We start from the raw sequence: 70,497 nt of genomic DNA on the forward strand, positions 1-70,497 counted from the left end.
CTGTAATGTAATGTATAACAAGAGTACATTCTTAAGCTTGTATCTAATGATGTACATATGTAATAAAGGTGTAAAAGGAATGTACTATGAATAATGTGAACAATTGCAGGTACTTGGTACGTGTAAGGTACTGTGACATGTACTCTGTGGCTGACACCTTGAGGCATGGGTTGCATTGCACTTGCAATGGTTTTTGCTTGTTCATATGTATTGAAATTAGGGCTAATATTTGCTATCTTATCATTTCGTGTACTATGTATCTACAGTTTCTTCTACTTAAACTATTTGTATGATTTTTTTCTTTGAGTGTTATGAAAAAAAAAAAATGAGACAAGGAAGGAAGTTGAGTGTCTGAGTAACTATTCTGGTGGGGCTGCCAAGACTGGCCCGGTGATTTCCTGCATTTCAATGCAGGGACGGTAGAGACAACGACAATGAGAAAAGAAATTTTTGGATTTTTCGGGGGTGATGGCTTTATCAATCCCTAGTTTGATCTCGGAAACAAGCGCTGCTTGGTTGGGTGGCTCCTTGGATCGGACATAGGACTTGATCAAATGGAAGCTGTATTCAATTGGGTTGAGGAATGGCGAGTATGGTGGAAGGAACTGGACTTGGATTGATTTCAAGCTGTCAAGCGACCGTCTGATTTCCTCAAAACAATCACCTTGGTGAATCGGAGCGTTGTCCATGATGATGATTGATTCATTTGGCAACCGGTCACCAAGGCTACCAAGGAAAAGGCAGAAGTCATTGGCTCCTACCCCCTTGGCCTTGGTGTTATCGGCGTTGCGCAGCTTGTGATAAACAAAGCCCTCCTTGGACAGGGCCCCTATCAAGGTCACCTGCTTGGCCTTGGGCATGAGGCTCAAGACAGCAGGCTGGCCTTGAATCAAGCAAAAAACAATCAGAATAACAACAGACACAAGCAAAGAGCAGAAAAGAAACATACCAGAAGGAGAGTAGCCAAAGGCCCGACCAGAATGAAGATTGAATCCAGATTTGTCAACAAAAACAACCATCCTTCTGAGGTCCAAACCACGCCGATTCACAAAATTGGCCCGCTGGTTGAGCAAGTCGGGCTTGTTCCAGGCTGCAGGTATATTAGTAACCTGTTTCCACGATATATCCAAATCATGGATCAGGTTACTAATTGCCTGTGTCAAAACCTGGACATTGAATTGGTCCTTGATGAATCGGGCCATTTCCGCCAGGGTGGTTGATGACCTCTGCTCAAGCTGAAGGAGAAGCTTGGTTTTCATGTCGTCGGTGAACTTGCTGGGACGCTTCTTGTGAGTCTTGACATGATTTGGATCTTCAGCCTTGATGCGCTGGACCTGGCGTTGAGAAACATTGAATGTCTTGGTGGCATCAACCGTCTTCATATTTTTACCGATTACATTTTGGCGGATTAAATCTCAAACCTCGGGCTTGATCATTGAATTGGGTTTGTGATCCTTGTGTGTAAGTCGATCGTTCTTATAACTACGTTTTTCATTCAACTTGTCTTTTGACTTCATGATTGTTTCAGCTTGGAATTTCTTCCGTTGTAGTTCTCAAAGCTCACTGGCGAGGTTACGAGCTCTCTCTTGATCCGCCTTGAGTTCCAATTCTGCCAAGTCCATCACAGCCGGCTGAGACATCTAAAAAGAAGAAGAACAAATGGTCAAAAAAAAGGGAAAGAATTTAACAAAGAAAGATAAAACAGAAAAACTTACATTGAACCAATATTCTATGGAAATGGACCTAGGTGTTGAGTGAGTCAAGAGGTGGTGGGTGCTAGTCGGTGATCCTATTGGCCCAGCGCTTGATCTTGGCTATGTGCCAAGCTCTGCCCCCCGCACAACCTGCCCGATCAAGCCCGCTGGGCACATACCCAACCCCCGGAGGCACTCGGCCAAGCGGGAGTTGGCTAAGTGCCCAGACGCGCTTGCAACACCATATTGTGTTTTGCTTATTGCTTGGACATCAAGAGTGATTTCAAGTGGTAAAGTTATGGTATTATTGGGCACAGCCCCAGTTTAATCTCAACCTTTCTGCCATACACAGCCCCGGGATGGTGATGTCATCTGGCGTTCTGTGGTTGGGTGGCAATACCCTGCTGTGGTTGGCAGGCTGATCCCCCATCTGCCTCCCGCCGTTCACAATTTGCACTTGATTTCCCTCAACAACATTGCCTCCGCCCATTGATCCGGACCCTAGCTCCAATGGCTTTCCTATTGTATGCACCCGCCACCAAGATCGCCGTGGTCGGGATGAGCTTGGAGGCCTTTGCAAGTGCACCTTTATCCAGCAAATGGGGTTCTTTGTGTGGATTGCTTGTTCTTCACAGGCAAGTACTCCTTATCTCTCCTATTCCCTGAAAATTACTGATTACTGATGAATTCTTATTTATTTGGGCAGCTTAAAGTTGAAACCTCATTCTGCAACAATGAACTCCTCCAATCGTATGCTAGGTTGCTACAAAGGAACCTGCAGCTTGGTTTGTTGTCAATCAAATCCCTCTCCGTTTGAGCTTACTCGCCGTGATCTCAATGGACAGACTTGCAGCACTCACGGCAACCGCTGAAACATTCAATGGCCGTAAATGTGAAAATTTCCTCAAATACAACTTGGTAATTAGTCAGATGAGATGTTCTGACTTTTCTTGGAGTGCCCAGCTGACTCAACATTTCAGCTCCCTTGTATGGATTGCTACCCAGATTCTAAATCAGTTCTGGTATGTGGCAATGTGACCTTCCACCAAGGCCAACGCGTGCAAGATCTTTGTGAAGACGGCTTTTGTACCTCCCACCGTACTGCCCGGAGTTGAATCCAATTGAGGTTGCGTTTGCAGCAATCAAAAACAATCTCTGAGCATCTCAGGTCCTTAAAGAAGCCAATACATTATGATCCTTCCCTGTTCTGAAGCTCAGTTTACCCACCGTGTTCCATGTCTGCCTTGGCTGATATCCAATATGGCCTGTCCTGTTCTGATAACACATTTTCCTCCCTTTAGTCTTAATCATATTGCCTGTATTTTATTCATAAAACCTGAGAGCAGTCTTTGTATTGTGCAATGATGAAAGCTCACTGAGCTGCATTTTCACTTCAACAACCATCAACCAGAGGCAGAAGCTGCTACAAGTTGCTCGCATAAAAATGGGAGGACTTTGAATAGGTCCGTTATTGAGGAAGGAAGAGGAAAACAACCACTACTACAAAGATTTGGATTTTTCAAATGTCGGCCTGCAACTGAGCAATGGAAACATCGGGTCAACCACATCTCGGGTTATATTCTCAGATTGGTAAATTTTGGGATTCGTTGCTTTGTTCTTGGTGAGAATGCTGACTATACTGTCTCAATTGACCAACAGTATCTTTACAAATTGCAGGTAGTTGTCAAGCAACTTTACTTCTAGATCCACTACCAACAAACTTTCAGAATCGGGATTGAGGCTCTGGCTCAGGCGGGTAAAAGCTTTGTTGAGATTGGTTTTCTTTGCTTCGGAGAGCTTCTTGATTTTCAACTTGGCAGGGGGTGCAAACGTCCACTCCTACCTGCCCTCAAATCTACAAGCCAAACAGTTCAGTTTGTTGGCCGATTTGTAAAGAGAAAATCACTGGAGACTACTCACAACAGCATAGGCCTATTTTTGGACCATTGCAGGAGTCAAAGGTAATACATATATATTGACTAGGATTGATTGGATTGATATTTTACACAGGCATCTTGGTATTGTGCTTGAAGTTTGACGGGTTGGCAGCAAAGATTTGAGGAATACCCACAACAAAAGCGCTGGAATACTTCAAATGACTGGATGAATAGGATGGAGCCTACCGAATGCCAGGACTGGGAAAAGCCTTCCTGGCTGCCTGCAGGGCGAAGTGCAAATGATCATGAGGATCTGTATTTCACAATGCAAGGCAAAAACCAAAAAAAGACAAACCACAGAATGCCATGATTCTGCACAGCAACCAGGACCATCCGTCCAAGCATTTTACAAAACACAATAGCACTGTTCACGTAAGAAATCTATGACCATGTGAGAGATATACATCAGCATACTTTCCCAGCCAAATTGGCTGGTACAATGGGATAAACTTTATTTCAATCTTGCTGATGTTTAGCTTACGTGAACAGTGCTAATACAGCCATTCTCAAAAAGCTTGCGGGCTCAAGGCGGAAAAAAGATTTTTTTTATTTCAGCCACAGGCCTGTACAGCTTCACTGTACAGGCAGTCAAAATCCCTTTGGGTGGCTGTTTGGCTCGATGCGGGTGCCGCGCTGGCCACAGGGCAGGGGAGGGGGATGCGGCGAAGGGTCCGATCTGTGAGAATACAACCTCAGGTGAATGGCGCAGCGCTCATAAATTGAGAGAGCGGCCAGGAGCTACATCAGCTGCGGAACTTGGTCCGACTCCAGCGAGCAGAAAAATAAGACTCGTGGAAAATCCCGATCGTCAATCACTCGTAGACAGAATATCCGAAGCTAGCGCCATAGCTATAACCAAACAGGAAAATAACGCCCGAACTGATTCCTGTGAGAATACAACCTCAGGTGAATGGCGCAGCGCTCATAAATTGAGAGAGCGGCCAGGAGCTACATCAGCTGCGGAACTTGGTAAGCAAAGCAAACCATTTCCGCAGTCCAAAAACGCAGCGCAGAGTCGTAAAACTGAAACTCCAAACTTGGTTTATGCAGGTCCGACTCCAGCGAGCAGAAAAATAAGACTCGTGGAAAATCCGGATTGTCAATCACTCGTAGACAGAATATCCGAAGCTAGCGCCATAGGTAAGCGGCCGAATAAGATTCTCATGAGTTGATCTAGATGTTGTGCTAACGCCGCATCCCAATACTGTCGCAGCTATAACCGAACAGGAAAATAACGCCCGAACTGATTCCAAGCAAAGAGCTGGAGAGCAAATCAGTAAGTGGTCTCATCAGAACGCAACAGAAGCAAAAGAGAAACAAAAAAGACTAAAGAGCAAAACTACTCGTTAAAATAAATACAGACGAAGTGGAAGCACTCATACGTCGTTTCGCGCACTCCCAGCAAGCTGGAAAAAAGAGCCTCACCGAGTAACTCAACACAAACATCTCCTCAACCTCAGAGAAAGAGAATCTTTCTTCTTTCTCTCAAATACCCATCTTGCTTTATTTTCTTTATTGCAGAAAACAGCGGCCAACTCGCTTGCTTTTAGTCCTCTGAAATCTTTCAGATTTACAGTCTCGACGCTTGAACGCAGCCTCACCCTCATTGGACTAGAAGCAGGACGGAAAAATGGCCGACTCCGAAAATGAATCGAGCGATTCCAGCTTTGGAGGAAAACCCACAATGAAAGTCCCAAAATTCTCCGGTGAAAATTTCGAGATCTGGGAGAAGAAGATACGTATGGTACTCGCCGAGTTCAACCTAGAACACTTCATCAACGAACCTCCGCTTCCGGACATGACGCGAAGAAGCAAGGCAAAGGCTCAAAAAGCGGCCAACTTACTCTGTTCGAATCTCACGGACGGTGTCTTCAACACCATCGTAAAAAAGAACAACTCAAGCAACCCGTATGAACTGTGGCAGATGTTTAAATCCGTATACGCATCTGACTCAATCCTCGCAAGCTACGAAGTCTGGGCAAAGTGGGAAGACACACAATTCAATGACGACATGGCGTCATACATTGCCGGAATCGAGGAGTGCCTCGCGAAATTCGAATCGCTAGCAATGGTCGTGCCTGACTTCGTTATTTGCTGCAGCATCATCAGCCGAATAACAAAGAAGAGGCCTTTCTTGATGCAGAGTCTGTTTGGGGATCTAAACTCTCTAGGCAAGCCGAAATTTGTAATCAATCGACTTCGGGAAGTCGGCCGGTTTGAGAGGTCCAACAAACGTAAAGCGCCAGACACAACCGCCAGCTCTGGATCTTCTACCGCGCTAGCCGCGGAGTCTTCAAACAAGCGGAAGAAGCCCTACAATCCCATAAAGTGCTATGACCAGAAGCATAACCCCGCGTCAAACCACACCGAGCAGGACTGCTGGACGCTCCACCCTTCAAAGTTTCAGGAGGCAATGGAAAAGCGAAAAGCGCAGAAGGAGAAGGGCTCATCCTACCACGCTGCAACCACCAATCACTGTGCACCAGCTGACGATAACGTGAGGCCCGCATTCAGCTACTTATCCAACTCCGCCAACGCAAAGCAACAATCAACCATCCTTGACTCAGGTGCCAGTAACCACATGCTCACTGCACTCGGCTACTTCAAACAAACAAGTCCCGTTTGTATAGACATAGCCACCGGAAGTGGCCCTGGCGATCTCATTGCTACAGCTCGCGGTGATGCTACACTCCCACTCGCCAACGGTGGTACCCTCACGTTGAAGGATGCGCTATACGTGCCGCGGCTCACTCGAAACCTCATATCTCTGGTACAGCTAATGAAATCAAAAACCTTGATACAAGAAGAGGCGGGAGGATTCGCCGTGAAGATAGATGACGGCCAGCCATTCGCAGTTGACGTCAGCAATGACCTGTTGGAAATAAAAGGGGTCCTTGACCCGGAAAACTTGGCGGTCGGTCTAGTCACCGAGTCAGCAAAGCCTCCTTCGGACTTCGTGAAATGGCACAATCGCCTAGGACACGCCAGTTCAGCCAGAATAGCAACTGCAATCAATGCCTCACTCGATCTGACCAAGACACATGCGTGCGACGCGTGCATGAAAGGCAAGGCAACACGACTCTCCTGCAAGGGACACTTCAAGCCGGCAAATGCACCGATGGAGATAATACACGGTGATCTTGTCGGTCCCATCTCGCCCTCGACGAACGGCAGTGCGAGATACTTCCTCACTCTAGTCGATCAGTACACCGGATACATCCACTTGGTCATCCTCAAAGAAAAGAGTCAAGCGCCAACGGCCATCGAGGACTTCATAAAACTGTTTGAGAAGCAAACAGGCTTTCCCATGAAAAAGCTAGTCACTGATGGCGGGGGTGAATTCTGCAACAGATCGCTGGGGGACCTACTCAAGGAGGCGGGAATTCAACATCATGTGGCGCCGCCGTACACGCCACAAAATAATGGACTGGCGGAGAGGGCAAATCGCACTCTGATTGAAATGACGCGCTGCATGATAATGCAATCGAACATGGCACCGGAATGGTGGGGAGAGGCGGTTCAAATGGCCACAGCAACTACCAACTGCCTCGCGTCTTTATCGAAAAGCAAGAAGTGCCCGATAGAACTCATGTTCAAGGTGTCGCCCAACATGAATTTCTTTCGACCCTTCGGATGTCGAGTGTGGGTTGTGAAGCCAAAACAACACAGACTGGACAAATTTGATCCCATCTCCTGGGAGGGGGTGCTGGTGGGCTATGAGAACGACTACTCCTCATACAAAATATGCCGCCTAGAGGACAAGCAAGTCTTCACGGTTAAACACGCCCACTTTGATGAAGGCACTTTCCCGGAGTGCGGCCCTCTACGCCGTAACCAGTTGACCACAACCAGTGACCGACTACCAAACTTTGCGGCTGAATCCATCCTTCCCTTTGAAGACGGCGAGAGTGCACCTGACCGCTCCGAGAAGTTGGCATCTGAAAGCGAAGACGAGGAGAAGGAAATGGGTAACATACTTCAGCAATTGCAGTCTAACGCCTTGGCGTCACGACCGGAGGAGCCGCAATTGGACACGGAAATTAATGAACAACCAACACCGCCAAAAGTCATAATTGGTGCAGTGGACGAGCGCAACATGGTCGACGGCAAGAGGCTGAGGAAGCAAGCCTATACGGTAACGGTCTCAATAGAGCCAAAAACTCACAAGCAGGCGATGGCTGGCTCCGAAAATCTACAATGGAAGGAAGCAGAACACAAAGAAATCGAAAACATGAAGAAGCATGAAGTGTGGATAGTTCGAGTGCGAGTTGAAAGTGACGACCCAATACCGGCAACGTGGGCTTACCGCAAAAAGCTCGGCTCTGAGAACCAAGTCGTTGAATTTAAGGCACGAATCTGTGCTCAAGGCTTCAAGCAGACGTACGGCCTAAACTTTGAGGCTAAGTACGCGCCGACAGGTAAACCTGCTTCGCTCCGCTTCCTGCTATCCTTTGCAGTCAACAACGGGCTCAAAATCCACCAGCTGGACGTGCGCAGCGCGTTTCTAACTTGTCCGCTGGAGGACAAAGTCACTCTTCTCCCGCCGCCTGGCCTTGAGTGTCCACCCAACTCAGTGCTGGAACTAAAAAAGGCAATCTATGGACTTCGCCAGGCGCCATTGGTATGGTACAAGCGCCTATCGTCTTTCCTCTTCACACTAGGGTTCAAAGCAGCACTCTTGGATCCTTGCGTCTTCTGGCGTACCCCAGCGGGAAGCAAGCCGGCGACATGGATCTACGCTCACGTAGATGACCTAGTCATTATCAGCCATCAACCTGAACTCTTCAAAGCGGAAATGGAATCAGAGTTTGAAATCAAGTACATGGGATCGGCTGAGTTTCTCTTGGGGATGAACATCGAGCGGTTTCGGGACAGATTGCAAGTTAATCAGACCCAATACATAGATAGAAAACTAGACAAGTTTGGCCTGCAAAACCTACACCCGGCATCATGTCCGCTGAACCCTCGCGACTACCTAAAAAGAGCAACTGACGATGAAATCAAAGCATTCGCCGACACCGGTATTAACTACAGGGCCTTAGTCGGTTCTCTCAACTACTTGAGTATCCTTACACGCCCGGACATAGCCTATGCTGTGAGCACTCTCTTGCAGTACTTGGAGCATCCGGGCATCAAGCACTACCACGCTGCGGTCCAGGTCTTTCGGTACCTGAAGGGGACACGCAACATCGGCCTCACGTACGTCAAACAGCAACCCGCAGGAGTACACGCATTTGTGGACTCGGACTGGGGTAACTGTCCGGACACCAGAAGATCCACCACGGGATTTGTAGTGCAGTCGGGCAGCCACCTAATCAATTGGAAGTCAACCAAACAATCCACTGTCTCCCTATCGACCACAGAGGCTGAGTACAAAGCCTTTTCTGATCTCGGCAGGGACCTTGCGTGGACAGCAAACTTAGCCGACGAGACTGGAATCTTTCCTGGGCTAAAAGGGATCAAGGTCTATGTCGACAATCGCGGAGCGCTGGATCTGGCAAAAAGTGAAACATCCCAGAACAGCTTCAGAACGAAGCACATGTCCATTCGGCTTCACTTTGTTTGTGAATTAATCACGGTTGGACTGATTCTGGCGCTGTACGTCAAAACAACGGACAACTCCGCTGACTTTCTCACCAAACCCACCGGGCGTACAGTCATACGCAAATCTCTTGCAAGGCTAGCGGTCACTCCAATTCCGTCGGCTGCTTCGCATCTTGCGACTCAAAGCACGGGAGGCTGTGAGAATACAACCTCAGGTGAATGGCGCAGCGCTCATAAATTGAGAGAGCGGCCAGGAGCTACATCAGCTGCGGAACTTGGTCCGACTCCAGCGAGCAGAAAAATAAGACTCGTGGAAAATCCCGATCGTCAATCACTCGTAGACAGAATATCCGAAGCTAGCGCCATAGCTATAACCAAACAGGAAAATAACGCCCGAACTGATTCCTGTGAGAATACAACCTCAGGTGAATGGCGCAGCGCTCATAAATTGAGAGAGCGGCCAGGAGCTACATCAGCTGCGGAACTTGGTAAGCAAACACCAGGAAAAAAAAGTAGTCAGTTGATGACAACTGACATAACACAGCTCTGGTTTCAGCTCCAAAGCTACTCCATCTGCTAGTTCAGGGCTGGCTGGCACACAGCTCAGTGCCCATTTTGGCACAGCTGAAGCCTCTAGCTTGCAATTTTCACAAGCTGCTCCTCAGCTTTGTCCCAGGCAAAGCTGCTGCTCAGCCTTGGCCTAGGCCCAGCTGCCCCTCAGTCTTGGCACAGGACAAGCCACTGCTCAGCCTTTGCCTGAGCAAGAACGGGTGTTGATAAACACACACCCGTCCCCCGGAGGCAAGCCCTCGCCCACGCCCTTTGAAAAGGGCGTGTGGGACCGCACACCCTTGATAAAGGGAAAAAGGGCATGCACACCCCTGTATGGGCGTGCAAGGGCGTGCACGCCCCCACATGGGCGTTCACGGGCGTGCACCATGGCTCTTCGGGAGCTCCTCGGCGGGCAGATGCAAGTATACCTGCTCGCCGAGAGCCCCTCGGCGGGCAGTTACAGATACCACCTCGCCGAGAGCCTCTCGGAGAGCAGGTATACATGCACCTGCTCGCCGAGAGCCTCTCGGAGAGCAGGTATACATGCACCTGCTCGCCGAGAGCCTTGCCTGCTCGCCGAGAAGGATAACTCTCGGCGAGCAGGTATACAAACACCTACCCGCCGAGCCTGCTCACCGAGAGCCCCTCGGCGGGCAGGTGCATGTATACCTGCTCGCGCAGAGAAATCCTCGGCGAGCAGGCATACAGATCCCACCTCGCCGAGAGCCTCTCGGCGAGCAGGTATACATACACCTGCCCACCGAGCCTGCTCACCGAGAGCCCCTCGGCGGGCAGGTGCATTTATACCTGCTCGCCGAGAGAAATCCTCGGCAAGCAGGCATACATATCCCACCTTGCCAAGAGCCTCTCGGCGAGCAGGTATACTTGCACCTGCCCGCGGAGAGGCTCTTGGTGAGCAGGCTCGGCGGGCAGGTGCATGTATACCTGGTCGCCAAGAGAAATCCTCGGCGAGCAGGCATACACCTCTCGGCGAGCAGGCATACATATCCCCGCTCGCCGAGAGCCTTGCCTGCTCGCCGAGAAGGATAACTCTTGGCGAGCAGGTATACAAACACCTGCCCGCCGAGCCTGCTCGCCAAGAGCCCCTCGGCGGGCAGGTTCAAGTATACCTTCTCGCCAAGAGCCCCTCGGCGGGCAGGTTCAACTATACCTGCTCGCCGAGAGGCTCTTGGCGAGGTGGGATATGTATGCCTGCTCGCCGAGGATTTCCCTCGGCGAGCAGGTATAAATGCACCTGCCCGCCGAGGGGCTCTCGGTGAGCAGGCTTGGTGGGCAGGTGTATGTATACCCGCTCGCCGAGAGGCTCTCGGCGAGGTGGGATCTGTATGCCTGCTCGCCGAGGATTTCTCTCGGCGAGCAGGTATAGATGCACCTGCCCGCCGAGGGGCTCTCGGTGAGCAGGCTCGGCGGGCAGGTCTGCTCGCCGAGAGGCTCTCGGCGAGGTGGGATCTGTATGCCTGGAGCAGGTGTACATGCACCTGCCCGCCGAGGGGCTCTCGGTGAGCAGGCTCGGCGGGCAGGTGTTTGTATACCTGCTCGCCGAGAGTTATCCTTGTCGGCGAGCAGGGATACATACACCATACCCGCCGAGGGGCTCTCGGCGAGCAGGTATATGTACTTGCGCCAACCCACCGAGGGGCTCTCGGCGAGCAGGCACGGTGCACGCTTGTGCACGCCTATGTGGGGGCGTGCACGCCCTTGATAAAGGGTGCGCGGTCCCACACGCCCTGTTCGAAGGGCATGGTCGTGGGCGTGCCCCCGGAGGACAGGTGTGCATTTATCAATGCCCGTTCTTGCTCAGGCAAAGGCTTGGTCGTGGGCGTGCCCCCGGAGGACAGGTGTGCATTTATCAATGCCCGTTCTTGCTCAGGCAAAGGCTTGGTCGTGGGCGTGCCCCCGGAGGACAGGTGTGCATTTATCAATGCCCGTTCTTGCTCAGGCAAAGGCTGAGCAGTGGCTTGTCCTGCGCCAAGACTGGAGGCAGCTGTGCCTGGGACAAAGCTGAGGATCAGCTTGTGAAAATTGCACTAGAGGCTGGATAGCCAGCTGGAGCAGGTGTCATGTCAGTTGTCATCTAGTGACTACTGATTTTTCCTGGTGAAAGCGAACCATTTCCGCAGTCCAAAAACGCAGCGCAGAGTCGTAAAACTGAAACTCCAAACTTGGTTTATGCAGGTCCGACTCCAGCGAGCAGAAAAATAAGACTCGTGGAAAATCCCGATTGTCAATCACTCGTAGACAGAATATCCGAAGCTAGCGCCATAGGTAAGCGGCCGAATAAGATTCTCATGAGTTGATCTAGATGTTGTGCTAACGCCGCATCCCAATACTGTCGCAGCTATAACCGAACAGGAAAATAACGCCTGAACTGATTCCAAGCAAAGAGCTGGAGAGCAAATCAGTAAGTGGTCTCATCAGAACGCAACAGAAGCAAAAGAGAAACAAAAAAGACTAAAGAGCAAAACTACTCGTTAAAATAAATACAGACGAAGTGGAAGCACTCATACGTCGTTTCGCGCACTCCCAGCAAGCTGGAAAAAAGAGCCTCACCGAGTAACTCAACACAAACATCTCCTCAACCTCAGAGAAAGAGAATCTTTCTTCTTTCTCTCGAATACCCATCTTGCTTTATTTTCTTTATTGCAGAAAACAGCGGCCAACTCGCCTGCTTTTAGTCCTCTGAAATCTTTCACGATCAGTGTAAAATTGGTCCAGGATTCCAATGGTGCAACCCTCGAGGCCCCAAAGTTAAAAACAAAGAAAGTAGTGATTTTCTTACAATCACATTACTGTATGCAGCCTGTCATACAGGGGCTATACAGGCTTTGAGGCTGAAAATAGCAGTCCAAAATTTGGGCCTACCCAACCGCAAGCTTTTCGAGAATGGCTGTATGTACAAGTGGGGCCGTGGTGTAGAAGTTTGGGGGTTTCCATCCGACCACCGGGTCTGGCCGGATCAAATCTTATTTGGGATCCGAATGCACTGGCCAGTTTTTGGGTGATGATGACGTCATCTTTTCGGCACCCTCCAGCTCACTCAACCTGAACCAACCATAGCCAAACCACCAGCCAACTGGATCCAATCAGTACGAATACGATGGACCATGCCCTCTTCAACCATCCCCATCCACTCAGCTATACGATCCACTCTTCCTCGACCTGCTCACCAACCTACCATCCATTCAATATCCTCGACGACGCCCCCACCGACCCTAACTCGCGCTGGTCCGGCTCAGGTCCAGCAACCAAAGCATCGACTACCACACCCACAACCGAGCGGGAGCCTACCTCAGCGAACCTCAGACTACCCAAGAGGAAGGATTATATCATCATCGATCTCGGCAAACCCTCGATCGTTCGCGAGATCACCTTTGGGAAGTTCCATCGCCCTCACCCGTGTAACATCAAACTCTTCAGGATCTGGGGCAGTCTCGCCCCAGGCGAAGGTAAGGGCGACTTCAGAGCACTCCTCGCCAATCAGCCAAACAATCAGCTCAACTCACCAACCGACATCAACTCACTCAACCCGCTAAACCAGCACCAACAAGCCCATCATGCCCATCATCAATCGTTCTTCAAACAACCCTCTCAGCCTTCATCAACCAATCAGCAGCCGACCTCCTCCTCATCAGCAGCACCGACCACAATGAACCGCGATCATCCTCTCGCCCACAATCTCAATTCATCAAACCAGCTCGACTCACAAGACTTCAAACCATCACTATCACCTCCCATCCGAGTGCGCGGACCCAGCCATGGAGCTGGACCGAGGATGGAACTACTGGCTCAGGGCGAACTCAAGAACGACACCATCCCAGAAACAGTATCCCTACGATGGAAGAACGATCGGGTGGCCTGGTTCAAAACCTCTCAACACGAACACCAGTCCCTGCCTCAGACCGTCTTCGTCCCCGTCCGTTATATCAAGATCGAGCCCCTGTCGGCCACCGGAAGCAATTATAACTGTTCGATTTGGTAAGCATCCTGAATCAATATCTAAATAATTAAGAAGCCTAAACTTTTATGACAAAAATTAAAAATACGCTGAACTAAAATAGAATATCCCCTTTCTCAACAGGCATATCTCAGTCAAGGGTCACAACGAGGATCGCATCATGTCTCCTTGTCTTGGGATCTACGAAAAAGTTAGTCGACAGTTTGTAATCCCCAATCTAATTTGTTTAATTGATCAGCTATTAACCTTTTCAGTGGCGAGCTTCTGCCGCGGTAAGACTATGCCTCAAGCATTTACGACAAACTGGTCATTTGGAAGCCTTTCAAGCCTTGATCAACTCGGCTGCGGACCCTGAACAATCACCCCTCCTTGTACTCCCCTCAACCAATCCAGCCTTCGGATCAGCATCTAACCCAACAGATCCTGCCTTCAAAAACCACACTGGCTCGTCAATATTTCCAGACTCGCAATCGTCAATCCCTGCCCAGTTTCATTTCGAACATGCTCTCGTATCAGCTCTCCATTCTACTCTCGTTCCCCAGCTACAACCTCGCTTCGGACTGGATGGTCCGCTTAACTCAGCCTTCGCGAGCCCGTGTGATCTCCCCTTCAAGATTCCTCCGATCCGCGATGCTGAACAGGTCGTGATCCAAGCCGCTCTGGATAACCTCTTCGATCCGTGGGCACAAGCCGAACATCCCTTTGTAACTTGTCATCAAATTCGACCACCGTCGACCTTACCTTCAGAACTGCCATGTCCAAGGGGTGGGCACCAGATGTGTATTGATAGTAAACGACGGAAAATCTGGCTATTCGGCGGGTTTGATGGATTGACAGATCTCAGTGACCTGTGGGTTTATCATCTCGAGCCCTCCTACGTGTCAGCTCCAGAAGACAACGGGGGACATTCGACCATGATGAATGATGAGCCGAGATTCAAAGAAACTGCCGATGAAAGACCAACAGTTCAGTCGCAAGGCAACAATAATACTCAGATCACATTCAATCAGTGGCAGCTAATATCTGGCGATGTAAAACTAGATGATGGGCCAATGAAACGAAGCTGTCATCAGATGGTTCTGGACGAAATGACGGGGGACCTCTACGTGCTTGGTCGTTACATCGAATCTAGTCGATCGCCGATTCCGCAGCCATCGGACTCCCCTCAGAGTGCCACAAATGGCCATATGCCCATCCATTCTGTAGGGCAGATTGCTCTACCTATCAGGGTGTCCAACATGAGTCAAGCTAATCGTTCAGAAAATGAACAGGCCGAAGAGACTCCCTATGATGGTCCACCCCGTATCGATGTGCTTAGACGTGCGGCTGCCACGATGGATATAGGGTGGGACCCTAGACCGGCTCCTCCTGAGCTCGACGTAGATGAGCTGATGGGCGATGCAGAGACCGTGGTTGAACCTCCAGACGAACCTTCCTTGCCGTCTGTACAATACAACAGTGACATGTTTCGATTTCGGCCGTTTGAAGACCCCTCAAGCGATGAGCTGTGGGATAATAATGGGCGGATCGGACGGTGGGAATGCCTCAGCCAGGATACCGGGGTGAATGTCTTCTCTGTGATATAGCCTACCGACCTCCTTCAAGAGGAAGAATGGCATCGAGGACATTAACCATTTTGTTGCTTCCCGTATGGCTGCCTCTATCTCAAGGTCGAAAATGGGCCCCAGTTGATGTATGATCATCAGATGGTGCTAGATTCAGAACGAAGGAAGATATATGTTTTTGGCGGCAAAATCGTTCAGCCTGTTGACCATCTATCTCACGAAACTGCCAGCTCATCCTCGCGAGTGAGTCCGAACCCGTACAGTGGTTTATTCGAGTATGATCTCACAACGCAAGCGTGGATTCAGTTGATGTGAGTGGAATTCTTCAGCCGTTAATTGATTTGCACCTCCTTGTGAATTCGTGCTTACTCTGTTCTCTAAATTCATCCAGGACTGACTCGGAATCAAGCGCGTCAGCGATGACTGAGACTGACTATCTTGACCAGCAAATCTCGATTCCATCGAGGATGGGGCACTCCTTGATCCTCGATAAGAAGCGACAATGTCTCTGGGTTCTAACAGGTGAACGAGATCGATATTTTTACTCCGATCTTTGGAAGTACGACATAATCAATCACCGGGCCGAACTGGTAATTGCGGACTATACCTACGGGGGTAAACATCAACAAAGCCCGGATAGCTTTGCAAATGCCCTTGGGTCGGCTCCCGAGGCTGGTTTTTCTCAAAGGATAACATTCGATCCCGAGGCCGACGAGTGGCACATGTTTTGTGGTCTATGTTCAAATCGAGGCTCGGGGGAAGTCGGATCAAAGCCGCCTGCGAAGAGCGAGATGATGTCAAGCGAATTCTGGAGGTGGAGAATCAACGAAGGTAGATGGACAAAAGTCGCGATGCAGGCTGAAGTAGACGGTGTCCCGCCACCTCGGTTCGCTCATCAGGTACGGTCTCTTTCCACATTAACTAGTTGAACGTCGCTTATAATTGATTGGATGATCACCTTGTAGATGGTTTTTGACAAATTAACTAAAACCCATTACGTGTAAGCTTTCTCTGATCTATCATTCACGGCTATAACAGTCACCGAAACTGATTATTTATTTATTTTTGTTCTGCGATTAATCCACTTTTGATCAACGTCATTAGCTTTGGTGGGAACCCGGCTGGTAATGGTAATGGGCCGACTCGACTTGGGGACTTTTGGAAGTTGAAGCTGGTTCAGCCGGCGGGACGGGAGGCATTGAGGCGATTAATCCACTTTTGATCAACGTCATTAGCTTTGGTGGGAACCCGGCTGGTAATGGTAATGGGCCGACTCGACTTGGGGACTTTTGGAAGTTGAAGCTGGTTCAGCCGGCGGGACGGGAGGCATTGAGACGATGTCTATTTGAGTTGAGAAGACAACAGTTGAGTACACAAAAACGAGAGCCGTTCCCATCTCATGACCACCCGCTTAGCTCGCTTTTTGTTTGCCCGGCTTTAGCTTCATCGAGATGTGTGAAGAGGGAACAGATGCCGTGGGCGCTCTACTATATCTGCAAAATGATCTTTCATCTGTCACGAACCATCTCGACGAGAGGGAAGCCAAGTTATTTCGAGCGTGTACGAGCCACTTACTAGCAGGACCCGGGCCACGAGTACCGCTATTAGAAGAAGCAGAAGCAGAAGATCAATACCGTGATTTAGAGGGGAACTGTGGAGATGAGGGAGGAGAAGATCGTGCGGTGAAGGCTATGAAGAAGGTCAGTAGTAAGCGGTGCCGTCCAGAGCCTCAAGAACTCTCACTCGGTCCTCGGAACGACACCGGTCTCACGGCCGACCTGGTTGATCGCTATCATAAGATCAGGGACCAGCGAAGCCAGCTGTTCCAATCCCTTCTGACATTCTTTCCGCCCTCGATGACTGAACCCGAGGAAAACTTGATGGATCTGATTGACGTCTGGGGTGATCGGGAATCGTTCTGGTAAAGTGAATCATCGCCACTCCTTCTCCTCTTTCTTCCCATTCAAAAAAAATGCATGCATATGCAAAGCATCCTTATCATCTTGATAAGGAACACCAAAACGACGATGTACATACATGTTTCTATTATGATTATTATACTAGATGAATATGTTATCTATGTACTCTTTATGAGAAATAAGTTGTTTTTCTAATGATCCATCTCTTAAAAGAAATCTAAGCAGTGGCCATGATTCTTTGCGGAAGAAGCAGGTTCACTGGACAAAATAGAACCGCCGTGCACCGTGTATCTCTCTGTAGTTGTGATTTTTTTGAACGTGACTTCAGCAGCTGTTTCTTTTGGAATTTTATGTATCTGTTTGATCAGCCTCAGCGCTCCGTCACTCCGGAATACGCTCAGCTTTATCAAGCAACATTTCCTCGTTGATAATAAATCAGTGAACATCCCAGCAGCTGTACCCACTTTCTCCCACCGATCATGCGATTTATTTTGGACTCTGTACTTTCAGATTCGAATATTGGATGTCCTGATTGAAGCTTATTTGTGAATGGTATGTGTGTAGCTGATCACCGGGGCTGACCGGGGCATGACTTAAGATTTGCCCGTCGCCCGCTCTGAATTGCTAAATATCTTTTGCTCCCTCCGCCCCTCGCCAATATCTTTCCCCATCTGATTTCAGCCATCTAACTACTAAAATCCCCGAAAACCAATCGGATTCGAAAAAGAAATCGAAATCGAAATCGAAAGCCAGGACTCAGGAAGAATGAACCTGCCAGCGAACAACATCAACCAGCAGTACTACACCAACAACAGCAACAGCAACTACCAAAACTTAAACCAGTCCTCATCCCACTCCTCCTCCCAGCCACCCTCAACCGAACAGTACTATGGATCCCGATCAGCCAGCAGAACCTCAAGCCATCCTCAGCATCCACCCCAAACCCAATCCGATCAGATCGGATTCAGAAGACTGCTTCCTGGCGCATCCCATCTCTACCCAATCATCCACGACACCCCTGCCGAGCGCAGGGTAAACCCATACGACGGCTCTTTCATCTCCCCCCTCAGCGCCCTGACGATCCATCTAGCAGATACCTACAGACTCGTCAACCCCGCATTCCGCTACGAACTCAGCCTAAACCCACGCCGAGTGCTCACCAAACCCTCCAAACCGGCGGGCAATAACGGATTAGATAACGAAGACTCTGATTATATCTTATACGTCAACGATATCCTTGGCGGTAGTCCAGCCTCAACATCATCTGAATCAAACCAACTACAGCTCCAGCAGCAGCAGCAACAACTTCAACAACTACAGCAAGACCCAAACCACCAAATCAGATCGATCAGATCATCCGCCAGTCACAAGTATCTCATCCTTGACGTCCTCGGTCAAGGCACATTCGGTCAGGTTGTCAAATGTCAGGATATGAAGACCCATCAGGTCGTCGCCGTCAAGGTCGTCAAGAACAAACAGGCGTACTTCAGTCAGAGTATGATGGAAGTTACCATCCTAGAACTAGTCAGTACAACATAGCTAGCTCATCCAACACTTGCAATCAAGCAAGATACTCACTACAATCACTTCTGTTCTAGCTCAACAACACTTGGGATCCCGAAAACAAACATCACATCCTTCGAATGAAGGATACCTTCATTCATCACAACCATCTCTGTCTGGTCTTCGAACTACTCTCCTCAAACCTATACGAACTCATCAAACAAAACTCATTCAGAGGTCTCAGTACCAGTCTCGTCCGAGTATTCACCAACCAGTTACTCGATGCACTCACCGTCCTCAACGAGGCTCATCTCATTCACTGCGACCTCAAACCAGAGAACATCCTGTTGACCTCGTTGAGCAGATCTCCCTCTACCATCTTCCTATCTAGAACTCACCCCCTAATCAACTTATTTTCCGCAATCTAGGCTCTCATCCCCAGAGATCAAAGTCATCGACTTTGGCTCTGCCTGTCATGAACGTCAAACCGTATACACTTACATCCAATCTAGGTTCTACCGTTCTCCCGAAGTCATCTTGGGTTTGCATTCTCACCTCCCCTTGATGATCTCTCTCTCAACACTCGATGGCTAATTTCTAAACTATCCACCCGTAGGCTTACCTTACTCGTCTGCCATCGACATGTGGTCGCTGGGCTGTATATGTGTAGAGTTGTTTCTAGGCTTGCCGCTGTTTCCCGGAACCTCTGAATACAATCAGATCACGAGGATCGTTGAAATGCTCGGGTCTGTCTGCTTTTTCATAACAAGATCCTATGTGACGCTCTCGATTCAAGTCTGCGCGGAGAACTCTAAAACAAAGCCAAAAATGCTGATCCACTTTCTGATTCTGCTGTCCACAAATAGAATGCCTCCATCGTACATGCTGGACGTCGGGCGGCAAACCACTCAATTTTTTGATGTGATCGAAGATAATTTCAACGCCGGACGAAAGGCCTACAAGCTCAAAAGTTTAGAACAATATTCCAAGGAGCACAATGTCGCCGAGCAGCCTAGCAAGCGATACTTTCAGCAAAACACCCTTGAAGACATCATCAGTCAATATCCGGTGATTCGTAAAGGCATGAAACCAGCCGATCTCGAAAAAGGTCAGCCCTCTCCTTATCCCCAACATAATCATCTGTTCATCATCGTACTGATTCTCTTGACTCAATCTACTCTTAGAAAAGCAAAACCGGATTGCTTTCATTGACTTTGTTAAAGGTCTTCTAAACATCAATCCAATCGAAAGGTGGTCGCCTCAGCAAGCCAGGTTACATCCATTCATCCTAGGCGAACCTCTACGCGAGCCCTACGTCCCGATGAAGTCTGGATTTGGCCCCGTTTCAAATCATGGAGGAGATAGAGTCATGGAGCTCGCACAAAAGGGGTATGGCCACCAGCCAATAGACCCACAATCTTCTCCCCAAACCGCTGGTGGCTCCGGCTCTAACGATTTATCTAAACGTCCTTATGGGGGCCTCCCAGCGGCCCCCGTCCGATCTGGGCAAAAGGTTTATGATGCCGCTGCCTACTCCCAACTGCAAGCCCAGCAGCAAGTCATGAACGCGCAGGCAGCTGCCATGCGTCAACAGCAAGCCCAAGCCGCCCAGCAGAGTCAGAATCCATACGCTCTACCTCAGGACAATCGCTCCAATATCACCCAGCTACCTCCCCAGTCTAATCACCAGCAACAACCCCCAAACTCCGCCCCTAGCCTCTCGCACCAACTACCCCCTCAGTACGCATCCAATCGTGTCGCACTATCTCACCCTCCTCACCCTCCCTCTCTCGTCACCAGTTCATCAGCTGCCATAAACATCCCGCATTCTTACTATAATCCACGTGGGGCTGGCGGTAGCTCATTCTCAGGACCATTAACAACGGGTAGTATCCCTGGTCAGCAAATGCAACCGCTCATGCCACATAACCAAATGATCTACAACCCGATCCTGAACCCGAGTGGATCAACCAATCCGTCGAGCCATGTTCGAACCTCTTCGGGCTCTCGACAACGATCCGGAACGCTAGATCAAATGGACATCGTGCCTCCCCAGCTCCAAAAGGTCCAAGTCGACCTGGCCAACTATTCCGGACAGAGCGTCACCCCCGTCCTTAGACGAGACGATCAATATCTGGCCTGGGAGCAGAGACAACAGCACGGCCTTGGTGCCTCCAATGCCGCTGGGATCCCTGGGAATAGTGGCCTCAGTCGCAGGGCTAGTTATCGGGCGAACCCTCAATTGGACTACTTGCACGAGCAGGTGAGTTTCTTGTTTTCCCTTGTTTCATTTCCCATCTCCAGCCCTTTCGTCCCTGCACAAACTGCCAAGTTCAAAAAAAGACACCTACAATATCCAGGTGGTATGGACTTCTGCCTTGGGGCTTTCAACAAATCTTCACAAGGCTGTAGTAGCGCGTGTTGTTGAGCTTGATTCGTGTTTTTTTTTTGTTCTCATCCCGATTCCCATCCTATTTTTTACTCGACAATCAACTCAATCTCAACTCTCAAAATCATCGTCACTATTAAAAATTGAACATTCATCCTTATCAACTGTGACGGTTCAATATCTCAAATGCGAAGACTTACTTTTGATGATCTTTTTTCTCACTTTCTTTTTCGTTTCACCTCACTTCCAACTCTTTCCCAAACAAAACAAAAAATACACTACAAATCCACCAAACAAAAAACAACAAAAACTCTTGAAAAACACGCATCCATGAAACATATACATATTATGCGAAATGAAAACTTCACCCTTGGCATTTTCTCCACTCCATGATTCATGATTGGCCGACATCTATATATATTTTTTCCACTCCGGAATGGTCTTGATTGCGTCTCCATATAAATGATCGGCGAACGAACAAAATCAGGCGGAGGCGAACGATGCATGGAGTTCAGGCCATCGGGGGCAAGCGCGATATCACTACCAACCGAATGTGAATCCATCGACGCATTACATGTCGACGGGGTCGGTGCCGGTGCCAGCGCCGGGAGGGATGATGATTCAACAGCAGCCAGGAGGGCATCCGCATGCGGTAGGCCAACCAGCGTCGAAGCCGACCAGCTCCTCTTTCTCAGTCGTGGTCGATGACGACTACCCAGGAATCCGTCCAGAGAGCCACAGTCGTCCGTCGGGCTCGGCTCGGCCCGCCGAGCACGAAATCGTCCCTCTGGACGACTACGACCATCGTGACGGCGGCCAGGCGATGGCCTACCTTCCTATCATCCCCAAACCCTCCTCCGCCTCTAACAGTCGCAATAACAGCACTGGTATCACTAACTCTCATCCTGCTGGATCCGCTGCCGTCAGGGTCGATGAACATGGCCATCACCATCCTCAACATCTCTCATCCTTGGGTAGACTGATGAACTCGTGATCATCCTCTCTTCCCCACTCATCTTCTCTCACGCCTCTCAATCGACCCGGTCATCTTTTTCTTCCCTACCTCCGATATCGCTGCAGGACGAAGTTCGATTTCTCCTATTCTTCTTTCTTTGAGATGATGATAAGAAGGGTGTAGACGCACTCATACATACACACCACTTGTTGTAGAAAAAGAAACACACACACATATATTTATACTTATATAATAAAATGACGAGATCTAGATTAGATACATATTTCAAAAAAATGAAACAAAAAATCATACACTTCGAATAACGATCATGATTAACGACAATGATGACAAGGGGTTACATACATATTTATATCTTGATGATCGGTTTATTTAGATATCTTACTGTGTGTTCGGCTTCCATCTTTTTGGTTTTTGATTGGTGTTGAAGAAGGATATAGATCTATATAGGTGATCACATATACAAGAGCTCGGGCCCCATCTTTAGTTCGGATAGATCTCTCATTGGCCTATACAGCATACACCTCACTAACCTCATCCAACCTCTTAAAAATGCACACTCTCACCTTTATACGCCATCACCATCTTTCTTACTTTATGTATTCATCATGTTCCTTGTTTTATATGAAATCAAGTAGTGTTGTGTTTTAAACTTTATAGAATGTTGGTGTCTTTTGTTTTCTTTGTTGTGTATATGTTTAATCATCTCTTGTGTAACTATATAAAGAAATTTAACGCTCAAAAATGAAACTGCAGAAAGGACATTTGCACAACAAATCAGGGTGGCTCAAAATTGAATTTTACTGACCTTTATAAACAAGATTGTGGAATTTTGGCAAGCTTTCCATGATTCAACTTGAAGCACGCAGCGCGCCAGATAACAAGCCGATTTCAGCGCCAAAACGGCCCTTGAGGGCTCGTTATCACGTTATCCAAGCAATAACGTAGCGTAACGGCGTCGGAAAAAGACCCATTCCGCTAACCATGAGGTGACATCAAGCAACAATGGCTGTCACTCTTTTCCAGCTCTGGTACTGCCACAACTAGGCTACAATGGCCCCTTTTTTTCCTACAGGGGGCTGTACATGTGGCTAACTGTGCAACTGGTGGGTAGCTCAGTGGACTTAGGCTGATGTTACCTGTAGTCCAGTGAAAATTTATTTTTCCTGGTGAAATGGCCCATTACTTGTAACTAAATGGGGCGCAGTGGATAACACAGGTAGTTACGTTACACAAATAACATGGTGTCAAATAAAAAGCGGGACGTATAGGTAAAGTTGAGTGTCCGCCTTCCTTCTAGAATAGTTCCAGGCTTGTTTGGTAGTCAGCACTGAAACTCTGCAACGTACAAATCCCTTCAGCACTCCTCCGTGAGTCTGATATGATCCGCCTGGTCTACAAAGGGTTCAACTGCTCCGCTTCTGCGCGCAAGAACTCCACAAAGGTATGATTTTAGGGTAGGTAAAAACTCTCCGCACACTGTAATCCGCAAAGTAAAACACCAGAAAAACAGCTACTACAATGTTGGTACCGTAAGAGCAGTAAGTAGAATGCTCCAATATAGTGAGAGAAAAGCCGTCCCATATCCCCCACTCTCTCCGCCCCGCAATCCTCCATTCCCACCCAACGTTGTCCGCATTCCCCCTTTCCCAAACTAACAAACTCCGCCTGCATTGCCTCCCAGCCTAGTACATCTCCAACGCCTGTTCTCCTGCACCCTGCGACTAGCTTCCGGAGTTAGTCTCTACCCAGCGCTTCCACCCCAAAGTCATCCGCTTCCGCTGCCCCGGTTCACCTAACTCCGCGCCCCTACAAGTCCGTCTGTGTGCTTGATATGCCGCAGTCCTACTCTGACTCTCAGCTAAATCTCCGTCTAGGCCATGGCTCAAACCAGCAATGGGCCACTGCACTACACTAACGTTATTGGAAAATAACTGTTAGTGTAGCCACTTTATTGACTCCCAAATTCATGTTATTTGTTATCTGAGATACAAGTATCCAAACTAACAATAACAACAATAACAGGCCTTTTATTGCTACTAACAGGATACAACAACAGTTATTGCTGTTATCCATCACTATTTCCTGGGCAAGTTCCTGTATTGTTAGCAACACAAAAAACAAGATAACAGAAAATGTTGTTATTGTTAGCTGGTTTTGGCTAAAATACACTACACTAACAAATAATGTTAGTGTCTTGGCCCACCGTTGCTCAAACCCCGGTTCCCACACCCGTGTTGGTCCCCCAGTCTGTGCCCGCCTCCGCCCGTTGACTTTCTGCATGCTTTTGTTTGGTTGTACATTCAAGGTTCCCTCAGCAGCATATAAGCACACATGCTTTTCTACTCTCTAAGGAATGCACAAGGTTTCCAATGGGCTCAGCCGCCCCCGCTTTCCGGCCATGCTGCTTTGTGGGCATTCTCTGATGTACCACCTATTTATACACCACGGGCCGTCGCGGACGTTGATCGGACATGTATATGGACATGTTTGCGGATGTCCAGCTCTGGCGCTGCAGGAAACATCCACTGGATGCCACTTGCATTGCGCGATGGCGGACGTCCCGCCAGAATGCATCCGCTGGATGAAATGAAAACGTCCACCGGATATCAGCCACTATCACCAGGTTGGAAAAAAAAATGCAGGAAATCCATCTCTGTCCTGGTGTATTCCCTCACTCGCGCTCGTCGCGGGGGGGCACAGTGTTTGGTGGATAGGTGGGAACACGTGCGGGGGGGTCGAAGGGGGGCAGGAAGAAGGGCATAGCCTGAGTGGGGATCAAACACCAACCTGCTTCCCCGGGGTTCGCGCTCGCGGGTCGCAGTGAACAGTGTCCACAACCAGCTGCGACATCATGCCTTTAGTGCAAGGTCTCTAAACGCAATCTATATAGGGTCAAGTTTGCAACGGCAGACACTCTTGCCACCCAACAGGCAGCTGAACATCTTGGACTGTCGAAATCTAGACAGTACAAGATGCAGCCATTGGAGACTTGTTCCAATGGTTGAATTGATAAATTCCTTCGGTCACTCCAGCTCGGGTGTCCGATGGATAGTGAGTTATGGTGTCCATCGGACACTCTTGATCAAGAGTGTCTGATGGACAGTGGTTTTTGGTGTCCATCGGACACTCTGGCTGGAGTGTCCGATGGATGCTGAGCTTTGTGGAACATCAAGATGTCCATCGGACACTCTCACTTGGGAGTGTCCGCTGGACGGTGTTTTTTGATGTCCAGTGGACATTTCCGAGTGCTGAGCATCACTTGGACGCTTCCAGAAGCGTCCAAGTGATGCTCAGTGCCCCTCGCGTCCGCTGGATGCCCTCCGGACATCCTCTGGACATATCTCAGTGAGAAACGTCCGCGGGATGCAGGGCATTTCCAGGAATGCGCCCCGTGGTGTACCACCACAACGGATAACACAACGTAACGTAACTACCCACCATTCATTGATTGGGTATTCCTGATCAATATTTACAACTTCTCATTTTTAAAAAAAATAAAATGTATACAGCTTAAAATGTGTCCTAAAGTTTTTTCAAATATCAATTGTGAACCTTCCTATCACTTCAAATCAGGAAGAAGAAAAGAAAACTGAGGTCAACTGTCAAGCAGCATAAGGAAATGATCTATTCCTCTGCCAGCTGAAGACCCAGAAAAAAACAGAGCCAGGAATCAACAATGTAAGGTGATGCTTAATCATGGTGCATCAAGGAATAGACAGGTGTTTCTTCTGTGTTCACCAGCCTTGATGCACAACCATTAATAATCTAAGAATTTTGTTTCTTTGTACTTTCTTTCTTTTGCCTGGATTGCTTCACAAATTCTTGCATGGGAACATAGAATTCCTAGCAGTAGATTGTTCCAGCTCCCCGGCTTTTGGTTCTTGATTGCACATATCTTGCCTTGAACAGACCCATTGGCTGCATGTCAATTGACTCCAAGCGTGTGAGAAATCTTTAAGCACAATCAAGTATGTTGCGTGGACTAGAGAGGATTTCTTGCCAGAATTTGAGTTGCAACTGTTGGTGCAGTGCAGAACTCTTGCTCTTCTTAGACCTGTTCTTCCGCTTTTAATTTCGACCTTTTGGCTCCACTCCGAACTTTCCGGATTGCGCCAATACTTGCAGCGGATTGGAAGAGCAGTATGTATGATGCAATTCCTCTTTCTTTCCAGAAAGCAATTCAGCTCACAGATTCTCCGACCGAACCCTCTAGACCAGGGGACAACTGTGAGGGCATACATCGACCGTTTGGCAGGGCATGCCGGCCACCCCTCGCCCTCTGGCACGACGGGCATTTGTGCGTGACGCCCACCTCACCCCCTCTGAAGAAGTGGGAGTTAGGGACAACGCCGCAAGTGAAACTCGTGTCCTAGGGCGAAAAGTAGAGCGGCTTCTCGCTTTGAAATTGAGCTCACCCGATTGTTAGACTCACTTTCAGGAGTATTCACGAACCATCCCAACTGAACTTCTCAGAATACTCGGTCCTTTTTATAATTCCGGTATCTAAATAGAAACTACCCAACGCTGTGTTGTTGATGATAAGTCATATCTGATGACACTGCAGCCTGCTTGACGCGGCAGAAATAAAGAAATATAAGCTCTTGGTAGCCGTGCCAACTTAGCGATCGAATCCAATCATACAGTTGACGCTACTGGCCTTGGAGAGGTTTATGACAAGCTTATTGTAGCAACCAAATCAAACGCTTCTTAAGATTATCTTTTCCTGTTGTGTTTGGATGGAAAGCTGAGAGAATAATTTTAAACATAGCGGCTGGTCTTTGAAAGCGTATGATGAGATCGACATTGTGGTAGCAGCCAAATGGCTCGCCATGTTTGGATCGATGGATAAGAGAAGAAAATCAAAACATAGGTGTGCGGATGAAGAATGATCAAATGGAAAAAAACCAAAGATGCACTAGGTCACAAGACCTTGCGATGTTTTGGGATGTTTTCTCTATCAGCGATAATGTCGATTGAGAAAGGGTATTTCCCTCCTTGGCTTCAGTGCCCTGGGGTGTTTCTTGGTCCGAAATCTACCAAATCTTCTTTGCTTATCGAGTTGACCGCTGCCCCCACCAATATATAAAGAGATATATTATCCTCATCAATTCCCTCCACCAGAGCAAGAAATCAATTCCAGTTCAAACCCAATCAACACATACACTACTATTCGCTTTGCACTGCTTTCCAGAAGGTAAATTCCATCTCTGGGTATCATCGAACACATTGTTTTGCATCACACTCACTGCTCATGCCCCGGCCTTTAGTAGCTTTGTCGATCTAGTGCAAGTTTTTCGACTGCAACGGCCGGCCAAGAATCACTTCCTTGGAAGAAACTAAACCGTTTGACGAAAAGGTATGTAATTTTAAGAGATGATGAATTCAATTGACGGTGTTTTTGCTGATTGATCATTCTTCTCAATCCACGACATTTCCTGTGGGGTCAACGTCGTCCGAAACCTTACCAGCCCAGAATGTCTGATTTACACGCTATCTCCACCACTCTCGGCGAACAGCTAATGTCAGAGGAGCCTTCCTTCTGGTGCCACAACAAAACGTTCTGGAAGACTTATGACGCCTATGTGTACGCGTACAACTATCACGTCAACAAACAACGCGAGGCAAGCAAAGAGATCAACTTCGTCGAGGCGGTCAGGATAGCCATGTACGACGTCTTTTGCGAGAGGTGTACCCAGCGTAAAGCGATGAGAGATGCTATCCGCGCCGACAAAAACTTCCTTAGCGGCAGACATCAAAAGCCCGATATTTTGTCTTTTCCGCGCACTCCGGCACGTGACGCCCTCTACGAAAACTGGCACCGCTTCGCTCAAACTGTCGCCTGGACTTGCTCAGACATCACTCGTAACCATATCAGTGACTATCAAAACAGACCTGCAGTGTAAACTACTGTGTATATACCTCCGCCTTAAAATTGCCCACTGGATCTTGGGAAGGAATTTTACTAGGATTGATCCGAATCATTCCACCCTGACCCGCTCAGATACAGAAAAGTCCATGTATGCTGTGAATTTTTCAATTTGTTGATTGCTATAGTATAGCCTGTGTCTCTTTTAAATTGGTTATTTGTCATGTTTGGGATATTAGTATCTGATACATTGAGATAGCGTATATGACTAATGATTTGTACTTTGAGAAAATAAAACAAGTCTTCTCCACATTTTGTTTCTTCGTGAAAGTTGAGACAATATTGATGTCTTGACCTGGCATTGTGCCAAATATGTTTTTCAGGTAGCCTTCATTGAACTTGATATGTGGACCATTCATGCAAGAGAATTGAGATCCGCCAAACATATGTTCTCAAGGTTGGCTACCTGACCTAACTTGAGCTTCCCGATGGGATGAGGGGTGCAGAGGGCCCCGATGCAAAGCATCTTCTAGGACCCTTTCCCAATGAAGGTTGCGCTTCAAGACGGCCTAGGCTGTACCAGGGTCCTGCGGAGCGAAGGACTTGTGACAAGTCAGTTGGCTACACGGTTATGGTTTGCCGACTGATTTAACCCCCGGGCGTGGGATGTTGACATGCTAGTAATGCTGCATTGTATGTATGCTTGAATACAACTTGATCGAATACACGATGCGGCCACATGGAGGAAAACTGGTGCGATATGAGAAGACTGAAGCAGACATACAAATGGACAGAAATGGAACATAAAGGTAATTAAAAAAAATCTATTGCTCAAATCCTATCCGTTGAAGTGAATAGCGGTCTAAGTATGATGGGGAGATGAATAGTAACCCGGGCCTATCAGTTCTTCGGCTTTGTATTTCCCGGCCTCGATTGCTTTGATCCTGCAGATCAAGTCATAATTGATTTCACTAGTCACTACACTATCTCGTTGATACGCAGGATGTTCTTGGACAAATTTCCGGATGTAAGACGCAGTGGTCATCAACCGTCCTAGGTAATTTACGTTTGAATCAAATCAGCGATTCTGATAAAGCAAGCGTAAATTGACTCGAGCAGGTGAACTGCGAATTTATGGAGACTAACCGCTTGCACGAGCACTGATGAAACCGAGATACTTTTTGATCTTCTCTTTGACTTGATCATCAGCATCACTCTGGTCCACATAGGAGAGAACAAGATGCATCAAGCCTGGATATTGACTTGATTGTTTCCCGTGGATGATTTCATCCATCGTCATTTCCTCAAACTCAGTTTGAAGTCCATCTACTTGTACCGGAGGAATCAGGCCTTTCAGGTCTATCGAGGAGGAGGATGCATTTGGTTTAGTTTGGATTTGAGTGCGGAAATGAAACAGGCTAGATCGAGCCGCATCCCGCTGTTGGGCACGACGCATGTTCTCATCAACCTGTTATGGTAGATGATTGACAAGACCAACGGTTAGAAATCTGTTTGATACAACTACTTATGTGAGGGGTGCTAAATCGACTTGCCTTGGAGAGTGGAATGTAAAAATTCACATCAAACATCAAGATCGCCCGGATCAACAACACGACAAAGATGGAATATGCCGCGTTTTCATAGTCCGTGATCTGGACTTCCATCGTTCTAAATTCTACCCTCCATCCTATATCTGATGATGCTGATGCCGACGGCGGCGGTTTGAACCGGACAGATTGCCAATTGGTCGATTGTAAATTCTGGGAGAGGCAAATCATTTGCTTTAGCCAATCACAAGTGGACAGTAACAGGGCACATTCAAGTTGAAGATTAGGCAAACCTCAAAGTGCTCCATCGTATCATCATTGAGGGACTCCAATGTTTCCGAGAAGATCACCAAGGGGTCCCGGATGAAAAGGTGTGCAATGTGACGAGCCATGATACGATCGATGCCGTTTTGGATTAATTGACTTTCAATAGAATTGTCTACAGGCGCGAGTAGATCATCGTACTCTGGTCGATGGAGGGCGTTGTCGGCAATGTACAAACTGATGCTGTCATAGCGCGACTTTGGAATGAATTTTTGATGCTTCGATGGGCGAGATGGGATTGAGGTAACGCAACGCAACGTAAGTACCAGCACGAAAAAGTATGATCTGCGGCGCAGATTCAATAGGACAGAATTCAAAAATAACAAAAATACATACTATACTATCTGCTGGACTTCTTTCAGTTTCTTTACGATCATCTACAGCACCTGAAATCACGTCCCACCGACAATCTACGTCCGAAAGAAATCCTTTAAAAATTGGTGCAGCTGCTGAAAGCGCCATCATGATTGGGGCCACTGGAGCCAGAGCATCATAAAGGTATCTTGCCTGTGTAATTGAATGTGCCTGATATGTAGTTTGAAGACAAGAACAACCCATGCCAAAGCCCATCGCGTCGAGATATATGCTATTGTCAGGTATTTCTGGAATGCTAATCTTCTCAGCGCTATGGGAGGACTGGCTGCCATTCGCTAGGGGTTTAGATGTCATAGACGATAACGTTGAAACTTCGAGGGGAACGGAAGTTTCTGGCGGCTCGACGGGTACGGTAGGGTCCCGAAATGGCTTCGGCGTGTTGATATCCGGAAACACAGGGACGAAGATGGCTACTTTTGATCCTCGGCGCTTTCTAATGTTGCGAGTCAGGGTTCTAAAGTATCGAGAGATCTATCAGAGAGCAGTCCATCACGGAAGATATTCAAAATAAGACGCAATAATGAATGAAAATTTGGGGTAACTGACGGGAAACGTATGTGTTGATTGATAATATCGTCAGGCAGATAAAGACTTTGAGCTACTGATCCACAAGGAGTGCCATATGGTACGGTAAATCCGCCTAGGGCTCCAAGCCGCGGAAAGGAAGTTAGAGTAACCAGAGATTCATTCTCTGCCAGCTTGGCTTGGATCAACTCGCGTCTGTCCATAATGCCAAGTTTTCAATATTAATGATGATCGATGAGATCTATACGCGGGAGGCTGACCTGCATCGCATGTTAAGCTCAACACGCAAACAGTCCTCTAGAGTAGCAGCGTAAGGTGCACCAGGTGTTGATTCGAGCATGTAGCGGCCATACTCCTGATGAAAGGTGGGTCTGACATCGATCTGACTAGTTGAATTTAAAATAGATTTATATCAACAATCCATCCAATGGGACATTGCAGGTCCAGAAATCGGTACGCACGGCGGCAAAGGAGCAGTGGAAGGCTGTCGGAGAGATTCTAGTACTTCTTCTTGTCTTAGGGCGAGATTCGCTTGGCGGTTAGTATGGTCCAGTGAGACCAAAAAGTACTCGATTTCGTCCCCCCACAGAGGTGGATCGTCGCTGCGACCTTGAAGATTGCGCCAAAGCCTCAGGAACTGTTGAATACCATGCTGCCGGACGTGATCTGCATGCTGAAGGGAATAATCAAAACGCTCTGTCAGATGTCCAACTTGATTCAGTATGAACATGCTAGAGAACAAACGCTGGCTGGATTACACGTGATGTGCGAATACCTGTATACGTAAATTTTAATAATTGGAGGTTAACGGACCTGTTGGGCTTCCAGCCAATCGAAAGGTGTCCCAAGTGCCAGTAAGCCCATCTCAGTGGAGGGATGCGATGGTGTGTAATATCTATCGAAACAATTTATAATTTGCGAGTTGTAGCCTGTTGTAGCTCAAGTCATGGCTCTTGAGACCCGGAATGCCGTCTTTGGTGCTTGGGATGACGCCATATGATGACATCATCACTCAAGATCTGTATGTACATATCACCACCTCCTGTGATATTCATTGCCAGCCGCAGCACTCAATTACATATGTAACCTTATCCTACCTTATCCTCCACATCATACGAATGGTGCTCTCAGCCTTCCTAAATCCTAATCCCAAGTCACCATACGTTTTAAGCTGAGACAGCATTGTTGGTCAAAGCCAGCAAGCACCAGCTATGTAATCAGCTAAATTTCCCTCATAAATTTGCACCAAGCACCCCCGGTATTTCACAATTTGCAAAAGACTGGCTGGATTGTTGTTGTCCTTTCCAAATGAGTGTAGAAGGAAAGAACTTACATATTTTTTTGAGAGAAAGCTGTCACAGATGTTTCAAATAATTATTTCACAGATTATCTGCTAGATTGGGTTAATAAGGCCAATTTATCAAGGATTCCAGCCAGATCAAACTTTGGCACAACATAAATTTTCAAGCTATACGAAAACCAGCTAGCTTCCATGAAACATCTTCAAACTTAGCTATCTGTTCCCTCAAAAAAATGATTAGTATTACCAATGAATCCTTGAGAGAACAACCAGTTTCAGGAACAGCTGAGCTGTCTATACCAATGTTTGCATAATTGTGACATGAAGTTTCTAATTGAGACTAAGATCCAAAGAATTTAAGAGGCAAGATGAGGAATCACTTTCATGAATAAAAATACACTAGTACAAAATTTTCTGTTCAGGAATCAGGACACATATTATATCAAACTGAATCATCTAATCCACCACATTGTCACCTTGTCAATTTTGTTAAAGGTCGACCGGACGCAAATTTTTGGTCATTCTCCAATACGCTTGTTGAAACTTTCCCAAGGCCTTTTGCATCTCCATCTCCGAGGATGATACTGCCACTGTTAGAAAGCGTATTAGCTTCAAGAAACCTGGAAAGAGAAAGAAAATACGAATTTTTACTCACTAGTCATCAGCTAACAGCTGGATCCCGCTAACAAAACCTTTCCCATCGAAAACACAATGGGTTCCTTTGGGCGTTGCGTCCGCCGTAAGTTTCTTCCCTAGCGTCTCCTTATCCACGCCAGCCTTCGCAGCGAGGCCAACATAGCTCACAATTGCCTGAGGAATCGTCACTTGAATGCCGTCCTGCTCCCGCGCAGAAGTTTGGAAATGTATTCGCATGGTGCCCAGGGTTTTCCCGAAATTTACCGATGGTTTCACCTTCGGCGCAAGGCCGCCACATCCAAGGATCGCACCGCTGTTGTACTTCTCAGCAAAAACTGCGGGTGTGGTTTACACATATGAGCAGAGCATCAGAATTAATCCCCCAAAGAGCCGAGGTGGCAGCCTTAATACTCACGTGGCAAGAAAAAACCACTCAATAGAAAACTTCCTCCGCTAATTCCCATGAAAAATACTTTGGTTGGGTCCATTTTGATTACCTGGGGGAGTACCTGAGTTCCAACCAAATCGGATTTGTGCCAAATTTGGATAAGTCAGTAATAAGCTTTGGTGCAACTTGAAAGCAAGTTTGTGTTTTTTTTTTGAGAAGCTCTTATAGGATGAACCTTTCTAATCAGTGCATCCAGCAATCCTGAATGTAACTCGCCATCGGTACGCCTGTTTCCGGCGCCCTTTTCGATTATCGGCCAAGGATTTCAACCAAACAAAACCAGTGACATTTGATCAGTGGATGAGAAATACGGAATTCGAGCCGTAAAGGTAGCCTACCCCGCCCCAAAACATCTTGTCATTTGGAGCCAGAGCGACGACGCCCAGCAAGCCTTCGTGCTCGCCTTTGTTTGGAAAGTCGAAGAAGGATTGGCCTCCATCTCCATGAAGCACGAGACTTGAAGAGGGGAAGGAAGTAGCGTTAGAAATGGGGCTCTGGATATCGCGCTGACGGGACTGACTTGATCCCTTTTCCTCCCGAGCTGTCAGCAGTGGCTTGTTCGGCGGAGGCCCGGATGAGCGCTCCGGCCTTGGCTGCCGGTTGGAGATCCTCATCGGATCCAGACACTTTACTGTTTTCGAGAGGTATTAAAGACGATGGTCATGAATATATTTTCTGCCACGAATCTCGAAAATTGAGAACGTACAATTGGATTGCGAATCCTTCGATCTCAGCCGTCATCGGCACAACTTTGACCTTGCCTCCGAGCCCTGCCCGCTGAGCCGCCAATGCTCTACGCTGCGCGAGCTGAGCTTGAGCCTTGGCGGCCTGCGAAGTGATTTCAAATGTCGGACTGGCGCCTCCGGCTCCTCTCTGTCGCCGACTGAGGGCGCCCCGAGACTCGGTCCTTGAGAGAGATGCGAACAGGATGAGCATCGAAAGTAACGATACTCGCATCATCTTCAGTTGCTTCAAGACGCTTCAAAAACAAAAAGCCGTTCCAACTCTTCAGATATATCCCCACCGTCGTGCTGAAATCGTCCACAGTCTGATCTTCGTGAAATTCGTCGTGTTTCTCTTCCGAGTTGGATCAACCAACTGCTCGACAAAAAGCAGGAAATAAGGCAAATGGACAAGGTCGCAAAGGCTTTGTTGACGAAGCTCTGCTTACAGAGATGGGCGCCCGCGTTCGTTGATAAATGGTTCCGGAACCTGGTGAGAGTCTTAGGGCCTCAGGGAGGAAGTGTGTTGGTACTTATTATTCAGTTGACGATTAATGGGCCCATCTAGAGCTCGGGTGCACTCTTGTTGGAGTGTTCATTTGCTGGACTTTGAGCAACACAAGTGCTCGGCTGTTCAGTAATCCGCCGACCGAAGAGACTGCTCCAGGACACCTTCCGGGCACGTTTACGATACCCGTCTCCGTGGCGACTACGGTGTGAATGTGAGTGGAGTTGGTATGGTAATGGACGCGGTCAATAAATATGTCTTGCCAGTCACAACTGAGCCGTAATTATCAGCTGGGCGGGCCCCCCTGCTTGTGCGTCGATCCCATCATCTCCCATTCCTATAATCATTGAGTCGACGCGCAGGTTACATACTCGAGCGGAATCGATGATACATACGATGTGCAAAAGCTGGCTGCTTGGATTGGTCGTCGTCCGGGTTGCCAATTCATTTACCAAGAAAATATCCAAGCTGAGAAACTACTGCCGCCGGATGGATGTTGTGCTCCTCTCGATCATCTGGGCTTCTCCCGCTTAAAGCAGCCTCTCTGGAGCTGTTGGACACTCTCGTGGAGAACGGTAGTGGGTTTACCCGAGACAGGTTTAGGAAAGGGAAAGTGACTCGCAATCATCACAAGAACGCCAAATCAAAAAAAAAGGAGGGGAAATCGAGATTACAGTGGAAGAAATTCACAGGGATGGATTAAGCAGGAGAACAAGCTTGTCGTTTTTTTTTTTGTCTGGCTGCAGGGAGCTTCCGATCGGAAAGGGATTGACTCTGTACGTCGTACTGTATGTAATATGAATCAATACCTGGAGCGATGGTTTTTCCGATGGAAGCCGGGGTCTTTGAGCGAGGAGGGAGGATGGTCGACGAGGCCGAACTTCTCTGCGCGTTTGCGCTTGCGGGCCTCCCACTCGAGGTCGGCGGGGGCCGTTCGGGCGATCGCGGCGGCCTGCTTTCCGTCGGCGAGCGGCTTGTCGAGCGCGACGGGGAGGAGGGCGTCGGGGGGCGGGATGCCGAAGCGCTTGGCGCGGAGCTGCTTCTTGAGCTCGTCCGGAGCCGCCGCCACCGCCACCGTCGTCGTCGTCGTCGGAGGAGGAGGATTGGCGCCGGGGTCTTCGAGGCCGAAGCGTGCCGCGCGTTGTCTCCGCTTCTCGCGCTCGGCCTCCGCCGTCTTCTCCTTCTCACCCTCCATCGAGCTCGCTGCGACCTGCGCAGAATGCGTGTTGTTGTTGTTGTTGTTGGTGTTGTTGGTGGTGTTGGTGACTGGCTCGAGGGGCTTGGCGACGCTGGTTGCAGGGGGGACAGCAGGGGCGGATGCGGGGGGCGCGTCTCCGGCGGAGGTTGATGGGCCGGGCGGGTTGGAGGAGAGGGTGAGGTCCTTGCTCGGCGTAGGCTGGGGGGTCGAGGAGGTCTGGACGGCCTGGAAGTGGGCCAGCAGACGGTTGACGAGCTCGCCCTTGTTCCCGGAAACCGGCAGACTGTTTTGCGAGCAGAGCGCCTGTCCAACACTCCTCTCAGCAGTCAGCTCGTCATCTCTCAGCCTATCGTACAGATGGGGGCATATCCACCTTCAGTTCCGTCACTTTTGAAGCCGAGAGTGCGGCTTTGTTCGGGGTTTCCACTGGGGCCATGGCGCGATTCTGTTTGAGCACGCCGTTCGTTCGGGAACAGAGAGAGAGAGAGAGGGGTGCCTGTGTCGTATGTAGTGAGGATGTTTTGATGTTGATCGAGTATATCTAAAGGTGGCGCGCCCACCGGGGGCGGGAGCCCCGCCGGCGTGGCAGAGGAGCCCCCCCTTGCTAACCCCTGGGCTCAAGACACGCGATTTGTCTTTGAATCAGCATCTGCAACACCACAGAGTTTATCATACACTAAGCCTGATCCGCTTTCTTTGTCAATCCCAGCATGCTTAGTATCAGGACTGTTTTTACCAGCTGATTTTATATGCTGTCAACCCCAGCATAGGACAGTTCTTACCAGCTGGTTATATATTTAGCCAATCCTTATTAGGCGTGTTTTTCTCAACAAACAAGCTATATTTAGTCAAGAGTGTTTTTTCTATGTTTAGCCAGTCCCGATTAGGTCGGACTGTTTTTAGCAGCTGATTGTATATATTTAGTCAAGAGTGTTTTTAGCCAGTCTTTATGAGGTAGGACTGTTTTTGATATGATTATATTCCCCGATCGAGACCAGTTAGGTTATAGACTACTCAGAAACCTAGATCGGAGAGCAGCAGCATCAGGAGTGAGTCAGTGTGTATGTTTCAGGAGTAGTGGTACGACGCACAGAACACCTGGTCGTCGATCTTGCTGATCACCCTGGCCTTCTCGAACTCGAGTTCTTCGAGGTATTTCTTCATGGCCGAGACCATCGGCGGGGGCCCGCAGAGCAGGACTTTGGCGCGCTTGCCCAGCTTGGCCGATGGCAGATGGGCGTGGATGATCTCCTTGGTGACGAACCCCTTCCCGCCGGCCCATCCCTCTGGGGGAGGGTTGTTGAGGACGTAGTAGACCTGTTGATTAGTTTTTTAGGTTTTTTAGTTTTTTTTTTTAGTTTTTTAGTTTTTTTTTTTTTTTAGTTTTTTCATAGTTTTTTTTTGTGATGAGTGTGTGGATGGAGCATACCGAGAATCGTTTGGGGTGGTTGAGTTGGATCTGGTCTAGTTCGTGTTTGAGCAGGATGTCTTCTGGGTTGACGTTAGCATAGACGAGTGAGATCTTGGTGTGGTCGTTTGGGTCCTTGGTGGCCGCCCTGATGATTTGCTGTGTGTGGGGATCAGTTTTGGGTGTGTGTGTTGTGTTGTGGGTTGTGATGACTGACTAGCATGGGTGTGATGCCCGTTCCGCCTGCGATCATGCCGATCTCTGTGCATAGGTCTCTGTGGTATTTCATCTGCCCGCGGGGTCCCTTGACTTGGATGGTGTCGCCGATGTTGAGGTTGGCGATGAGTTTTGAGATGTTGCCCTGTTCGTAGGTCTGTGTGTGTGTGTGTGTGTGTTTAGTTTTAGTTTTTGTGTTTGTTAGCAGTGGTGTTGTGCTCACTTTGATCATCAGTTCGAAGAAGCCCTTGTCGTCGTCGCTGGAGAGTGGGGTGTACATGCGCTGGATCTGTTTGCCATGGATGTCGGCCTGGATGAGGATGTGCTGTCCGATGGGCAGGCCGAGGTGCTGGTGGGGTGAGTGGAGTGCGAATCGGTAGATGGCTGTGTTGGGCGAGACGGTCTTCCTGGCCTGGAGCCGGAAGTGCTGGAGCTGGTTCGGGCGGAGTGCTGGCGGGGGTGGTTTCCGGGAGTGTCTGAGGAGGAGTGCTGCTGCGAGGAGGATGGCGAGGGCGATGGTGAGGGTGAGGGTGAGCATGATGCTGTGTTGGTTGACTGTTGAGTTTCGGTTGGGGTGATTTAAGTATTTAGTGATGATGTAAGCCATCGCTGATGATGTAAGCCCTCTTCTATCAACTCCTCCTCCTCAATCCGACTATGTACATAGCAAACACACCACCACTACGATGGCAGCAGGCGCGTTCGGCGTTGGGGAGCGGGTGCGCTGCTCGAACTCGATGGTCGGCATCTGCCAGTTCATCGGAACCATCGAACACAAGCAGGGGATCTGGGTGGGCATCGACCTCGGCGGGGAGCCAGCCTGGCGCGGGAAGGGGAAAAACTCAGGCTCAGTGAACGGGTGAGCACACAGAGGAAGCAGTGTAGCAGCAGCAGCACTCAGACTGACACTCCACCCTCCAGCGTGGTCTACTTCGACTGCCAGCCACTCTGCGGCATCTTCTTCCCCATCGCCAAAGTCAGCCCAGCCAACGACAGCCAGCCAGCACCCAGAACACGCACAAGCTCAGCAGCAACCCCACGCCCAACAAAACAGCAGCGCCCATCACTACCCCCACCCCCACTACTCAGCAGCAGCACCACATCCTACAGGAACAACTTAAACAACAACAACAACAACAACAACTTAAACAACAACTTAAACAACAACTTAAACAACTCAAACAACTTAAACAACTCAAACAATCTCACCAAATCAACCAGCAAACGAGCATCAGTCACCGCAACCACCATCCGACCCAGCTCACGAACCGCACTCAAACGACCCGAATCAGTCAACAGCCACCATGCACGCACAGCAACCCCCGAATGGGCACGCCAACGAAGACCATCCTCACGACTGAGCATCATCACCCCAACACCACCACCACCACCACCACCACCACCACCACCACCACCACCACAACTACCCACCACCTCACCAGAACAGCTCATCGAGCTCCAGCAACGCATCCTCCAACTCGAGTCAGACCTCAACCAGAAAAACCAACAAGAAGAACTCACAAACAGAGCCCAGCACGAACTCACCCAGAACAACAACCAGCTCCACGAACAGCTCGCCACACTCAACAAGACCTGCGCACTCAGCCAAGAGACCGCCACCCAACAGGCCGCACAGTTCGAGAAGGAAAGAAGCGAACTCCAGAACCAACTCCACCAACTCAGATCAGCCGGCCAATCCCTCTGCGGGGTATACGAAAACAAGATCTCAGACCTCGAAGAACTCCGGCTGGAGCAGCAGCACAAATCAGAACTGCTGGCAGAGGAACTCAAGGCGACCAAACTGACACTTGAAGAACTACTACTACACAAAAACACCCAGAACCACCCAAAATCATCACCATCATCACCCCCACCCAACAGGAGCAGCCATCTCCAAGCGATCGAGATCGACAACGAGAGTCTGCGCGCCGACCTGAAATACACCCAGGAACGGCTCTCCGAGGTACAGGATGAGGCCTACCAACTCAAGCAAGAACTGGCCCACGAACGCGAGGCACGCGAAGAACTCGCCCAAACCCACCAGCAAACCCACCAGCAGCAGATCAAGACCATCAAGACCGTCAGGGAGGAGCTCAGTCTGCTGGACAGGGAAAAGGCCGAGCTGCAGGAGAGACTCGGCCAGGCAGAGAGCCGCCTCAAGGAAACCGGGGAGACCATGGAGCAGGAACGCGCCGAACTAGAAGCCCTCAGAGCAGATCACCTCCTCGCATCCTCATCCCACCCCCATCCCAACAACAAACACCAGCTGGAGTCAGAGATGACCCACCCCAACAGCAACAACAAGCACCAGGAGATCATCAAGGAGAAACAGGCACGGATCGACTTCCTCGAGGCCCAGCTCAACCGGTACTCCTCCTCCTCCTCCTCCGACCAATCCAAGACGAACATCAGTCTGGACTCCCAGCCGATCATGGACCAGGAGAAGATGCTGGTCATCCAGAAGTATCAGCGCCTACTGCTGGTCAAGGACGAGGAAAACCTCAAGCTGCTCGCAAAACTCGAAGAGCTCGAGGAGGAGCTTGGCCATCCCATGACGAAGGCCCGGCCCATCAAGAACCACTCCCCAGCAAGGCTGCGCCACAAGACCAGCACCCAGTCACTCACCCGCTCCAGCCCCCGCCCACACAACCACCACATCATTATGGCCCGCTCGGTCTCATGCACGACCATCGACGAACAAGCCAGCGCCGGCGAACTCGCGAGGGCTAACCAACAGATCGTCGGCCTCAAGGTCATCGCCAGACAGGCTAACGAGGAGCGGAGCAAGCTCGAGAAAATCACCACCGAGCTCAAGGAGGAGGTCGAGGAACTCAAGTAAGCTGCCTCTCTCTCTTACTCCACAATATCTTCACAGGAGACTAATAGGCTGGGCACAGACGAGATAACCGGGTATTGGAGCAGAAGCTGGCCGGCTTGGTCAAACCGGGAAAGACGGCGTGTCCGTCGAGTAGTCGGATGAGGTCGGAGACGATCGGGCCCACCGGGCGCAAATACTCCCTGCAGCAGCTGGGCATCGAGAACGAGGTGGGCCTGCTGACGGAGATCGGCAACCACCAGCCGCAGAGCGGCTCGTCCACTCCGATGGCCGCCCGGGACCACCAGGCCCCCACCGGCGACATCGTCCTCGGCGACTACAGGAAGGTGCGCAAACTCGAAGCCGAGGTGGACGCGCTCAAGTCCCAGCTCGTCTTGCTCGACTCGAAACACGCTCGGGACGTGGAGGCGCTCAACAAAGAGGTCCGTCTATGTTCTCCTCCTCTCTCTGTACCCCCCCCCCCCCCCCCCCCCAAAAAAAAAAAAAAAAACTCAAATGGTGAGCGTGGGACGACAGGTCAGCGAGCTGGAGGCCATCATCGAGTCCAAGATCTTCCAGGAAGAGGCCCTCGAGGAAGAGGTCGAGCGGCTGACGGAGCGGCTGCAGCGGCTGGCGGCGCCCGACGGCCGTCCAGGCGACCGGGGCGGGTCCGAGCGAGCAGCCGCCCCGGAGCGCGAGCGCGCCCTGTCGGCCGGCGCCGGGCTGCACCGGCGCAGCTCCAAGACCTGGCGCCGCCGGCCCACCGCCGCAGACCCTGGCCCCGCCGGCCCCGCTCCGCGCTTCTCCGGGCTCAGAGGCCTCGCGGAGGAGGAGCCTGTCCTCGACAGCGACGACGACGACGACGACGACGACGACGAGCTGCAGCCCCCGGATGGCCCCTCTGGCCCTTCCTCCTCTGTTTCTGTCGACCCCGGCCCGTCGGACGAGCCGTGCGAGCTGTGCGACCGGCCCGGCCACCAACTCGACACCTGTCCCATCTTCGCCACCGACATTTAACCCTTAACCCTCTTTCTCTCTTTTTCTTTTTTATCGGAACCGCTTGTATTACCATCTCGCGCTCCTCTATCTGTCGCCCCACCCCCTCCGCGTGTCTGTTGTTGCTTTATTTATACATGCATATATATGTCGGGGCGGCAAGGAGCCGCCGCTGCCCTCTCTTGTCGTTTTGACCCGAAGCTTGTGCGGCCGCACGACACCCTTCTTTGGAAAAGGGATCATCGGATTCGGAGGAGCAAACCATCCAGACATGATGGATGTTTCTAGTTATAAAAGCAAGCAATTATTGCCGTGGGTTGCAGCTGCTCCCCGTAGCTCAGAAGCATTACAAAAAGATCTATGTAGTTGAGGACAGCTCTAACTGTATGGTCTCAAATATAGCTCGACGTGGATTGGCTTGGTCCTCCCGAGTTTCTGGGGGAGGGGCGGCATGCCGGGGCTGATGGGGTCCTTCCAGGGGATGTTCTTGTGCTGTTTGATGATCTCGAAGGTCTTGGTCTCGCGACTATAGCTCTTGGGCGTCCCGTTGTAGATCTCGGCGCTCTTGCTCATCAGGAAGCGGAAGAAGCTCTCCTCGTGTTCGAAGAAGAACTCCCACTTCTCCCCGCTCGAGCTCTTGTAGTAGTCGCCCAGGATGTGGACGCCTGCCTTGGCCAGGAGCACGTCCGCCGCCGTGAAGATCGAGTAGATGTTCTCGGCGATCGTCGGGTGGTCCATGACGAACCGCTTCTCGTCTCGCCGGCTCGAGACCAACGCCTCGACGATCAGCCGCAGGATTTTCTCGTTCCTCAGCCTGCTGGGACCAGAGAGACCTCCCTCCCCGGCCGGCGCCTCACGGAAGCAAGCCAAGAACGACAGCTGGACGCGCTTCTGCTCGTCCATGAACTCTCGGCTGAACACCTCGCAGCAGAAGCTCTGGAGGAACTTCTTGTTGATCTCCCAGACGATCACAAACACCTTGTCCAAGACCTGCTCCAGCGCGGCGTCCGGCGTCCCCAGGATCTGGTGCTTGGCCAGCCCGCACACCGTCCGCCCGGCGAAGCCGGCCAGACGCGCTTTGATCTGCTGCACGATCCGGCCGGACGTCGGCTGGAACACGCGGTGGAACTTGCTCCGCTGGTGGATCTGGACCCGCGAGATCCAGGCCCACTGGATGTCGCTGCTGTTCTGGTATTCAAACACCTCCCGGGTCGTGGACCGCTCGACTTCGCCGAGAGAGCCGAGCTCGAAGACCGGCCGGCTCGTGTAGCCAGCAAGATCGAGCTGTTGCTGCTGCTCGGAATCCCCGGCCATCGACGCGAGCAATTCTGTGGGGAAGAAGGCCCTCCAACTCGCGGGGAACCCAAGCCCCCGGATGGTCGAGCCCAGATCTTCCAACTCTTGGGCGGTCTTTTTCCGGAAGATCTCTTTTAATAGTCCCGCTTCGTCCCGAGAATTCCCGCCATTTCCAACAATAGATGCCCGGTGTTCCTTGGCCCCGAGGCCGTAGTAGTAGCCTACGATTTCCACAGCAGCTTCATACATCTGCATCCGCGGTTTTGATACAAAAAGGGGCTTTTCAGGCTGTTCTCGCTGGGATACTTGGTATGCGCTGATGTCTATGTTTGCATGAACGGCCCGTAGAAAGGAGTGATAAACCTTCACTTCCTCGCTTTCTACAACATTCCCCGGATCCAGCTCACATGAGAGCTTCAAGTACCTGTCACACCCCCGTAAGAATAGCGTAAACCAACTTGCAAGCTTCTTTTGTTCTTTAAGGTAAGAGATTCCTGAGTGTTTGTTCGCTACATTTACCAAGAATTGGAGATTCACAATGCACATCATCGTCACTATGTCTCTGAATCTGCTTTTTATCCCCTGATATTTCCCAAGAATCTCTTTGGATTTCCTTATTTTGGTTTTGTATTCTAGGTGTCTGTCGAAGTAGAGTTTTGACCAATATCGCAACGGCGAAAACACACTTTTTGTGAGATCTTCAAGGAGCAAATCTTTGAGCTTACTCCGTATTATTAAACCAGAAGTCCACAATTCTGGATTACTCTCTTGATATTCACTTTTGATAATCGCCAGAATCTTCGGAACTTTTCCAAGATATTGGTTGTTGGGATAATAATCACTTTGCTGGGTGCATGTTACGAAATCCACTTCATGTCCTTGGGAGTCCATTGCAGGGATATCTTCATCCATATGATCTTCTACCCCATCATGGACATTATAAGCTAACAGGCTAGTTGAGTCTACATTTGCTACAGGACTGCCGGTCACTGGATGGAGTTCAGCTGCTGAGTCTTGGTTGACATTGGCAGAACTTGGGCCTGCTTCTCCAATTTCCCTCGCCTTCCCGTTGAAGCCAGCAGAGAGTGCGCCAGGCCGCGAGCTTGAGCCCATCTCAAATGAATCCAAAATCGGGAAATGCTCATTAAAGCTTCCGCGGGCCCATTCACTGACCCGAGGTCCTGCTGGGGATTGTGCCAGGGAACTTGGTCGACCCAAATGCCCAGATGCATGCTGACCCGCAGAAAAAACGTCAGCCAACCTTTGTTTCTTGGATGCCGGCTGGAAAGTGTTCTGAAGTCTTCTGGATGATGTATTTGTTCTGCTGGGAGTTATCTTCTTTGTGGAAGGTTGGCCTTCTGGATGTTCCTTTTGGGCTTGAGGAATGCTATGACTGGCAAAATTCCCAAATCGCCAAATCTGGTTCGATGGATGGTGTTTTTGTTCTGCAATGTGAGCAGGTCGAAGAGCACTCGATGATGGGATGTTCTTGGCTTTCTGTTCAACAAGCGGTTCCTCTATAATAAGGTTGAAAATTGTCAGTGAGGGCTGATATTATAGTGACAGGTGCAAATGAATTTACCATGCTTCTTCATACCCATCAGACGATTTACACCGAAGCCCTTTGCAAATTGGTCTTGCTCCTTGTGACGTTTGGGTTTCTTCTTAAGCAAGCCTTTTCTAAATTCACCGGGTTCCACAAGACCTACCAAGGGAGTTGCTTGGTCCGTTTCTTTGTCCAAGATTGAGACAGCATTCGCAAGCAAGCCAAGACCTGGCGTTTCCATTCCTGAGAGGAAGTGAGAATGGATTAGGGCTAAGAAGAGAGGACCTAAGTGGCACCATTTTTTCATTTTAGTATCCACAATTTCGCTTTCTGAGCCGGCGCCGGTGGGGAGAGCACTGTGTAATACGTGGCTCTTTGTTACTCTTTGGCTGTTTGTTACTCTTGCACGTCTTTTAACCTAGGAGAGAAATACTCATAGCTTATGATCACATCATGAACAGTGTTTGATGATTTTGAATGTTTCATGGCTGCGATTAGTAGCTCAACCGTTCCACATTCGTATCGTTGAGTCTTGTCTGAAAATGTACACATGTTCATGTCGACAACAGCCACAGACTGGAAAAACAAAACGGACTACAAAACAAGTCCTATCGAAGTCCAATGTCTCGGTGGCGAGCCGTCAGTATGACCTGGGGAATCTTGGGTGAAACAGTTATAGATTGATATCGATCTTTTGGGTGTTGGACATATAAGCAGAAGGCTACGCGAAGTCTAAGATATACCGTAGCTGGACTAAAGCAATACTGTAGCACTCTCACCTTTGAGCCCTAAAGCAAGAGTAGATTCTTGTTCCTTGGGTCATTTAGGCTGCTGGCCCTCACTTAAAGTTAGGCCCCTCTTTAGTGCTTTATTCCTCCCACTCCAGAAGTACAGTCTTCATCATTTCCAAAGCATAGAGTATATTTCACGCCTGCCATGTGAGAATAAGGAGTGATAGTAGGAAATTCAACAATGCTTGGACAAAAACCACTGGTACACGGCACCGTGTCCGGAATGAGCGCTGTCAGGTCAACGCGCCTTAATATAGCGCTGATGAATATTTAGTTAAAGAGTCAACAGGGTCTGAAGGAGAACCCGCGTCTTATGGAATGCGTAGCACGTCAGGAGAGCTAGGGAGGAGCTCCCCAAGATGTCCGCGTATGGTTGGCTGGAGGACCTGCGCCGAGTTGCACCTCTGTTACCCTTTTCCTTTTCCGACCGGGTCACTAGAGCGCCGGAGACACTCCGCAGAGAGATCCTACATCTAGCGCAGCAGAAAGCGGCAAGAGAATCAGGAGAGACAATGACTTCCTGTTGTGTCTAGAACCCTCCCAGATTTGAATTTACACCGGCTAATTATTAATTTTTGATGAAAACAAACATATTTCTCTAAGCCTGGGATTCATCAATGTCATGTGGGCTGGTTGTGATTTGATGGGTGTGTTAAGTTGGGATCTACGAGGGTACCTAATTCAAGGGGCCATCCCGCAGGGCCCTTCCGATTCTCCATCCTGTCCGCACAATGAAGTTTTAACCACTCCTCCCGAGGAGGGATGGAATTTTTCAAGTTATGTAATTAGGCCCTTGAGCTTGTTGGAGCGGCTTCTGCAGCTGCGTCACCTCTGAGGGAATTTTTGTGTTGGGAGGCATGGACAGGAGCTCATCCTACCGCTCTCTAACCAGCGGTCATTCAGAACAGCAGCAGAATTTTTGGTACATTGCTATGGGGCTCAAGTAGCACCACGACAAGATCACCAGAATTTGAAAGAATTTGTTCAAATGCCTCCAAGAAACACATTTTTTTTCGGATGTACTTCGCGCACTGCGAAAAACTCGTCGCGCACTGCAGGGGGCGTCCACTCGACGTCCCGGCCACAGTGCGCGGAAGCTCAAAACGCTTCGCGCACTGCAGAAAATAAACCATGAAATTCTCATTTTTTTTTCTGCCAGCCGGCAGAGGGGATCTTTCTTGCCCCTCCTCCATTTTCTTGGGGTATTTGGACCCCCCAGCATGACATAAAAAAAGGATGATAAAAAAATACAAAAAATAAGCGGAGCGCCTCCCCGGGGCGCACCCCCCCGGGATTTTTAACCTGCTAAAAAGCCATGGATCGGGTACCCAGCCCCTCGAAAACAGAGTTCGAGGGGCAGAAGTACATACCCCATGACTTCGCCGTGCGGATGGCCGGCACAGGCTGGTCCTGGAGCGGAGTACATGCACACTCCCCCGATGACCGGCCAGCACGCACGTGGAGTGCAAATCACCGGTCATCAAGGGGATTACGCACTCCTCTCGATGACCGGAACGGTCCCGCTTATCGAGAGGAGTAAACACACCTCTCGATGACCGGAACGGTCCCGGTTATTGAGAGGATTAAATACACCACTCGATGACCGGAACGAACCCGGGCATCGAGAAAATAATCATCTTGATGACCGAGTCTGCTGCGGTCACCGAGTAGAGAAACACTCCCTCAATGACCGGAGCAAACTGTTCAAGGAGAGGATTGATGAACGGTTCGCTCCGGTCATCGAGAGGAGCACTTAATCCCCTCAATGAATGGAACGGACCCAACCATCGAGAGGAGGAACACTCTCGATGACCGGGTCTGTTTCAGTCGTTGAGAGGAGCAGTGTTTACTCCTCTCGATGACCGTGACCGGGTCTGTTCCAGTCGTCGAGAGGAGAAGTGTTTACTCCTCTTGATGACCGTGACCGGGTCTGTTCCAGTCGTCGAGAGGAGTAAACACTCCCCTTGACGACTGGAACAGACCCGGTCATCGAGAGTGTTCCTCCTCTCAATGTCCGGGTCCGTTCCGTTCATCGAGGGGATCAATTGCTCTCGATGACCGGGACTGTTCCGGTCATCGAGCGGAATGCTTAGTCTCTCGATGACCGGGACTGTTCCGGTCATCGAGAGGTGTGTTTACTCCTCTCGATAAGCGGGACCGTTCCGGTCATCGAGAGGAGTGCGTAATCCCCTCGATGACCGGTGATTTGCACTCCACGTGCGTGCTGGCCGGTCATCGGGGGAGTGTGCATGTACTTCGCTCCGGGACCAGCCTGTGCCGGCCATCCGCACGGCGAAGTCATGGGGTATGTACTTCTGCCCCTCGAACTCTGTTTTCGAGGGGCTGGGTACCCGATCCATGGCTTTTTAGCAGGTTAAAAATCCCGGGGGGGGTGCGCCCCGGGGAGGCGCTCCGCTTATTTTTTGTATTTTTTTATCATCCTTTTTTTATGTCATGCTGGGGGGTCCAAATACCCCAAGAAAATGGAGGAGGGGCAAGAAAGATCCCCTCTGCCGGCTGGCAGAAAAAAAAATGAGAATTTCATGGTTTATTTTCTGCAGTGCGCGAAGCGTTTTGAGCTTCCGCGCACTGTGGCCGGGACGTCGAGTGGACGCCCCCTGCAGTGCGCGACGAGTTTTTCGCAGTGCGCGAAGTACATCCGTTTTTTTTTCTAGACATATGGTATTCAAAATTGCATAAGATTTTTTTACATAAAATCATAAACTGCAATTTTGCCTGGGAGATGTCACTTTAAGTTTTATGCACGTTGACATCTCCCAGCCAAAATGGGCTTTATGATTTCATGTAAACAGTGGCATATGCAATTTTGAATACCATAACAGACATCTCACCATAACAATAAGGGATATGTACATTGGAATGTGCAAATGAGAGGAAGATCAGGGATAGATGGATATTGTTTTTGGTACTTGGAGGAATATGGTTGCTTTTTTGAGGGTCATGCATCAGTTCCTCAATGATTTGAAGGAATCAATCCAGAAAGAAATGATTTTGTTCTAGTTTGAGAAAATATTGCCATGGGATGATGCCTTGGAGCTTAAAAATCAGTGGTCAAAAATTTAGCTCACTGCATCTTGGTCAGCTGTGTATGGTCTTAAACATAGCTTGATGTTGATTGGTTTGTGCCTTCCAAGTTTTTGGGGAAGGGGAGTAATTTCTTTGTCAATTGGATTCTTCCAGGGGATGTTTTTGAATTCTTTAAGGATACTGGAGGTCTTGCTTCCCTCACGAGGGGTAATTGGCCTGCTGGTGTATAACTCAGCACTCTTGCTAATGAGAAAGCTAAAAAAACTCTCTTCTTTTCCAAAGAAAAACTTCCACTTGTCTCCATTCTCGTTCTTGTAATATTCTCCAAGAATGTTCACTGCAACTTTTGCTGCAATCACATCCTCCTCTAAAAATATTGAGAAAATATTCTCAGCAATTGTGGGATGATCCAATATGAACCTCTTTTCATTTTTATGATCTGAAACCAATGCATCAATCACCAAATATGAGATTTTATCATTTTTCTTTCTGCAGATATCGATTCCCAAGAGATTATCCGGGAATCTCTCTTCTGTCAGTTCATGAAAGCAAGACAAAAATGAGAGCTGGACCAGCTTTTGTTCTTCCATGAAATCTTTCCCAAAAACTTCACAGTGGAAACTTTGGAGAATCCTTTTGTTCAATTCCCAAACAATCTCAAATATCTTATCCAAGATATGCTGTAAATTCTCATTGGAAGTTCCCAGGATCTTTTGCTTGACCAGTCTAGAAAAATTCCTTCCGGCAAAATCAGCCAAATAATATTTGATTTGTAGGATAATTGTGTCAGAAGATGGCTGGAATACTCTGTGAAACTTGCTTCTCTTGTGTAACTGAACCCTTGAGATCCATGCCCATGTTATGTCTTGGCTGTTTTGGTATTCAAACAACTCCCTTGTGACAAAACTCTGGATTTCTCCTATGGATCCTATCTGAAATATTGGTTTGGTAAGGTAACTATCAAAATGGATTTTTTGCTGATGGGAAACAGTAGCAATTGAAGTGAGTAATTCTTTTGGGAAGAAGATTCTCCAACTCATGGGAAAACCAAGACTCTTCATTGTTGAATTCAAATCTTCCAATTCTTGAGTTGTTTTGTTCCGAAAGATCTCTCTTAATAGTGAAGTTTCATCACAAGAATTCTGGCCATTTCCAAGAATAGATCCCCATTTTTCTTTTGCCCCAAGTCCATAGTAATAGCCTACAATTTCAACAGCAGATTCATACATCTGTATCTGTTGTTTTGATACAAAAATAGGCTTTTCAGGTAATTCTCCCTGGTATACTTGATATGCAGTGATGTCTACGTTTGCATGAACTGACCGTAGAAAAGATTGATAAACTTTTACTTCCTCCTTTCCTAAATCATTTTTTGGATCTATTTGATAGAGCTTCAAGTACTTGTCACAGCCCCGTAAGAATAGTGTAAACCAACTTGAAAAGTTTTTTTGTTCTTTAAGGTAAGAGATTCCTGAGTTTTTATTCCCCAAATTTGACAAGAATTGAAGATTCACAATACCCATCATTTTCACTAAATCTTTGAATCTACTCTTTATTCCATAACATTTACCAAGAAACTCTTTTGATTTTCTTATTTCAGTTTTGTATTCTAGGTGTCTGTCAAAGTAGATTCTTGACCAGTATCGCAATGGGGAAAACAAAGCTTTTGTCAGATCCTCAAGTAGCAAATCTTTGAGCTTACTCCAAATTATTAAACCAGAAGTCCATAATTCTGAATTTTTATCTTGATCTGTAATTTTGACAACTGTCAAAAAATTCAAACGTTTTCCAATATGGTTGCTGGGATATAAATATAAATAACTTTGCTTTGAGAATGTTACAAAATCCACTTCTTCTCTCTGCACATTGATTGGGATATATTCATCCACATGGTTTCCTACCCTCTCTTGGACATTAGCTAATTGGTTGGTTGAATATAAATTTTCTACAGGACTACCTTCCATCAAATGGAATTCTGGTACTGTTTCTTGGTTGAAATTGCTAGAACTGGTGCCTGCTTCTCCAAATTTTCCCACCTTTCCATTGAAACCAGCAGAGTTTGCTCTGAGTTGAGGTAGTGAGCTTGAGCCCATATGAGATGAATCCAAAATCTGGAATGTATCTTTGCTTGTACACTTGCTAACCCAACACCCTCTTGGGGCTTTCAGGGAGCTTGATTGAAGAAACAGCTCAGCTGCATACTGACCCGCAGGAACAGCAAGATCTAACCTTTGTTTTTTTGATACCATCTTACAAGTTTCCTCAACTCTGATGGATGATGAAGTTTTTCTGCTCATAGTTTCTGTTAAATTTTTGTCTTCTGGATATTCTTTCTTGGATTGAGGAATTTCGGGACTGGCAAAAGGCCCAAATAGATCAAAATCTTTTGATGTTCTTGGATGGTGTTTTGGTTCTGGAACATGAATAGGTTGAGGAGCAGATGATGGTAAGTTGCTGCCTTGAAAAACCTGCTTAAAAATCTGTTCCTCTATAATGTTGAGAATTGTCAGTGGGGACTGATATTGTAGTCACAGAAATTTGCAAAAAAAATTGAATACTGTGCTTCTTCTTACCCATTGGAAAATCTATAATTGAGCCCTTTGCCAATTTCCGCTGCTCCTTTTGAAGATTGGGTTTCTGCTTAATCAAGCCTTTTGTAAATGCACTTGGTTCTATGAAACCTACCAAGGGAGTTGCTTGATCTTTTTCTTTGTCTAAAACCAAGACAGCATTTGCAAGCAAACCAAGGCCTTGCATTTCCATTCCTGAGAGTAATTGATAATGAATCAAGACTAAGAGAGGACCTAAGTGCCAGCATTTCTTCATTTTTTGTTCAGTTTCACCTGCTGAGCCCACGCTGATGGAGGAAGAACTGAGATATGTGGCTCCTTGCTAGTCTTTCCAGGTTTTTAAACAAGGAAAAAAATACATAGCTTGTGATTGCATCAAAATTGTATGCTGATTTTGAATGTTTAATTACTGCGGCATACCTGGTTAGTAGAATGTGGTATATACAGCACATGAAGTGAAATTAATCACTTACATTTTCACATGGACCTATCAAAAACAGTCAGAGACTTGAAAAAAATGCAAAACAAGTTCTGTCGAAGTCTATTGTATGACCTGTGGAATCTTTGGTAAAACAGTTATGAAATTGTACTATGAAACTCCAGGACACATTCAAGGTTTCTCTTGTCTGAGGAAAAATTCATACCCTTTCACTAAATTCTCATAATTACTGGACCTGCAGAGAGGGGCTGAAAATTTGACCTGGCCACACTAAAAACCATGGGGTACCCATAATTTTTGTCTGCAACTTATTCCTGCCACTTCTGAGTCTCAAAAATTAGGTGTGAATTTTCTATGCTCTGGAATGGTTGTTGATAAATGCATGCCTAAAAAATAGCACATGCCAACAACTACACCTCTCAAAAGCCAGTGTGAAACCAATAACTCCAGCCCTCTTTTGGCCACACACCAACCTAACAGCAAGGCCTCACAAAACAATTGGTGTCTTGATCCCACGCACCAATTATTTTGGAATGCTGAGCCTAGAGAATGTTAAAACAGACCCGGGTCCCCTTTGCACTGCCGGTACCCGTGCAGATTTTCCCAAAAATGGGCACCCAGCACTGCCTGGTGGGTACCACGGGTCTTTTAGGTGGGTATCAGTGGTACCTGCCAGCTTTTTTTAATCAAACAGGTCATCAAGAGGTGCCCTTGATTAACGGAATGGATGAGTCATCAAGAGGTCCTCCCCTCAATGACCAGAACAGGTTGTTCATCAAGGGGAGGACCTCTCAATGAACCAAACAGCAATGACTGACCTGTTCCATTCATCAAACAGGTTGGTAATGGTCATTGAGGGTACTCCCTCAACAACCAGAACACACTTGTCATTGAGTGGAGTTGTTACTTCCCCCAATGATTGCACCAAGACTTGTCCTGGCCAATGACCAGTCTATTGTCAGTCATCAAGGGCAGGTCAAAGCGGGCCAAGGGCCAGGGGTCCAGGGGTTAGCCAATTAACCCAACGGGGGAGATGGTACTTATGTAGTGTGACCCCGCCCCCTGCAATCCCACAAGAACATTCACAAGGATGTCACGGAACCCTCCCCGGCAAGAATCTTAGGCCTTGACTCCCCGCGCCCTCCTATTTCAGCAGGGAAGTACTGACCACTTCCTCTGAGCTAGGTGAGCACTCAAAAATTCCCTTAACTCTCTCCCTTTCCTTCTCTCATATCAGTTGTATGTAGAGTGAGAAGGGAAGTACTGACCACTTCCTCTGAGCTAGTCTTTTGCAATAGAAGCCTTTGGTTCTAGAATTCCCTTCAAGGCCTGAGTGCCTTGTCCCTGAGCCTGAAACCCTATCCCTGAGCCTGCAACCTGCATCCCTGGGCCTGCCAGTGAAGATTCTATCTGAGACTCTTACGCTTAGGGGTGGTACCTGGGTACCACACCACTTTTTCCCCCCAAAAAAAACCGCCACCCAGCACCGCATCTGGAACCACCTAGCGGGTGCTGGCGGTGTGGAACTCCGACTGGTGCTGGGCCGTTGGCAGTTACTGGAAGGGATGAGTGCGCCTTGGCGCTGCCTTCAAGGCGGTCCGGGGAAAAAGAGTCTGAGGAATTGAGGTGACAGCAGAAGTTGGGGGGGGGGGGGGGGTATTTATTGAGAGACAACAGGAGTTAGATTCCCGTTGGTGGTGGTTGGTCTGAAAGGACTCAGGAAAGAATGCCAGTGAAGAATCCGGGGAAGGTTGATCTCTAAAAGGACTCGGAAAGCTGGGACTTGGTGCGGGCTGAGAGTGGAGAAACTCAGAAGCTTGTGTAACTGAATTGGGATCAATAAGATTTGGATTTGGATTCTGATGGATGATCTGAAAAAGAAAGGTTCAGACAAAGTCGCGTGCTGTCCCATCATCTGAGTTCAGGCTGAACTCAGATTCCGGGGTTGTGACACCTGTGGACAGGTCATCAAACACCTGCGCAGCGGGCTGGGTTCAGGTGTTTTTCCAAGAATTCCTCTCTGCATCAACAGACAATAATGGAATTAATAAGAATACAAACTCTTTCAACTCAACTTCACCAACCCCTTTAATTCTTTAAACACACTGCACCCCCTTGTTCTTATCTCTGACCCCTTCCCCGTTGTTCTTGGATTTATTGGTGAATATTTCTCCTAGACACTCACTCCACTTGGGACACTCAGTGCACTTGGGAGACTCAGTCCAATTGGGACACTTGGTCTTGGCTTTCTCATTGAAAATTGCTTGTAGCCACATGGATTACTCAACTCTCTCATCAACAATTACCTTCAGCTTAATTCCCCATCCAGGATCTCTTCCCTTTATTTGCTCTGAAGTATTTTCCCTTTCCAACCCGTACTGTTGTAACTCCCTCCTGTATATAGAGAGGGAGAATGTGAAGCCTTTGACTTCAGCAGGGTTTCACATGAAGATTCACTGGATGGTGACCCCCGCACAGACAAGTACTTATACCCAGTCTCTTCCTTTTCTTGTCTGGCAGAGATCTCTCCTCTCTCCTGGCTTATTAAGCCTGTTTCCTTTCTCTCCTCTTTCTCCCTCATTTTGTCTTGTTTTACTTACCACAAGAGAGCTCTCCTCTCTCCTGGCTATATACCTGAAATGCAGCAACCAGCCCCATGTTGGTAATCAAATTTTTTTAGTCTGTTTAGCCTTTTTTCTTGTGCCCCTCAACAAATCTCACTGAATGACTCAGCTGAGTCCTTACAGCATCTATCATCTATTTTGCAAGCATATTTCTGTGAGTCATTCACAGCAAGGCCAACTGAGCTCCCGGTATGGACTCCTGTCAGGGCTGAGCTGAGGCAGTTGGTTGAGGGGAATTTGCTTGAGTGCTGCCCTCGTCTGTGGTCCTGCAAAAGTATTTGGATACGGGTTGAAAGATGTGATAGCGGTGGGAGGGAACGAGGGAGTTGGAATACCCTCGGCGGTTTTGGTTGGGTAGAAAAGCTCGGAAAGAAGAAAGAAACTCCAGGAGAAGCCGGCGCGGTCGTCGGAGTATCAGGAAGTGATTAGATGAAGGGAGAAACTCAGAAGACTCGGGTACTCAAACTCAAAAGAGGATGTGGGGATGGATCGACACGGTCCGGGATCAATAAGCTCAGAAAACGTGATGATATCTTCTTCCTCTCCCAGGAGACCAGAATACCATGCGGATTCCCCCTCCAAGTTTGGCTGAACTTGGATTCAGGCCCGCGACATGCCGCGCGACGAGCCCTCGTGCCCGCCGCGCCCCTACAACTAAGATGAGCAAAGGAAGAAAAAAGAACAACCAAAGAGACGAAACAGCAACAGAGGTTGAGGAAACAAACAAAACCAAAACAAACCCGCCACCAACTCAACCATCCAACGCGCGCAAGGAAGAAACATAAAAAAAACATATGTAAAGAAATAATAAAAGAAAGAGGAATCAAAGACAAAACAACCAACAAGAAGAAAAGAAAAGGAAAAGAAAGGAAGGAAAAGAGAGAGAGAGAAATGAGAACAGGAGCCTGGAAAGATCTTGAGGATGTTGCTCGCGCCGCCCGCCGGGTATTGAAGGTCTTGATGATCTTGAAGCCTTGTTCCTAGTGTCTTGACCCTGAGTACGCGCCAGAACTCCACATCTCCTCCCAGATTGCAGTCTGTCCCTAGACTGCGCGCCGTTCCTCGACTACATGCTGCCGGACAAAGAAGGGGAAAATCAAGACGGGGTGGCTCACAGAGTGGCATGTAATGCTATGGAAGCGCGTAGAGGACCCTCAAGATGCATACACATGGGAGGACTTACTTTTGTCCTTCCATGTCCTTGCGAGAGAAGTATCTCTTGACCTGATCCGCCGCAAATTGCCGCTTAAGTTTGGTGCCATCCAATTCTGCCAGGATGTAAGAGCCTCCCTCGACTTGACGCACGACGCGGTAGGGACCGTTCCACCTGTTTGCAAATAGTTGGCCCCACTGCGTCTCCAGTGCCCGGTTGTACACCATAACCATCTTGCCTGCCTCAAGCGCGTCGCGAAGCCGATCTGAGTGCTTGCCTTCCCAATATCTAACTGACTCGCCGCGTGACTCCATCATTTTCCGGTAAGCAATTTCCCGCGTTTCTTCGCTCCTCTCCAGCTGTCGGGATCTAGCAACTAAAAGGTCGGAGGTAGTGCGCACCGCTTCCCAATCGATGCCCAGGTAGGATTCCATTTCCAGATCGATCGGAAGAACAGCTCTCTGCCCGAAGACCAACTCATACGGGGAATATCCTGTGGTTCGCTTCGTAGAGATCCTATCAGCAAAAAGGACCAAGGGAAGAGACTTCTTGCAATTCTTGCCGCTCTCTCCCGCCAGTTTGAACAGCGCCGCCTTCAATGGTGCGTGCCCTCGCTCGACCATGCCTTGACCTTCGGGGTAGTAGGGTGTGGACACTCGATGCTGCCCCGGCAGGGTGCGGAGCATATCCGCCAACGCACCTCCGAACTCCGAGCCGCCGTCCGTCGAATAAGCTTGGGCTGGTCCGTAACGCATAATCCAGTGTTCCTGGAGGAAGGAGGCTACGGCCTCAGAAGTTAGATTGTTTAGGATTTTGGCCTCTACCCAGCCGGAGAAGTCATCTCGCGCGACAATGAGATACTTAGCTCCACTAGCCTTCAAGTGCACTGCGTCCATTTCCACGCGTCCAAAAACTGTTGACTCTCCCGTCGGATACCGCGGCTCCAGAGGCCCCTTAAGACTACGCCGCTGACTAGCATCACAACTCTGGCACCACCGAGTCACTGACTGCTTGAGGGCCTGCCACCAAAACCGCTCAGACACGCAGCGATAAGTTTCCGTCACTCTGCGGTGCCCTAAATCTTCATGCAGCTTTCGAAGTATTTCTTCCTGTTTCGCCGGAATCGTGATGACAATACGAGACAGCAGACTACCCCTTTTCATGAGGCGCCCCCCTTGCAAGAAGAAATCCGAGGACCGCCTTCTCAAAGCTCGAAACTCTACCGCATCCATACCCTCGGGCTTCGCTAGCGTCGACAGAAACTGCTCCATCCATCGCCAATAACCTTCTTGATACCCCGAGTACTGAACAGAATGCACGCGGTAGGGGTCCACGGGTCGGATGAACGGGGCTTCCTCGTCGAAGTCGGAAGGGGGATCAGATTCGTTGTCACCTTGTGGGCGCCGTGACAACCCGTCCGGCATGGTGAACGATTTCCCGGGACGGTGAACGACGTCGAAGGAAAAAAGCTGGATGAAGGATACCCAACGCGTCATTGGTGCGTTGGGCAAACTTGGAGCGTTGATCATTTGAACCAAGGACTGAGCATCCACTTGTAGCTCAAAATGCTGACCCCACAATACCGTTTGGAGCTTCTTCAGTATCTGGGCGACACCACATAGCTCTAGCTTTGCCTGCAAATATTGTGACTCCACATCCGAGAAGAGCAGAGACTCGTAAAGCGCCGGACGATCCAAACCGTTTGCGTCTTCCTGAGTAAGCACCGCCCCCGCGGCATGAAAGCTAGAGTCCACCGCAAGCTTGAGTTTCCCCGCATCTGGCCCGTAGTCGATCTTAACCAAGACTATGTCTTTCCCAACGATGTTCTTGAGTTCCTGAAAGGCCTGTTCACATTCTTTGGTCCAATGCCACTCTGCATCCTTGCGCGTCAGCTGGCGGAGGGGAAGACAAATCTGAGACAATGACGGGATGAAAATTCGGACGTAGACGACGACACCCAGGAAACCTCGCACTTCAGTTGCGCTGGCAGGAGTTGGCCATGACACAATCTTGTTGACTTTCCCGGCCGCCATTTTCCGGCCCTCCTTACAAACAACGTGGCCCACAATTTCTAAGGCGGGGACGCAGGCCGCAAGCTTCGATGCAGAAACCGTCAGACCAGATTCCTCAATCCAAAAGAGGATGCGTTCCAGGACCTTGGCGTACTCCCAAATGAAGCGTTGAATTCCACGATGCCAGGACAAAAGCTCGCCGCCGTAGTCAGACTTTGGGCCTTTGATGCCCCCGTCGTCAATGAAGATGCCGGCGTGCTCAGGGATCTTGTCTTGTAGTATCCAAACCATTTGCGCTTGGTAGACTGCTACTGAGTTTGTGGCTCCTTGAGGAAGTCGGGTCAACTGGAACCGACCTAGAGGCGTGTCGAAAGTAGTTAACGGCCGAGAAATAGGATGTAAAGCGCGCTCATCGTAGCCGCCCATAATATCCCCAAGGCCGTAACACGCGCGGCCCGAGAAAGACTCAACAAATTCCTCCGTAGCCGGAGGAACCCCGGCGTCCCAAATCGTCACCTTATTCAGAGGTTGCAGATCATGCACTACCCTGAGTTTGCCATTTCCCTTTAGAACGCAGAAGACAGGGCTAGAGTAGCTTGACGTCGACTGCTTGTATAGACCGTTTCGAACCCTTTCCCTGATGATGCGGATATACTCCTCAATCTTGGCGGCTGGAATCGGAATCTTCCCCTTCTGCCACGGTTCATGTTTGATGACGGGGATGATATAAGGGAGTCCGTAGGTCTCCTTCAGCAATCCACGCTCATCCTCGGTGAAGGCAATGGCAAGGTTGCGTTCCGCCAGGACGTTCTTGATCAAAGACAATTTGTCCGGGTAGAGCCAGCCCTCCAGGCCAAAGTTAACCACCAAAAGGCGCTCCTCAGATACTCGACCCTTGGGTACAAACGGTCCAGCTAGTGAGCAAGATAAACCTTGATACGGGTCGCGCGAAAGAGGCGGGCGACAAAGCGGAGGGTTCAATTCCTGAGGCATCGGCTGATTCACCGGTTTGACCTTCTTGGCGACTGGTTTGTACTTGGCCGCCAACACCAAGTAGCCGCCCTCCTTCCATGATTGCACCAATTCCACTTGCGCGCCGTACCGGAGCCCGCAATCCAGAAGAAGACTCGTCCGATGCTCTCCCCAACTCCCGAATGCTGCCTTATCTGAAAATGAAAGTCCAGCCGGGAATTTTTCGCTCACTTATGTGGCACGGGGAAGGTTTTTCGACAATTGGGGAGCATCACGCCTCGGTGTGGTAGACGGAAAAGTGGAAAAATAAAAAGTTTTTTCTATGCCACATAATTACTCATACTAGGCCTCAAGATACCATCAAATGGACCCCAGAAATGGATTCTACGGCCAATTTCACCCTAGTCACCACTGGAAGCACCCCTGGACCCCCTCTACTGTGGAAGTTACACCTCATGGACACCTATCACACGACCAGCCCCAGTAACCCAGCTGTCACCTGCCTCAACCCAAGTTTCACAGTAGTACACATATACACATCACAGGATACAAACATACATCTCACTGTCAGGCTACACCCATTACATATTAACTACATACACTCCTTTATATACATAGTATGACATCATTTACACTGTTTCTGCAGCCTCAGACTTTGTGTATACACTAATTCCCCCTGTATGACAGCTCATGCAGTCTACTGTCACCTCATGCATGCGTTAGAATGTTCTTTTGTATATTCTGACATCATGTATGCACCCCTGACATATTTAGAATGTTCTGTGGTATATTCTGACACCATCCATGCGCCCCTGAGGGGTTTTGACATCATTTGTATCTACTCCCACCAGCTAAAATCCCTCACCCTGTTGTCTAGATTAGCTGAAACCCTAACCCACAAGCCCCTTTGGGGCTCCACTTTTGTCTATAAAAGGAGCTCTCTCCACCCCCAGTGGTCTGCTCCCCAGTTCCTCACCCAGAACTCACAAGTCACCCAACACTCATCCACACTCAAATCCTAAAACCCTTATAACAATAAATCAACCCTTATAACAGCAATTCAACCCTTATAACAAAGTAATTGAAACACTTACACGTTGCCAATCAAACAGATTTCATCTGGAACAGACCAGACCTATCACTTAATAAAACTTGCCAAGCTGAGCTTGGTGGGTCTTGTTGACTGATAACAGAAGGGCAGAGCTTGCAACTCCATCATACCCTTCACCATTCAGCAAAAGGGTTTCATTACCACTTTTGAGTCTTACATCGGAGGTGCATATTGGTGGGAACTTACTTTCATGCCATATGCCCTCCACGACGGCCCAAACAGTATCATCCCTCCTTCACACTCCATTCGAAGAGAGCATAGTTTAAGCTCGTTGCGGAGCTCCACGCCGCATGCTGCGCCTTCCGTCGTACCAGATCCTGAAAGAAAAACGCCAGCATCCGGGGTGTGGCTCACCAGAGTGGCACGAGATAGGGTTTTCGACAATTGGGGGGCATCACGCCTCGGAGGTGCATATTGGGAGGAACTTACTTTGTTACTCCCAATCCTCCGCCGTATCTCAGAATCCTGTTTACTGACTCGAGCCTCTGTTCCTAAAGAAATTAGTTTACCCTTGTCTCGGAGGCCGTCATAATACGTAAATAGTTTTCCCTCTTTGCGGAGGAGGAGTAGTTTAATCTCTTCGCGGAGACGATCGCGGATCAAATCTTGAGCCCTCTCCAGAGCTGAGAATTGAGAATTAACTGAGGGTTCCCGTGATGGGGCTGAGGCCTCCTTAAGATGAAACGAGGATAGTTTATTCTCTTCTCGGAGACGGCGATCCGAGCTTGGAAGGTTGACAATACTGGGAAACAAACCGGGCGTACAGGGGCGGCTCACAACGTGGCAAGTAATGTTTTGACGCGTGTAGAGATACCCTGGAGGTGCACTATGGATGGGACTTACTTCTGTCTCTCCCGTGCCCCGCGACATATCCCTTTCCTCCCTTCTCGCGCCTCTCCTAGTGTACAACTGAGACTTGAAACTGAAATAAAACTGAAAGCTGATCTTCTTTTTGACGTTTTTGATTATCTGTAAATGTTTTTTGGATTTGCTGATTTGATGATTGGATGAAGAATTGAAAAGAAAATTGGGCCGATGATACTCTGAAAGATAAGTTGATTCGACGGCAAGAGTTCGAGCATCTAGATTAAAACTGCCAAGAACCGAACCAACTGTGCTCATAAAAAAGGATGTTCTTCCGAAGGTTCCTTGGGGAGCCGCGCCACATGAGTAAGCCCAGCCTTACGACCATGACCCGGGAAATCACACTCCCATTGTCCAGAGCCAGTCAAGCACAGCAAGACCTCGATGCTGTGGCCTGAAGCGTCCGGAACAATGAGCTTCTCGCCAGTTTGCAATGAGAACGCCAAAGTTGCTGCTACATCCATCAAAAACGGTCGGCCGAGGATCAACGGCCCGTCCATTTTTGTAATCCAAAAATGACACGTCTTGACCAAGGTTTTGCTGATCCGTATTGGAACGTTGTGGTGTTCAAACCAGTACAGGCCCTCAAGATCATCAAAATCCTGAATCCATCAAGATCAGAAATCCCAACAGCAAAACTCTTCAGCCTCAAGATTCTCATCAAGCCCCTCATTCTCAATATCCTTCAAGATTCATCCTCAAGATCTCTTTCCCCTTATTTTTCTTTATGCTCTTTTTCATGTTTCTTGGTCCTAACACATGAGTCATGTGGGTTTTGTTTTGGTTGTTTGTGTTGTTTGTTTTTCTCCTTTGCTCTTTCTGTTCCTTTCCTTGGTTTCTTCCTTTCTTATTATGGTTTGTTTCTTGTTTGAGTGTTGTGCTGTTTCTTCCTTTTCCTCTTTTCTTGTTTGATGTTTGTAGTTAGGGATGTGATGACATGTCCTGTGACATGTCACTCCCCAGAGTCCAAGTTCGAGTTTGAACTTGGAGGATGGGATGGCATGGGACTTGCTCTGATCCAAGAGAAATTCCATCACCCTTTTCTGATCCGCTGGCAGTATCCCCAGCACTATTCCTGATTCTTTATCCCTGATCCTGATCCCTCATCATCATCTGATCCTCAGCAAACCAACCACCGCCAAAGGTATTCCATCCCCGTTGTCTCTCAGAAATCCCCCCCCCAACGCTATCACTTTCCGATCCTCATCTCATTTGCCGGACCACCACGAGGGCAGCCTCAACAGCACCCATCCCCTTGACGCTCTGCCTACCGCATGGCACGGTAGGAGTTCCACATTTGGTCCCCCAAGCCGGGATCGAACCAGCGACCTCAAGAGTTGTTGATGCCGTAGACCGCCAACGTGAAATTCACTCGCGGACTTAGATTGAATTGATTAGCCATTGTATCCGAGATCAGATTAAGCTGTGAACCGGAATCCACGAGAGGGGAAGCCGACACTTCGTCGTCGCCAATGAAGCACGGAAGATGACCCAGTGGGCACGAATAGAGGTTCGGATCCAATCCCAAATTGCGGTCGGAGACCTCGGCCAAAGTACCCGAGTTCACCTTTAGCTCCTCACTTCCCACCTCGACTCGACGCCTTGAAACCCACTTCTTCATGCCTTCAGCTATAGAGGGTGAAATAGCCATGAGTTCGGAGACAGTGATGTCCGGAACTTTCAAGATCGATATCTTCTTCAGCACGCCGTCCACCGCGTTCGGATGCTCGCGCGAGACCTCCCGTTCAAAGCGTACTTTTGGACTTGCGGGTTTTGTGGGTGGAGCTGAGACCAAAGGGGTGTCAGCCACCAATTCAGAAGGATCTTCGCGCCCTGTTCCTCGCTCGAACAGGATCGGCTCCTCATCCATGGCGCTCCTTTCCTCCGGAACCGGTGGAGTTGGAGCCCTTCGGAGGGGCCGCTTCGCGGCACTAGAAGGAACTGATGGAGCCTTAAAAGGTTTAGGTTCCTCGTGTCTCTTCCTTCCAGCGGGATCAGCCTCATAAACGCCCAAAAATGACTGTGACGACACGGCTGGGGGGTACCACGGTTGCAGCGACCCACAGCCGACCTTGAATCCTGGAGGCGAGTCTACAGCGGCTTGATTTGTTGTCGGCCTAGAAGGTTGGAACGAGGCGACCACATGGCGAATAGGCCTACTCGAATCCCAAGGAATCAGCGCTCCGTTCGGAAGGAAGAAATTCGTGCCCTTCTGCTCGACTAGTTTGTCGTCCTTATCCTTCTGAAGTTCGAAACAACGAGCGGTCCCGTGTCCCTCACGATGGCAATAAAAGCATACCATTGGACCTCGAGGTCCTGAAGCCTGCAAAGGACGCCCAGCCGCCCACTTCTGCTCTAGCTTTTGCTCAAAGGACTCGAACATCTTAACCACATCGTCCATATTCGGCACCGGCCTAGCAGTTTGCGGAACATCCTTGAGGCGCTTATCCGCCCCCATCTTCTTCATCACCTCGTTGGCCTCCTTCAAAGTGGATGAGGCCACAGGTTTGACGGACTTCGTGTCTTCAAAAATGAGGGCTGTCTGTCTCCTCATTACCTCATTGATCGCTGTTTTGAGGACCTCAAACTTGGGGAGCTTGAACCTCCTATCGACCGTAGTGATCATCGTATTATCCTTGAACAGCTGATCCCGGATTCTCTCCTGAACGGCAGACAAGAACGACTGATAGTAATCGTTACGAATCTCCTCGACAGATTCGACGTGACCCTTTGCAATGAGATACGCTTGAATGGGCTCCCATTCTTTTCGGAGCTCTTGATATTCCGCGACCAAGGACACGCCTCCCCTAGCGATCCAGCCTTCCTTCAGATCTTGGATGTCCCGCGCCGTAAATCTCGCCAAATTGATCTCTCCCCAATACGATAACATTGAAGCCTTCAATTTAGGCCAGTTTGGCGGCTCGTAGCCTTCCAAAGTCTCGAGTACGTCGAGAAGCCCGTCGTCCACAAAGAAAAACAACTGCTCCGCCATATCCTGACCCGTCGCCTTATCCAGACGGGCCGCGATGTGATACTGCTGGAGAAAACGCTCTACATTGGTTCCATCGAACCTCAGCGTCTTCCCGTGCGGAGGCTTGATCTTGACGGGCTCAACGGTGACTGGGTCGGCCATGTTGATCTTGACGATCTTCAGACTGCGAGCAGAGAAAGAAAAGCGAACGACGGCGGCTCACAGCGTGGCAGGTAATGCTAACAACGGTGTGTAGAGAGCCCGGAGGTGCTACTATGGAGGGGACTTACTTTGATCCTCCTGTGCCCCGCTGGTAACACAAACAAACAAATGAAAAGAAAAGAAATCCAATCGTCTTGCTCCTGAAACAAAGTTCCTGAAACGCCTTGAGACTGCTAAGACCGCCAGTCCGTCTCGAAATCCTGAGGCGAGACTGTAAATCTTGAGGTCGCTGGTTCGATTCCGGCTCGGGGGACCAAATATGGACTCCTGTCAGGGCTGAGCTGAGGCAGTCGGTTGAGGGGAATTTGCTTGAGTGCTGCCCTTGTCTGTGGTCCTGCAAAAGTATTCGGATACGGGTCGAAAGATGTGATAGCGGTGGGAGGGGATTTGGTGAGAGGGAACGAGGGAGTTGGAATACCCTCGGCGGTTTTGGTTGGGTAGAAAAGCTTGGAAAGAAGAAAGAAACTCCAGGAGAAGCCGGCGCGGTCGTCGGAGTATCAGGAAGTGATTAGATGAAGGGAGAAACTCAGAAGACTCGGGTACTCAAACTCAAAAGAGGATGTGGGGATGGATCGACACGGTCCGGGATCAATAAGCTCAGAAAACGTGATGATATCTTCTTCCTCTCCCAGGAGACCAGAATACCATGCGGATTACCCCTCCAAGTTCGGCTGAACTTGGATTCAGGCCCGCGACATGCCGCGCGACGAGCCCTCGTGCCCGCCGCGCCCCTACAACTAAGATGAGCAAAGGAAGAAAAAAGAACAACCAAAGAGACGAAACAGCAACAGAGGTTGAGGAAACAAACAAAACCAAAACAAACCCGCCACCAACTCAACCATCCAACGCGCGCAAGGAAGAAACATAAAAAAAACATATGTAAAGAAATAATAAAAGAAAGAGGAATCAAAGACAAAACAACCAACAAGAAGAAAAGAAAAGAAAAGGAAAAGAAAGGAAGGAAGAGAGAGAGAGAGAAATGAGAACAGGAGCCTGGAAAGATCTTGAGGATGTTGCTCGCGCCGCCCGCCGGGTATTGAAGGTCTTGATGATCTTGAAGCCTTGTTCCTAGTGTCTTGACCCTGAGTACGCGCCAGAACTCCACACTGGTGGGGGATGGGTAATTAGAATTAACAGGATACTGATCCAAGGCTTAGCCACTGCTAGTTTCAATACAAAAGTGGCCATAAGAAATATTATTTTAGAGTGGATGGAAAGAAAATCTGAGGAGAAGAGAGTGAATAGATCAAGTAGCCACAGGAAAGGGCTTGAAAGTGGTTGGTTAGGAGCCAGAGGCAGCAAAAAAACTGCTCATTGCCCAAAGCCATAGATCTGGGCAGATCTCACAAGATCAGGGGAATGAGGGGTAGAATTAATTGGGTCACAGGCAAGTTTTCTTTGTCTCAGACAGATGATTGATTGGTTTGTTGAGAAAATGGTTGATGTGGAACTTGGAGTGGCAGAAGTGGTTGGGGATAGGAAGAAGAATGTAAGGTGATGGGAATTCCAGAAAAAGTGGGTAGATATGTTACAGATAATCACAATTTAAAGGTAATGTAACATTTCTTTGGCTTTTACAGTTACCATTACTTGTAGCTGCAGTGTGCTATGTTATCATGTGACCGTAAGAGCTTCTTTTTTGGGCTATTTATGTTATTGGGAGGTGCAGAGAACTAGAAAACTTTGGATCAAAAACAGCTTTGTTTGCTTGTTATTGCATTATCCAGGGGATGATGCCAGTAATGGCCTCAAAAAATGAGGCATTAGCTTTGGACCAGTTTTGGCTCAGCTTACTTTCAGCTTTGGATAAATCTTGGCGCAGCCAATTCTCAGCTTCTGACCACTCCTGTAACAGCTGATGCCAATTTGTGGACCAGACTTGGCTCAGCTGATGCTCAGCTGTGGACCAGACTTGGCTCAGCTGATGCTCAGCTGTGGACCAGACTTGGCTCAGCTGATGCTCAGCTGTGGACCAGAATTTGCTCAGTTAGTGCTCATCTGTGGAACAGCCTAGGCTCAGAAAATTCTCAGCTGTGGACCAGCCTTGGCTTGGCTCAGCTGATGCTCAGCTGTGGAATAGCCTTGGATCAGTTGATACTCATCTTTTGAATAGTATTAAAACACCTCATTCTCAGCTTTGGAAGAGCCTTGGCTCAGCCAATGCTCATCTTTGGACCAGTATTGGCTCAGCTGATGCACAGCTTATGAAAATTCTTGGCCCAGCTGGTGTTAATTTTTGGAACAGTATTGTCCCAGCTGATCCTCAGCTCTGCACAAGCCTTTTACAAGATGATGCTCAGCTTTGGACCATTGTTGGCTAAGCTGATGCTCAGTTTTGGAATATTCTTGGTCCAGCTGACACTGGGTTTTTTATCAGGCTTGGAATAGCCAATGCTCAGCTGTGGCCCAGGCTCAGCCAATGCTCAGCTTTGGCCCAGGCTCAGTCAATGCCTACTGCTCAGCTTTTGATGAGCATCAGCTGTTTCTGGGAAAGAATTTAGGGTCAGCTCACTGTGCCACATTGAGTGCTCTGGTGCAGTACTGCAAGCTCTACAAGTGCTGGAAGAGCAGACTTGGAGCAGAAACCAAAGCTGCATCATGTCAGCAATGGGAAGTTACTTACGGTACGTTATTCAGCGGTATTTTTGTAACGTAACTTCCCACCCACCAGGGAGGGATTGTTTGCACTCTCTAGAGATTGCCAGACCATAATTTCTCCCTGGAATTCTGCCAGATGTGAACCATTCCCTCATGTGTAACTTTATTGTGGTTCAGCTGTATGTTTATACTGAACTCATACTGAGTTGTTCCATGTCCAATCTTGTGTGTTCCAGTGAGTTAAACTCAAATATTGGTTTTCTCAAATCAATTGCTCATGCTGGCACCCACAGGGATCCTCCACTGGCAAGTGTGTACTGGAAATCAAGTGGATACACCCTCCAATTGAGTACCAGTATGGACATGCATTGAGTGGCAAAAGCCTCCGCTCAATGGTGGTTTGGAAGGCCATCAAGTTGAGACATACTCCAATCAATGAGCCTGGGTACTGGCAATGGATTGGAGAGCTTCACTTGATGGCCATGTATATTACTAGCCATTGATTTGAGACATCCTCTGCTCAGTGATCAGTTTGTAAGGCCATCACATGAAGGTTTTCTCCTCTCAATGACTAGTGTGAACTGTCCATCAAGTGGAGACACCATCCAATTGATTATAGGGTAATAGGCTGTGAAAATCTCAGCTCAATGACCAGCAAATAATGGTTGTTGAGCAGAGCCTTTCTCAGCCTGGTGAACCGGCATGCACCCCACATTGCGCTGGGAAAATCCCAGCTCAACAGACAGCATGTACTGGTCATTCAGCTGGGCTTTTAAGAGCTTGGTGGACAGTATGTACTGCCTACTGAGCTCATAAAATCCCAGATAGATGACCAGCATGTGCTGGTCATTGCGCGAGGGCTTCCCTGGCTTGATGACCTATGTACTCCGGGTTTGAGCTTGGAGAGCCAGGGGGCTGATGACAAGTGCATGCTGGTCACCAAGCGCGGCCTCTGCCAGTTTGATGACCAGTTCGTGCTTGTCGTTGAGCCGGAGAAGCCCTAGCCCGATGACCAGCACATGCTGGTCATCAATCTGGGCCTATCTGAGCTTGGTAGGCAGTTGATGTCAGAATCTGAGCTTTTTAGTCCGCTCTCTTTCTAAGTTTTCATGTTCCTGTCCCCGTTCCTGTTCCTGTTCCTGTTCCTGTTCCTGTTCCTGTCCCAGTTCCTGTCCTCGTTCCTGTTCCTGTTCCTGTTCCTGTCCCAGTTCCAGACATGTCCTGTTCCTGTTGTCATGTGTGTTACATGCTTCCAGGCCCCCTCTGGATCTTGTGCAGGGGGCTCTCTAGTTGTGTGTTTGTGTCCGCTCCTCGGAGAAGAAATAAAATCATTGAGTCTGAGCCAAAACCACTCTAGCCCCACCTGAGCCAACAACCTTCAGCAAAGCTCCTCTTTCAACCCCTCCTCCTCACCTCTCAATCCCTCAGTCCTCAAGTGAAACCTCAACAGATTTACAGTCTTGTCAAGTCTCCTCCCATCGTTCCGTATACTTGCACCGCTAAACAATGGACAGCTCCAATAAGTTCCATCTGCCTGAGCTCACCAAGGACAACTATGTCAACTGGGTCTCGAAAATGTCATTGGTACTAAAAGCTAAAGAACTGTACCAGCTCGTCATTGGTAAAGAACCCTCCAAGGTCCGTGGCGACGATGGAAAGATAGTCAAATTCAATCAGTCCAAAAGATTGGATCTTGCTCATGCTACAATCATAACTCGGGTCCACTCCTCCGTCTCCGGTCGTGTCAAGAAGAATGGTGGTGCTCACTGCCCCAAGAAGCTGTGGTCTAACATACTTGAATTCGGCGCTTTGAAGAAGCAAGCAAATAAGTTTAAAGCTTGGTATTGACTGTCTCATCTTCCTTTGCGAGTCGATAACATTCAGGAGTTCATCTCGGCATTCTGGGATGGTATCGCGGTCTTAGAATCTCTCAATGCCACAATTGACAAGGAATCTCTTGGTCACATTATGCTCATGAAGCTCCCGGCCAAACTGTCCCACATTTGCAACTCAATCATTGCTTCTGGTACTTTGTCATCCATGGAAGTAACTTACGAGACCGTTCTTGAAATGCTCAACAGTCAGATAAGCGCCGATACTAATTCTCCGCAATCCAAACCTTTAGTCAATGTTTCCTCCAACCCAGACAAAGCCTCAGCGCTTCTTACTCAAAAATTTCCTCAAGGCCGTCATCTTCCCTCTGCCGCTCACAAAGCCAAGAACTGCTTTTTTGATTCACCCTGAGAAACTCGTCCAGTACCAACAGTTCCTCAAGGCCAAACAAGAAGCCAAAGCTAACCTTTCCATGTTCATTCCGCCTACAATGTTCAATGTAGAAGCCATCAACAATCCTGTCAACGACCTCGCTAAAGCTTTTGATGTTCTCCCAGGAAATCTTGCCAATGACGACTCCGATGGCCACGAGTCAGAAGTTAGTGCGCTGTGAAAGGTTTCACCCTCTCTCTCTCTCTCCTCCCCACTCAATCACCCTGTTCCCCGACTGTTTGCGCAGGGGTGTGTCAGAATCTGAGCTTTTTAGTCCGCTCTCTTTCTAAGTTTTCATGTTCCTGTCCCCGTTCCTGTTCCTGTTCCTGTTCCTGTCCCAGTACCTGTCCCTTTTCCAGTTCCTGTCCTCGTTCCTGTTCCTGTTCCTGTTCCTGTCACTGTTCCTGTCCCAGTTCCAGACATTTCCTGTTCCTGTTGTCATGTGTGTTACATGCTTCCAGGCCCCCTCTGGATCTTGAGCAGGGGGCTCTCTAGTTGTGTGTTTGTGTCTGCTCCTCGGAGAAGAAATAAAATCATTGAGTCTGAGCCAAAACCACTCTAGCCCCACCTGAACCAACAACCTTCAGCAAAGCTCCTCTTTCAACCCCTCCTCGCCTCTCAATCCCTCAGTCCTCAAGTGAAACCTCAACAGTTTATACTCCCTACAAGGCTTGGATACGCCCAGCTTGATTGCCAGCATGTGCGGGAGTCAGCTGGGACTTTCCCAGTGCGATGAACAGTACACACTGTTCATCAACTTGCAGTACATGTGCCAGCGACTTGCCAATGTCCACCCTCACGTTTGCCCAAACCTGAGGGTGGACATTACATAAGAAAATAACATTCCCCGGGGGACACAGGGGGATACAAAACCAATCCAAGTTTCCCCGCGCGCCCATAGTTTACTTGTGCCCACCTTCAAACCACCAGACAAATTTTTTTAACTCTTTTCCTCACATGTGCGTGCCACTCCTGCTGTTCCAAGGCCAATAATATTCAGTGGTCTGGATACAGCAGGTCTGCAGTACCAAAGGCTAGCCTGTGCTACTTAAGTAGCATGTGATAAGAGCAATCAAAACCACATTTTTGCACCATGCACATGGAAACAAAGTTACCTGTGAATAATTAATCCTACGTGCAGGATAAAATTCATGGAAAATATGTGAAGACAATCAATCTAAAAGACAAAAGGCATACATAACCCAAACCAAAATGTGCGTGAGCATTTAACAATTGACTGTTTGCCTTGGAGGTCTCAGGCAAACTGTTGAATTATTTCTCCAGCTGTTTTCAGAAGCAAGGGGGTATTGAAGTTCCTGTTAACCTCCACCAATCTAGCCCCCTTTGGTGTTGAACAATTTTATTTGTGGCTCTGAACCCTGCATTTTTCAGTAAGTTTTAATTAAGGGGCAGGCTCTATGCACTCCAAATATTTACTACATGCACTCCAAAAAAGGATTGAACTTGTGTCTACTTCAATAAATTTGGGAGTGAACAAAGTTTCACTCCAAAAGTGGGCTAAATTGGAGTGTTCAGAAGTTCACTCCAATAAATATTTGGAGTGAACCTTTGTTCACTCCAAAAGTTGGCTAAATTGGAGTATTCAGAAGTTCCCTCCAATATTTATTGGAGTGAAAACTTGTGCACTCCAGAAAAATGGAGTATAAAATTAGGCACTCAAACTGTGGAGTGGAGTTCAACCCATTTCATTTTTTTGGAGTGTGGACCACTGGGCATTCCAAAAAAGTGTGGCCAGTGATTCCCTTGGAAAAAGAGAAGATAAATAGGCTCAGACTCACTGGAATCTTTGGGGCCTAGTCTTAAGGGGAGGAACGTGAGTGTAGTGGGAGTTTGTCTGTAGGGGGGAGGCAGAGTCTCTAAGGGTCAAAGCACGACTTTGTTGATCTGCAGGAGTTGCTTGGAGTGCATGCATGTATTTAAAATAGGTGTGCACTCCAGTATTTATTGGAGTGTGCAGTAGCACACTCCAATCTTGAACCAGACCAAGTTTCAAGATTGGAGTGCACAAGTTTCCACTCCAATAAATGTTGGAGTGAACTTCTGAACACTCCAATTTAGTCCACTTGTGGAGTGAACAAAGGTTCACTCCAAATATTTATTGGAGTGAACTTCTGAACACTCCAATTTAGCCCACTTTTGGAGTGCATGTAGTAAATATTTGGAGTGCATAAAGCCTGCCCCTTAATTAAAGGTATGAAAATTTTACAATGTGTAGTCCTGTACACAAGGTGTGTATTCCGAAATGATAATAAGCGATTCACACTTCAGAATCTAAAATTCCTGAATGTTCCATCACTTAGTAAAAATTTTAGGGAAAACTAAATCCAGTAGTTTCACATTTTGTATTTCTGGGAGTCAAATTGCATGTTACACAGGTTTTCCTACCTTTTTCCCTGTTCTTGAAGAATATAAATTTGATACCAAACCACTCTCCCCAAATAATATCATGGCTGAAATATGTCACTCACTAGGATTCATCCACCATTTGGCTGATCCTCTGAAGTTGCTATACCTGACAAGTATTTTTCATAATGTGGTGTTGTTTGGTTTTTGAATTAAAACAATTCCGTAATGAAAAATATTGCCTGTCACTTGGCTAAAGCTATATTTTAGCATAAGGATAGGTACATTCTTGGCAACACTTTTGTGCATTGAAGCTTGTGTTCAAAATTATGATCATGATGAACCAAACACAAAAGTTCAACAGAGCAATAATGATGTGTTGACATTGAGTGACAGATCATTTCACAACAACTTCACCCTTCTATTGGGGTAACAAAGTTACAGATGACATTGAACTCAAATCATACCAAGCAAATGACAAAATTACGGTCTGGCACTCTCTAGAGAGTGCAACAAATCCCTCCCTGGTGACCATTACCAGATAACGTGTTATTGTTATCTAGTGAAATGTTCCTGCGCTTGTTTGGATAACGTAACAGAGGGGACTTTCTGCCTTGATGTCGCAAAAAATAGCGCTGATAACGCGCTAACCGCGTTATCTGGCGTAAAAGCACCGTAAAATTGGCAAAAAACCCACGTTATCCTCCTCAGA

At 48.6% G+C, this 70,497-nt stretch overlaps 9 protein-coding genes across 9 annotated transcripts; 4 read left to right on the forward strand and 5 right to left on the reverse strand.

The window, feature by feature from the left end:
- Window positions 1–12,845: 12,845 nt before the first annotated feature.
- On the forward strand, window positions 12,846–17,193 carry PtA15_12A2 (uncharacterized protein; the record flags this gene model as incomplete). Its single annotated transcript, XM_053161894.1, has 9 exons — window positions 12,846–13,723; window positions 13,827–13,893; window positions 13,958–14,905; window positions 14,975–15,265; window positions 15,374–15,579; window positions 15,660–16,167; window positions 16,234–16,268; window positions 16,504–16,632; window positions 16,710–17,193. The coding sequence occupies 9 exons, from the start codon at window positions 12,846–12,848 to the stop codon at window positions 17,191–17,193; spliced, it is 3,546 nt and encodes a 1,181-aa protein (XP_053025572.1).
- An 883-nt stretch (window positions 17,194–18,076) lies between these two features.
- PtA15_12A3 (uncharacterized protein) lies at window positions 18,077–22,073 on the forward strand (the record flags this gene model as incomplete). The annotated part of the gene is made up of 9 exons (XM_053162005.1): window positions 18,077–18,219; window positions 18,291–18,430; window positions 18,587–18,711; window positions 18,786–19,045; window positions 19,119–19,231; window positions 19,307–19,436; window positions 19,557–19,798; window positions 19,875–20,953; window positions 21,567–22,073. 9 exons carry the CDS (start codon window positions 18,077–18,079, stop codon window positions 22,071–22,073), a joined length of 2,739 nt encoding a protein of 912 aa, XP_053025573.1.
- A 5,456-nt stretch (window positions 22,074–27,529) lies between these two features.
- Window positions 27,530–27,958, forward strand: PtA15_12A4 (uncharacterized protein; the record flags this gene model as incomplete). Its single annotated transcript, XM_053162115.1, has 1 exon — window positions 27,530–27,958. The coding sequence occupies one exon, from the start codon at window positions 27,530–27,532 to the stop codon at window positions 27,956–27,958; it is 429 nt and encodes a 142-aa protein (XP_053025574.1).
- An 825-nt stretch (window positions 27,959–28,783) lies between these two features.
- Window positions 28,784–31,875, reverse strand: PtA15_12A5 (uncharacterized protein; the record flags this gene model as incomplete). Its single annotated transcript, XM_053162219.1, has 10 exons — window positions 28,784–28,974; window positions 29,068–29,389; window positions 29,475–29,681; window positions 29,762–30,010; window positions 30,129–30,621; window positions 30,714–30,887; window positions 30,953–31,078; window positions 31,154–31,365; window positions 31,506–31,587; window positions 31,790–31,875. 10 exons carry the CDS (start codon window positions 31,873–31,875, stop codon window positions 28,784–28,786), a joined length of 2,142 nt encoding a protein of 713 aa, XP_053025575.1.
- A 589-nt stretch (window positions 31,876–32,464) lies between these two features.
- Window positions 32,465–34,036, reverse strand: PtA15_12A6 (uncharacterized protein; the record flags this gene model as incomplete). Its single annotated transcript, XM_053162230.1, has 7 exons — window positions 32,465–32,576; window positions 32,648–32,963; window positions 33,044–33,137; window positions 33,252–33,317; window positions 33,415–33,532; window positions 33,597–33,707; window positions 33,783–34,036. 7 exons carry the CDS (start codon window positions 34,034–34,036, stop codon window positions 32,465–32,467), a joined length of 1,071 nt encoding a protein of 356 aa, XP_053025576.1.
- A 1,072-nt stretch (window positions 34,037–35,108) lies between these two features.
- Window positions 35,109–35,940, reverse strand: PtA15_12A7 (uncharacterized protein; the record flags this gene model as incomplete). Its single annotated transcript, XM_053162241.1, has 3 exons — window positions 35,109–35,516; window positions 35,613–35,807; window positions 35,878–35,940. The coding sequence occupies 3 exons, from the start codon at window positions 35,938–35,940 to the stop codon at window positions 35,109–35,111; spliced, it is 666 nt and encodes a 221-aa protein (XP_053025577.1).
- Window positions 35,941–36,518: 578 nt separating this feature from the next.
- On the reverse strand, window positions 36,519–37,735 carry PtA15_12A8 (uncharacterized protein; the record flags this gene model as incomplete). Its single annotated transcript, XM_053162252.1, has 5 exons — window positions 36,519–36,526; window positions 36,596–36,821; window positions 36,934–37,047; window positions 37,130–37,273; window positions 37,352–37,735. The coding sequence occupies 5 exons, from the start codon at window positions 37,733–37,735 to the stop codon at window positions 36,519–36,521; spliced, it is 876 nt and encodes a 291-aa protein (XP_053025578.1).
- A 79-nt stretch (window positions 37,736–37,814) lies between these two features.
- Window positions 37,815–40,967, forward strand: PtA15_12A9 (uncharacterized protein; the record flags this gene model as incomplete). The annotated part of the gene is made up of 5 exons (XM_053162263.1): window positions 37,815–37,987; window positions 38,050–39,963; window positions 40,026–40,386; window positions 40,481–40,650; window positions 40,829–40,967. The coding sequence occupies 5 exons, from the start codon at window positions 37,815–37,817 to the stop codon at window positions 40,965–40,967; spliced, it is 2,757 nt and encodes a 918-aa protein (XP_053025579.1).
- A 350-nt stretch (window positions 40,968–41,317) lies between these two features.
- On the reverse strand, window positions 41,318–44,022 carry PtA15_12A10 (uncharacterized protein; the record flags this gene model as incomplete). Its single annotated transcript, XM_053161687.1, has 2 exons — window positions 41,318–43,752; window positions 43,818–44,022. The coding sequence occupies 2 exons, from the start codon at window positions 44,020–44,022 to the stop codon at window positions 41,318–41,320; spliced, it is 2,640 nt and encodes an 879-aa protein (XP_053025580.1).
- Window positions 44,023–70,497: the final 26,475 nt, after the last annotated feature.

Source organism: Puccinia triticina, chromosome 12A (genome assembly GCF_026914185.1).
Source record: "Puccinia triticina chromosome 12A, complete sequence".
NCBI lineage: Eukaryota > Fungi > Basidiomycota > Pucciniomycetes > Pucciniales > Pucciniaceae > Puccinia > Puccinia triticina.